At 43.6% G+C, this 72,089-nt stretch overlaps 1 protein-coding gene and 1 long non-coding RNA gene across 6 annotated transcripts; one reads left to right on the top strand and one right to left on the bottom strand.

The window, feature by feature from the left end:
• Nucleotides 1–16,905: 16,905 nt before the first annotated feature.
• Nucleotides 16,906–37,984, bottom strand: SLITRK4 (SLIT and NTRK like family member 4). 4 transcript variants are annotated; one of them, XR_014003987.1, is made up of 2 exons: nucleotides 37,501–37,583; nucleotides 16,906–20,382 (listed from the first exon to the last, which is right to left on the bottom strand). XR_014003987.1 is itself a non-coding variant. In XM_081178995.1 (2 exons), the coding sequence occupies exon 2, from the start codon at nucleotides 33,751–33,753 to the stop codon at nucleotides 31,246–31,248; it is 2,508 nt and encodes an 835-aa protein (XP_081035121.1). In that variant the 5' UTR covers nucleotides 33,754–33,815; nucleotides 36,246–37,263; the 3' UTR covers nucleotides 25,516–31,245. The 4 variants fall into 4 exon arrangements, 3 of the variants coding, with proteins under 3 accessions (XP_081035121.1, XP_081035122.1, XP_081035123.1); XM_081178995.1 differs by lacking the exons at nucleotides 16,906–20,382; nucleotides 37,501–37,583 and adding exons at nucleotides 25,516–33,815; nucleotides 36,246–37,263; XM_081178996.1 differs by lacking the exon at nucleotides 16,906–20,382 and adding an exon at nucleotides 26,678–33,815 and having other exon boundaries at nucleotides 37,501–37,984.
• LOC308578599 lies at nucleotides 37,726–54,042 on the top strand. 2 transcript variants are annotated; one of them, XR_014004014.1, is made up of 3 exons: nucleotides 37,726–37,828; nucleotides 52,196–52,370; nucleotides 53,809–54,042. It is a non-coding gene; the product is annotated as an uncharacterized lncRNA (long non-coding RNA). The 2 variants fall into 2 exon arrangements; XR_014004015.1 differs by lacking the exon at nucleotides 53,809–54,042 and adding an exon at nucleotides 53,087–53,109 and having other exon boundaries at nucleotides 52,196–52,831.
• The last annotated feature ends 18,047 nt before the right edge of the window (nucleotides 54,043–72,089 follow it).

The following is a 72,089-nucleotide window of genomic DNA, read 5'->3' as shown; positions in this document are numbered from 1 at the left end:
TATGTGAGCCAAAATTGTTGGAAACAAAGTAATAATAATTTGTTAAAGGACTGTTGGAGAAAAGACTAATAAGTAACCAGATTCCCTCTAGGGGGAATTCTGTGTAACTACAATGGATACAATGGCTGTGGAAGGAAAGTTACTAGTGGAAATCGAAAGGATGTTTCAACTGGTGGGAACCTTACAAGAGCAGAGCTTGGCCATGAATAAACAACTTGTGACTATGACCTTGGGAACAGGCAACTCTGCTCTCTGTATTGAGGACCTGAATGAGAAAGAATTCACAGCTGAATGGGAAACAATATCTACAGAGGTGGAAGAGACTAAACAACAAGAAAAAGAAGAAGTAACCTTGGGAAGTAACAACCAAAAGTTGACATCTGTGGAACACAAGCAAGGAGATGCTGGGAACTTATCTACCACAAGTCTGCGAAAGTCACAGAAGAAGAAGGAGGAGGTCCCGGGACAATATGGAATACAGGAACTTAAAATAAAGAAATATGACTGGGGCCTCAGTTTGGACTTTGATTCTGAAGATACAGGCTTTGTGGAAACTTTTCAGCAGTTACTTTCAAATCTCCTTGTGGGAAGAGAATACACTTTGATGGTGAAAGAACTCTTTCCAGACTCGACGACTGACATAAAGGACTACCAACGAGACAGGCGGAGAGGGACTGAAATGGACTTGAAAGCCTCGGACGTGAGGAACCCAGGCTGAGAATCTCGAATTTGGATTTCTATTGGGAAGGGACAAAAACCGGGGATGGGAGGGAGGGAAGAGGAGATTCTTAAAAACTCTTAAGACTTTTAGGTTTGGTTAATATGACTCTTAATTAAGACAAAATGAAAATCGATGGAAGAGAACTTAAGTCCAACTTAGGAAAATCAATTTTTATTATAAAAGAGGTAATAAGATGAATAAGATGGTTAAGAGGAGAAACACCAACTTGCTGATATAATCTTGGGAACTGGGATGCACGAGGGGGGGTGGGGGGAAGTCAGGGAACAAGGTTATGAAATGGGGATTTGCTGATTTTATACATGTTTTTGTTGTGTGTTTGTGTGTTTTGTTTTTATAAAAGCAGAAAACCAAATAAAATTTTTTTTTTTAAAAAAATAGATGGGCCTTTGAGCCAGATAGCCTCTTCCTATATTCTTATAATTCGGAAAAGAGAGAAGCACATTTTGGGTTGTATCTAAGAAAACACCAAGTCACATTCCCATGAGCACAATGATTCCACTACCCCCCCTACCCCAAACCCGGTGACTCTATTCAAGGGTTTCCCCCAATCCTCTGCATTTGGGGAGGTTTCAGGGTGCTCATATGGTGGAGGAGAGGGAGGAGAAGCAGAAATACTTGCACTAATGGGCTACATTAGTTGGATACCACCCCCTGTCCCAGGATCAGGAACCATGTGCAGTGATTCCCCCCCCCAAAAAAAGAGACTAAATAGAGGATATTTGAGAGCTAGGAAAAGGAGTCAAAAAAGAGCAACCGTGGCAATTTGGAGATTGAAGTCCCTTCCCTTCAAAGAAAGGCAACAATATTATATATTATTATTATTTTAATCTTTTGGGGAAGGAGGAGACTTGAAAGAGGTAGAAGCTCATAAATTCTGAATGCTGTAGAATACACACACACACACACACACACACACACACACACACACACACACTTCTTCTGTAATAAAAACAGCCCCGCTGGATTATGCCAAAAGTCAATCTAGTGCATTACTTTGTTCATAAAGGCCAGTCAGATGCTTCTGGGAAGCCCATAAGCATGAGCAAAGGACACGCCCCCTACTTGTGATTTACTTCGTCTGACAGAGGTAGAAGTAAGACAGCTTCATGCCCTACAGAGTAAATATTATATACAATTCAATAGGATATGTGATGACCAGATTCTTACTTTTTGTGTATTTGGGGATTTTATCCATCAACCTAAAAAAAAGAAAAAGAAGACGGAGATGGAGACAGTGGTGGACCTACATTTGGGGGGCCCTGAATCTTGAACCGTCATGGGGACTGCTTTGTAACTAGCAGTGAGGTTTGGGTAACTGCTGTTATCTTTTTTCAAATCGGTTGTTCCACAACAAATCACCACACTTTTACAACATTTGTGCTGCTAACTGTCAAACTTTGAGATTGTTGAAATATATATATATATATAAAATATCAATTTGATTAACAAAAAATTAATCAAATTGGGTCTACTAGACCCCCCAAAATTAAGCAATGTGGACTACAGTTACTTCTAGGGTCCCTCTGGGAGTAAGCACCATCAAGTGTAAGCTTCATTAGTTTCATAGTAGATCTGCCCCTGGCCATAGAGAGAAGAAGAGGAGGAGTTTGGATTTGATATCCCGCCTTTCACTCCCCTTAAGGAGTCTCAAAGCAGCTAACATTCTCCTTTCCCTTCCTTCCCCCACAACAAACACTCTGTGAGGTGAGTGAGGCTGAGAGACTTCAAAGAAGTGTGACTAGCCCAAGGTCACCCAGCAGCTGCATGTGGAGGAGCGGGGACGCGAACCCAGTTCCCCAGATTACGAGTCTAACCACTACACCACACTGTGTAGAAAGAGAGAGAGAGAGAGATTGTTGGCATATTAGTGAGGTAAGAAACTCTCCTTTCAAAATATGATTCCTTCCTACATACTTATTGCTGCAGGTAGGAGCAAGACAAGCATCTCATCCAAGGAGTCAATGTTTAGTTCAGGTTGAACTGTGGCTGAATTGGTTAGGAACATAGGAAGCTATACAGTGGTACCTCTAGTTATGAACTTAATTCATTCCAAAGGTCCATTCTTAACCTGAAACTCTTCTTAACTAGAGGTGTGCTTTCGCTAATGGAGCCTCTTGCTGCACTGCCAGCACATGATTTCTGTTCTCATCCTGGGGCAAAGTTCTCAACTCGAGGTAACTCTTCCAGGTTAGCAGAGTTTGTAATCTGAAGCATTTGTAATCTGAGGCTTTTGTAACTCCAGGTACCACTATATTGCACAATATTTTCCACACGGACTGGCAGAAGTTCTCCATGGGTCTCTCCCAGACTGGGGCCTCTCCCAGTACTTTCTGGACATGCCAAGGATTGAATTTGGGACTTTCTGCATGCAAGGCAGATGTTCTACCACTGAATTACAGTAACCCCCCCCCCCACTTTCCACTTTGGTTCTGTTTCAGACAATTTTCTCCAGGTTCAACATCCACTGGGCCCTTCCCCTCACAGAACTGATTCCAACTGAAGTTGTTGATGTTCTGATGAAGATGGTCATGGTCTGGATAAAAGCCAATGCAATTAAGTATACAGTGGTACCTCGGGTTACATATGCTTCAGGTTACATGCACTTCAGGTTACAGACTCTGCTAACCCAGAAATAGTGCTTCAGGTTAAGAACCTTGCTTCAGGATAAGAACAGAAATCGTGCTCCAGCGGCGCGGCAGCAGCAGGAGGCCCCATTAGCTAAAGTGGTGCTTCAGGTTAAGAACAGTTTCAGGTTAAGAACAGACCTCTGGAGGTACCACTGTAACCCGAGGTACCACTGTAATCCAAGCAAGTGTTATCTGAGGGACCAATCTTGGGGAATATTCAGCCTATTTTGGATGGGATGGTGCTCCCCTTGGAAAGCAAGGTTTGGAGTATGGGAATGCCTCGTTTTACTACTGGTTGTCAAGACAGCCAGAGGTGCTTGATTTTTTTCCTTATTATGTTGATATCCCCCCTTTCTTCCAACACAAGAACACAGGAAGCTGCCTTATACTGAGTCAGACCAATGGTCCACATAGTTCAGCTGGCCTCTCTTCAAGAGCAGCTGGAAGCCCTTATGGAAAAGCGAGTCCAGGCAGTCTGACAAACCAGGCAGTGCAGCTGTGATGCCAACTGAAAAGCTCCAGAGCCTGTCTTTTGTTTTGGGATCCTTTTAAATTCACCATTGTTTGACAGATTGGGTTCCATGACTGAGAAGCAGATCCCTGTGATTTTTAGATGCTTTACTTGCTCAAAGGACTGGTGTTTTGCAGATATTAGACCAGTCTTGTGGATAGAAAAAACAATCATTTGAGGGAAGACATGGGTTCCTTGAGCACTCACAGATGGTCTGTCTCCTGATGAAGACAGACAAGTCTTCATTTCAGTCTTGGTCCTTAAATTTTGTGTTAATTTGTTGGAAGCCACCCAGAGTAGCTGGGGCAACCAAGTTAGATGAGCAGCATATAAGCAGCAACAACAATTATTATTATTATTTACACTGATTGGCAGCAGCGGTCCATGGTTTCAGACAGGGAATCCTTAACCATTCTCCCCCTCTCTGTTTTATTCTCACAACAACTCTGCAAGGTAGGTTAGGCTGTGAGTCAGTGATTGGTCACCCATGGAACTTCACAGCTAAATGGGGTTTGAGCCCTGGTCTCCCTAGCCAATGTCTAAAACTCTAATTATTACACACCCTGGCTCCCAGTTTAGGTTGATGCATCAGATGCAGCCACTCCTGAGAAGATCATATCTGGCCATAGTGGTGCATACCTTGGTTACATCCACTTTTAGATGGGCACAATTTCAACTGATTGCAATTATATTTAAAGTTCTATCTGGCTTCAGCTCAGGCCAACTAAAACAAACTAACCTTCTTCTCTTCCAGCTTGTTTGCTCTTCTCTCTGCCTCTCTGCCAACCTAGACATAACTGTTTGGGATGCTGGAAAAGACCATGGGCTGTATTCAAATAAGGGTTACAAAGTCTCGAAATCAATATGTCATGCGCATCAATTTGAATGGGTAAGCTCTGCATAGAACATTGGCTGCAACCCATAATCAGTAGCCATGCCTAGATTATGGAACTCCTTGCTTTGGTAGATTCATTTCCTCCTTCTCTCCATGCCTTCTAGCTATTACATTTTCATTCTAGATTTTGAATTTAGAACTGAGTGCTTCTGAAATAAAAACAAGAAGCATAGAAGCTGTTTCAACCTTCTGTACCTATTTCTGTTTTGCCGCTTTTTAATTATTTCCTTCCTGTTTCAAAAATAATGCACCACACATATTTATTGTGGTTGCTGTTATTAATTATTTTGTAACTACTGCATATGGTGGTATAAGCTGCCCTGAGCACTGTGAGTACTTAAGGCATTTCCTTAAATAAACACAAAAGGAACTGTCGTCATTGGCAACTATTCCTGCGGGCTGTGCACACACCATAATTTAAAGTACATTTAAAGCACATTACTTCCCCCACATGCTACGGGTGCTGGGAATTGTAGCTCTGTTAGGTGTAAACTCTGTGTTAAATTCATGGTGTGCACACAGCCTTGTTTTCTTTATAATGAAACAGGTGCCCAGCTGCAAGTGTTGGTTGGTAGGTAAAAAAAAGGTAGAGGACCCCTGGACAGTTAAGTCCAATAAAAGCAATCTATCAGTCTCCTTTATTGGCACTGAAAAAGTGCATCATATACATGGATCAGACCACTACACAGTTAACAAAACATAGTAGGAGATACTTTAGGATAAAACTGTCCAAACATTATGAGGTACGAAAATGGCTTTTAGGACCTATGGTGACATAATTTCATAGGGTCAGTCAAAAATCTTGCCACATTCCCCACAATGTCATTCCTACAATTGTTCAGCAAATAAGACACCCTGAAAGAGTCAGTGTGATAAATCCTCTCCTTCAATAAGGGGGCCAAATATTTGCGTGTTCAGACCCAGAGACCTCCCCCCTAAATAAACGCACATTTGACTCAAATTTTAGTTTTGGTTTTTGGCAGAATTTACGCCACAACTTTATTGATTACAGAAAGTGAGTGGTTGCATAGGCTCTGGTTCGACTAGCTCCCTGCACCCTTGCAGGTAGTGCTGACCCAGAGCTCTATCATAGGTCAGCCAAGGGTGAACACCTGAGGTAGGTGGAAAGCCCAGGAACGGACTATGCCCACACCCCAGATGCTCCCCTGGACTCAGGCACGGGCACAACCCCCTCTCGGGGGTTGACCAAACCAAGTCGAGTCCCTGTATTCCTTTAACAGAATACCCTTCACATAGGGATGGCGAGACCGCTCTCCCATCCCTATCACCTGAACAAGTGCCTATCCGCAACCTTACAAGTTGTGACAATTTGCTACGCGGCACACAAAACCCAAACGGCAGCAGCCAATCAGCCAAGTGGGGGAAATTCCTGCCGTGCCCCTGTCCCAATGACAGACGACACATGATGGCATAGCAAGGTCAGTCACAAAATGCCCTAAATATAGGGAGAGGTGGGTGGGTGTTCTGATGCACAAGCCAAAAGAGGAAGCTCTGGGTCACATGCATATAAAGGTCCCTTGGCCCATCTAGACAGCTCCCCATTAGCCAGATTAAACCCAGCAATGAGGAACCTACCAATTGGGTGTTGTGGCTGCCCAATATACCCACCCACAACCAGGAGGTCTCGATGCAACATGTGCACTCTTCTAGGGAGGGCACATTGTATCATAAATTTTTTTCATAAAATGGGCAATAAAATAAAATGTGTGTTATGGATTCGACCTGATTTGTGCCACAAGGGCAGTGTCTTTCAGAGTATGGTGTTTTTTTATTATCTTACTTGCAAAACTGCAGATGGTAAGATGTTAAATCTTGCTTGAGAAAGAGCTCTGCGTAGATGGGGATCATAAAGCTGTTGCAAATATGGAGTGTCCTGGCCTAAGGAGGGTAAGTCCAGTCAAATTCGACTATGGGGTGTGGTCCTCATCTTGCTTTTCGGGCTAAGGTAAAGCAAGAGGAGGAGGTTTACCCTTATGCTATTCATATAATCAGTTATCAGTTATCAATATATTCACATATGCTCACATATAACCAGAGTTTTACAGTGATTTTTATAATCCATTTGAATCATAAAGAGCTTTTGCCTAGTCTAACAGAAAAACTGCTTGAAACCGCAAGTTCAGAGATGGACCTTTCCCCCAGTGCTTTCTTGCACCCTAGAGAAAGGGGAAGCTATAAATCAGAAGACGCTGGTACATCTCTCCCCCTCTAGTCCAGACTAATTCTGGACACGAAACAGGAAGGGCTGACCACAATACCCCTACATGAACAGATGCACGGGGGAGTTATCGGCGGGAGATCCCCTCCTAGCTGAAGTTTCTATCCCCTGTTCCATCAACTAGGGAAAAGGTCAGACTGTACTTTGACAGTACAGACAAAGAAAGCAGAAGTTGGGAGTTATACTCTGCGCACGGTCAGGAGCATGGCAGAATGCGCGCTTATTGGTTATTTTTCGCTGGCGTTCATGATTGTCTCCGATCTTATTTTAATGGAATTTAGAAACTTACGGACTGAGATGTACTTGATTTAACCGTAATTTAATTTATTAATTTTATCTTGTTATACCTGTGTTGTTGTATGATGTACTGAATATGGGCCTGTGGCCGTAATAAACTATCTATCTGTCTATGATTGTCTCATGATTGTCTCATGATCTGTGATGCTGCACTCAGGTATATAACTCCAGAACTTGAATTCTTTGGGGTCCCAGTCTTTTGGAAAGGATTCCAACTGGGTCCATTATTGCTCAGCAATAAACTTCACCTTCTTTTTCTCCAAATTGCTGTGTCTGTCAATCCTTTGTCTCCACATAAGAGGGTAAAGGTAAAGGTAAAGGTACCCCTGCCCGTACGGGCCAGTCGTGTCCGACTCTGCGGTTGCGTGCTCATCTCGCTTAAGAGGCCGTGAGCCGGCGCCGACCGAAGACACTTCCGGGTCACGTGGCCAGCGTGATAAAGCTGCAGCTGGCGAGCCGGCACCAGCGCAGCACACGGAAACGCCGTTTACCTTCCCGCTATAAAGCGGTACCTATTTATCTACTTGCACTTAAGAGTGCTTTTGAACTGCTAGGTGGGCAGGAGCTAGGACCGAATGACAGGAGCTCACCCCGCTGCAGGGATTTGAACCGCCAACCATACGATCGGCAAGTCCTAGGTGCTGAGGTTTTACCCACAGCACCACCCACATCCCTCATAAGAGGGTACCACTGCATAAAATTCACATTTGTCCACAGACAGCTTTCAAGGTCATGTGGCCAGCAGGACTAAGCCGCTTCTGGTGCAACAAGACACCGTGATGGAAATCAGAGAGCATGGAAAGGCGTTTACCTTCCCTCCACAGCAGTACCTTTTTATCTCCTTGCACTGGCGTGCTTTCTAACTGCTAGCTTGGCAGGAGCTGGGACAAAGTGACAGGAGCTCACTCCATCAGGCAGGTTCCAACTGTTGACCTTACCAGCTTAATGGGCTTTGTGGTTTAGACCACAGTGCCACCCATGTCCCATGGTTGGTTGGTACCTTATAGTGGCATGAGGTCTGAAGTGTACACTTATCCTCAGTGCTCTGTTCTATAATTAGTATCATTGCAGATATAATATTGTTGGCTGGAGGTACACTGGAGAGAGCAGAGTAGTAAGTACAGTGGTACCTCAGGTTAAGAACTTAATTCGTTCTGGAGGTCTATTCTTTACCTGAAGCTGTTCTTAACCTGAAGCACCACTTTAGCTAATGGGGCCTCCTCCTGCTGCTGCGCCACCGCTGCACAATTTCTGTTCTCATCCTGAAGCAAAGTTCTTAACTCGAGGTAATATTTCTGAGTTAGCAGAGTGTGTAACCTGAAGCATATGTAACCTGAAGTGTATGTAACCTGAGGTACCACTGTATTTTGCATTTTTGTTTCATGAATCCTGGGCTTCCAGCAGAGAAGTGACTGGGGTAGAAGTGAAGGGAGTCATGGGGAGGTATGAGTCTTTCATGAATGTAAAGCAAAGCAAAAACCCACATGACTCAGTTGGTAGAACATGAGACTCTTAATCTTTGCCCCAAGTCCAGGGGGTTTGACTTGATGATCCGTGTGGTCCCTTCCAACTCAACAGCTCTAAGATTCTATGATAATGACCAGTCACATGTGAGAGTCAGTAAGAAAGGCCTTGAAGAAACATCATGCATTTTCCCAAAGGAAAATAAAACAGGGTTAGGCCTTGCGTAATCTTATTGTGTTAATTAGAATAAATTTGCACTAAAATGCTAATGAATTTTCATGAGCATTTTTTAAATGCAAATTCCTGCAGATATCTGGTGAAATGTATTTTAGGTTGTGGGGGAATGAAACAGAGAGGACTGAAATTGATTGATACTTTCACCCTTAGATTCTGGATCATACCACTTCAAACAGCAGGTGAAGAGGTTTAAAAATCTGGATGCTCCTCTATACAAAATAAAAATAAAATACATGGAATTCTAGTGTATTGGGAATGCTGGCACATTCTCCTTGACATGCTAGCTGCCTGTGCACCTGACCTGAAATTACTATTGCTATTATTATTATTATTATTATTATTATTATTATTATTATTATTATTAATTTTGCTTTAATAGAGGAACATTCAGTGGCAGGAGCCCCTACATAGAGTTGGAAGTGGAATAGACCAGGCAGAACTTCACCATTGCATTTCCTGTTTCAAGCAGTTAGGCCATAGACTCCACCAGGAGAACAGAATTTTCTTTGTGTTTTAAATACATAATAATCTGGGTACTAAATTAAATCAATCCGATCAGCTAAACTGTATAGAAATACAGGATGGGGCTGCATCAGCCTTGTGCACTGAATTAAATAAAACCCACATCAATGCATCCTTAATTATACTACCAACATTGGTTGATGCTACACTAAAAACTGACCTTCAGTATCACATTTTGCTGAAGAAAATAAATGCATTTTAAAACTCCAGGTCCTAGAAACAAACGTTGGCATCTTGTAGCCATTTTAAGGGAGAAGTTGTTACTGCAGTGCCATCTTCAGAGCATTATACAAAGTAGATTTTGATTCTCCCTCCCGCCCATAACATTGGAGGTTTATTGTTGTTGGTAGTAGTGGAGTATTTAAGATTCTGAGCTGTAACCCCAGGAAGAAATGAAAATCCAGAATCTGTCTCATTTGATTGTAAATGGAATACCAAACTGTTCCAGTGGTGGTGGGGAGGGGATAACTGGATGTATCACAGACATCTGCAGAAATATAGTCTATAAAAAGTGGTGGTAGCCATTCTAGAAGAGAGGATGGAATCAATTTTCAATGACAACTTTTCTTGCATTTGATGAAAAGGAAGGATGATGTGGTCTGCATTTAATTGCATTCCCCATTTAGCTGAACAGTTAAGGGCAGAGGAATTCTGTTTCTATTCTTTGCACCAGTCTTTATCAATACATCAGAGTGCTTTAAGAAAAGAACAACAGGACCAAGTGTGCTTACCAAAGTATTGTACAGTGAGAACTGGGTTAAGAAAACCATTAGCTTATGGAAACCATTATGGAAGTTTATGCTTCCCATAGGAAAACTATTTTGAGGGGGTGAATTGTACAGTATAACCGCTCACCTTCCCAGGGGGGCGGAGTTGCAGGCTGGCCACGAGCACTCCCCATGTACAGTGGGGGGTGGGGGTGGGGGTGGCAATGCCGCCTGCGTCATTGAGAGTCCCGGCTGCATCATGCCCCATGGTTGACCAATCTGGTCGACTAGAGGGCAAGGCTTACCTGATTTAAACATCTGCGTGGCCGGGGGCTCAGTCTGTACTAATAGCAAACTTGTTCTTAGAATGTGGATTCTTACTTAGCCAAACCCAAACAACACTATCTACATGCATTAGAAGTGGGTTTAAGCAGACCATGGGGGATCCCAAGGGTGGCAGTAGGAAAATAGAACTTGTTAAAAGGTAAAGGTAAAGGGACCGCTGACCATTAGGTCCAGTCGTGGCTGACTCTGGGGTTGCGGTGCTCATCTCGCTTTATTGGCTGAGGGAGGCGGCGTACAGCTTCCAAGTCATGTGGCCAGCATGACTAAGCCGCTTCTGGCGAACCAGAGCAGCGCACGGAAACGCCGTTTACCTTCCCGCCAGAACGGTACCTATTTATCTACTTGCACTTTGATGTGCTTTCGAACTGCTAGGTTGGCAGGAGCAGGGACCGAGCAATGGGAGCTCACCCCGTCGTGGGGATTCGAACCGCTGACCTTCTGATCGGCAAGTCCTAGGCTCTGTGGTTTAACCCACAGCACCACCCACTTGTTAGGGAGTCTGAAAAATCCCCATTGCAGATGCTCAACAGGCACAGAACACTGACTTTTTGGGTGGTCATGGAAATATATAGGGAGCGGAATGGAATGGCGAATTCTGAAAAAGAGCATGAATGGGTTGCATTCTGAGCAGGACCACTCCATATTGAAATGTGTTGTCACAGGTACCAAGGCTTTTGCAAAAAACAAACTTGGGGAAGGGCTGGAGCTCTGTTAGCAGAACATCTGGCTTGCACACAGAAGGTCAAGTTTCAGTCCCTGGCAGCATATCCAGGTAGGGCTGGGCAACACTCCTTGCTTGAAACCCTGGAGAGCTGCTGCCAGTCAGTGTAAATGTTACTGAGCTGGGTGTATCAACGACCCAAGTCGGTATAAGACAGCTTCCTCTGTTCCTATGTAAACTAGATGAGCATGTTCACAGCTGCAATGCAGAAAGCAGGTCACATATACACATATTCTGATAGGGATACTTGTGAATTTGTAAACTCTTGTAACTCACACCAATAATTTCTACCCATTCCATTTTAGAGTGCATTGAAAGTTCTTCTCTATTTATTCAGTTAATCTACACTGTACAAGTTTGTCCTGCACTGGCTTCTGAAGCAAGATATGTTAGTAAACTCACTGATGGCTGTTGCCTAATGATTTTTTCATTACAAAATAATAACCACCTCACAAGTGATCTGCACAGAGTAATATTCTTACTATTTGGGTCTGCAAGTCAGATCTGCAAGATGATGTCAGTCACACTCTGGAGACTTCCATGTGGCTCCATCCCATTCCCCTTCCACCCAGTTTTCATTCTCACCCACCATTCCATGTTCACAGACCATGCTCATTTCTCACTGGGCTGTTTTCCCCCTATAGACTTTTTTTTTTTTTGCATCTCCCCAATTTTTGCTAATTATTTCAAAACTTATTATTGTGGCAGTCTTTTATTTCATTCATTTTTAACTGCTGAGCCTGCCTCTTCTATCAATTGTTCTATCATATTGCAAAGCTATTTTGTACTGATTGAGAGAATGGATGGATGGATTAATTTTGACTTTCTCTGAGTCTGCTGGTGCCTCCCTCCACTGTCTGAACAGCACCATTTCAACTATATAAGTAACTGCAGTCAGACTTGCATGTTGGAAAGAGAAGGGAACTCATGAGGCAAGAGAGGGAGGATGTTAATGTATGTGCATGCAATAGATGATGCATTCGGAACCTATTCAGAAAAATAAAAACATAATGTGAATCCTCCTATATCAGACCAAGTATCCATCTCCAGTATTCCCATATTGACCAAGAAGATGTTTTAAAGAAGCTCAAGAGCACACAATGAATGCAGTAGCACCCTCCTGTCTCTCTCCCACCTGCAAATAAAATAATCTTTAATGGATTTTGAATCTTAAAGTTCCATTAACTTACCATGGCAATAGCTGGAAATTAGACATCTTCTTCCCCTATGAATTTGTGTTATCCACTTTAAAGCCCTCCAAACCATAGCCACCAGTACATCTTGTGAATAAGTCATTTATTTAGTCAGACCTAAATCTGCAGGTGATCAGTGTAGATCTTGGAGAAATCTGATTCAAAACAGATTTGGTTGAGATGCATTTGGAACTGCCCAAAGTTTGTTGGATAGAGTTACCAACTTTTACAACAGCTTGCTAGTTGCTTGGAATTAGAAGTACAGAAGTTGCTATTACACTCAGGACTTGTTTGCAGGCCTCATGCAGGCTCACCACTGTCAGAACAGGATGTTGAACTAGAGTGAGCCTATGACTTGATCCAGCAAGTCTCTTCTTATGTTCTTGGCTCCTGGAGATGTATCTTTACCATCATTAGTTGGTGGGAATATTTACCCTCTTGTGGAAAAAAGTAACCTGTTGATTTCTCTGTACATCATATTGCTGCTAAAGGAAATGAAATTCCTTTTGTATCCCACTGACAATGCTGTCCAGTTGGCAGTATCAGTGCCTGTGGTCTGTTGGACCTCCTATGGGAAACTAGCTTATACAGAGTCATTGGACCCTTTGGCTCAGTATTGTCTATACTGATTGGCAGCAGCTTTCGGAGGTTTCAGACTGGAGTCTCTCCCAGACCTACCTGGATGGGTTGAACATGTGGGATAACCAGCTTCAGATAACCAACATGCTTAAGTCTAATTAATGCATGAAGTGGTTAAAACCATAGAGTAAGCTGACCTGCCAAGCTTAGTAATGTCCATTGCCCTTACCTTGGGAAGAAATAGGTAATCAGGCCTTTTGTTATCCTTCAGTTTACCTGAGAAGCTCAGTGTGTGAAAAGGTTTGAGCTGATTGGTGCAGCTCAGACCTTATTGCTCCCACAAGCCACTCGAGCTCCAATACCAATAATATAGTAACTTTTGCCACTTTGGAATAAAGTTTTACTGCCTGTGCAGTTTTTCTGAATGCTGTATGGAAAAGCACATGAATCTGACCTTTGTAGAGTTTGTAAGCAAACCATTTCTAACTTACCAAATGTATGGTCTTTTTCTATGGTAGGGGGAAATGGAAACATTTGAAAGAACTTGAAAGGGCATATTATTCCCATGCTTTACTTTGCTGCATATTTTGTGATTTTAAATCTCTGCTGGGGTTCTCTCAGCAGAGTACTTGCCCCAACACTTGAATCTCAACATGCAGGAATTCTCCTTTTATACCTATATTCTCCTCACCATGAACAGAACCTGGGACCTTCTGCATGCAGGTGCTCTAACACTGAGTTACAGTCCTTCTGAATCTGGCTCAACTGGATTCTCCTTCACTTGATGATTATGGAAAAGTAAATGTTCATGGGAGAGTCTGTCCTTCCTTCCTTCCTTCCTTCCTTCCTTCCTTCCTTCCTTCCTTCCTTCCTTCCTTCCTTCCTGTGATAGCTGATTATCCAAAACCACCTTCACCCATAAACCTTCAGCAGCATGGCTGGAAGCCCCTGTCATCTAATCTGATGGAAGAGAAACTGATGTGATGTTGATATGCTGCCAGTGGGATAGTAGTGCCAATCAAATAGAACAGACTTCCAAATACATCAAATTCCATGCAAAGTGAAGACAATTATGTTCAAAGTGCCCTAATTGTTAAGGACAGATGCTCTGCCACCCAACAAAATATTGTTGTTGTGTGTTCTCCCTGGGGTGGTGGGGAAAAGTTACAGGATCAGAACAACCCAGTTTTGTTTTTTCATTGGTAAGCAAAGCACTGGAAACACAACATTTGTTTGCTTTATTTACAGCTACTGGCCAATCATGCATTGATTGATTGATTGATTGATTGATTGATTGATTGATAGCTCCTGGCTGCCGTTCAGCCACTGAAGTGACATCAACTGGCCATTGTTGTCTATTGGCATACAGTCCCCCTTTTAAAGGAATAGTTGCCCAGCAACTCTAAGGCTACAATCCTAACCTGACTTACCTGGGAGTACGCTCCATTCAGTTCAGTTGGACTTATTTCTGAGTAGACATGGTTTGGCTTGCATTATTGCATGCTCTTCTTTACTCAATTCAGGCTAGTTCAAGCATATACATTTCCCTCTTCCTGACAGGGAACATTGTCAGTTTTTGTGGCTAAACCCCGAGAAGAAAAGAAAATGTGTATAGCAAGAATGGGCCGAGGACATCCATTCATCTCCTGTGCCTATTCTGTTTATGAACAAGCAAATGCTCTCACACAAGCCAGTGGTATCCCTATTGTGAAACTGACTGGGTGCCAATAATATTTATGATTTGCATAGAGCTTTCATCTCAAAAAGCATATTACAAATATAAATGAGGCCTCACAACACCCTCTTTCAAGCATTTGAGCATTATTATCCTTGTTTTTCAGATAGGAAAATCGATGTCGGATGTTTCTGCCGGCTTCCTCAAAGCTACAGAGAGAAAGAATATGTGTCAGAGACAGGATTAGAAGAGAGCTGAGATGGATATTCACAACAAAGTTTGCAGCTATTAAATTTAATGGATTTTGAAGGCAAAAAGAAAAAATCCATGCACAAAGTCCTGTTTGATTTTCTGAGTCTTGAAGGTGAAGGTTGAATGAGGATTTCCCATACACAAGGGCAGAAGAAGCTGCAAATTCTACAGGAATAGCCTTGAATGGTTGGAATGAAATCACCCACCATATGCTGAGTAATTAACACTGTACATGTCAATCAACTCTCCATGTAAGTGACTTTCTTACAAAACCACCATTATTGGAAATACATCTATTTGTTTATTTTGCTTCCAACAAAGATATTTCAAAGTTTGGAGAATACAAGGAACATAGGACGGTGCCTTATACTGAGTCGGACTATTGGACCTTCAATCGCAGGAGTGGCTACATTTACTGGCAGCAGCTCTCCAGGGTTTCAGATTGGGGTCTCTTGCAGCTCTACTAGGAGGTGGCAAGGATTGTACGTGGGACATTCTGGCTGCAAATCAAATGTTCCACCACTGAACTACAGCCCTTCCCTGAAGCTGAAAGAGAAAGGTTTGCTTGAAGGCTCAAAAAATATACACAGTTCTGACTACCATTCAATGGGCAACCTGGGTCTGATTCAGGACTTGATTATGCTTGGCAGGAGTTTTTAATCTAAGGAAAAGAAAAGCAGACCCAACCTAATATCCATGCCATCTCCTTTTAGTGCCTTTCTGTTGGGTGGGTGTGGGGGTACTGAGAATGTTTTTCACCCAAATATCTTCCTTGATAGAGGTCACATGTATGATTCCTTGTGACAGAGCTTTCCCAGTGGTGATGGGACATGGAATTTCATTTCATTTCATTTAGCAAAGAAGTGCATGGAGAAAGGAAAAATCTGAAGGGTAATTATGTTCCTAACCACACATTAATCTAGGGAGTACAGATCAGGTGAGTTCATATCAGAATTCATGAAGATCTAATTCCTCAAGTATTCCTAGGGATACTTCTTAAATTTCTTATCTGAAATGCTCCCTGGATTTTGGAGCTCTGAAGTATCCATTCTTGCTTCCAAAGCAGAGGACTCCAAATTCCTCTGTTGCATGATGATGATGATGATGATGATGATGATGATGATGATGATATAAAAACACAAGAAAAGCTTGCTTGGTCAGGACAGTGACTCATCTAATCCATCATCCTTTTCTCACCATGGCCAACCAGCTTTCTGTGAGAAACTTACAAGTAGTATTTAAAACCTCTCCCCTCCTGTTGAGCACCCTTGCAATTTCTAGCAACTGGCAGTTTCTGCAACCACACTACTGCAATTTCTAGCATTACTGCCTCCAGCCATCGAGGCAGAGCATAGTTACCATGTATTTGTCTATAATTTTAAAGCTATACAAGGTACTGGCCATTACTATAGAATATGTGTCGTACGAAGAAGAGTTTAATGATGATTTCCCAGCGTTGTCCAGAGTGCCCTATGCACAATTCAGCTCAGGCTTCTGTTCCTTCCGTTCATTTCTGTCTTCATTTCCCCTCTACTTCAATGTACAGTGGTGCCCCGCAAGACGAATGCCTCGCAAGACGAAAAACTCGCTAGACGAAAGGGTTTTGCGTTTTTTGAGCTGCTTCGTAAGACGAATTTCCCTATGGGCTTGCTTCGCAAGACGGAAACATCTTACAAGTTTGTTTCCTTTTTTCTTAACACCGTTAATACAGTTGCGACTTGACTTCAAGGAGCAACTCATAGAACGCGGTGTGGTAGCCTTTTTTGAGGTTTTTGAAGACTTTGGTGATTTTTGAAGCTTTTCCAAAACTTTCCTGACACCGTGCTTCGCAAGACGAAAAATTCGCTAGACGAAAAAACTTGCGGAACGAATTAATTTCGTCTTGCGAGGCACCACTGTACCCATTGGTATAAAGCACTGCAGAAAAGCAGTCTGGGGGCAGGGGGTACATAAAATTGCCACAATGTTATTTTGTTCTGGTGCTTTAGTAACAAACATCTGCAAACATAAGCTGTTGCCGAAGGATCCTTCATTCTGCTGCTGCTGGTCCTATTTGGTTTGTCATTTGGCTGGAGCAGGGAGGGCTGCTGCTTGCGGGAAGAAGGTCCCCTGTTAAAACTGGAGAATTAGTCGTGCAATAATAGCAAACATTTATTCAAGCGTCTGGGGGACTAATGTCATTTTGTTTTATTGCTTACTTCAATTTATGGGCCACTTTTTAATTTTATTCTTCCTCAAATGGCTTATAATCAGTGTTAAAACATACTGTATTATGTTTTATGGCATCCTGATATCAGGCTGTAGGAAGGGAGATTTCTGTACGAACAGTGGGGTTCTATAGATATTATTTGGTCTTTGCTTGTGACCTAGCAAATTTCTAAAAGCATTTTCCTTCCACCTAAAAATGTGCAATAGCCTAGTGTATGTTTTAGGTTTAAATATGAGGAAATACATTTGAACTCTGAGTTGTCTAAACATGTAAGCATATTCCCCTCCTTCCCTCTTTTTCGCCCAATTATTATTGGGTAGAATCGACTTCAAAAAAACTAATCCCTTGAAACCTTGTGTTTGCTGTTCAATAACAAAGGGTATCATGCTATGATGGGCTTGCAGAATTCTTGCCGTTCTGCCAAGGAGCAGGGAGATAGGCTTCATGCAGGTTTTTTCCATTGAGTTATCTGCAAAATCTGTCAGGGAGCCCTGTGTTTTGCTTATCTACCCAGTAAGAAGTGTTTATACACCTGTGGTGCCTGCTCATACAGGTCTGAATGCGAAAGAGACTAGATAAGCAATGCCAAGTCAAGGGACATTAAAGACCTTTGCTGAGCCGGATGCTGGTTCCCTCGTCTTGAATTCACAAGGCATAAAACCATTGCATCAAACAGTAAGTGAGAACACTTGGAATTCAGGCTGTCAAGTACTGAGAATTGCCTGGACTCAGCAGTGCAACTATGTTTTATCTTCAACATAAGATTCTTAAATAAGCAAGAAATTTGAGATACTAAAATTTGTGAAGAAATTTGAATCAGAATTTAAGCATAACAAAGAGGACCTGGGACCCCGCTTCCCCAAGTCACTACTTCCGCTGCTAGCACCATCAGTAGAAAGATTAGAGCAGGCATAGGCAAACTCAGCCCTCCAGATGTTTTTGGACTACAACTCCCGTCATCCCTAGCTAATAGGACCAGTGGTCAGGGATGATGGGAATTGTCTCAAAACATCTAGAGGGCTGAGTTTGCCTGTGCCTGGACTAGGGTAACCAATTTGAGCTCCTGATAAAGCTGGGAGAGATATTTGTTTGCTTTGTAAGCCTGCCTAATTTGCTCTGAAACAGCTGTTCTTTGAAATCAACATTTTTTCCAACCATAAATTTGTGCAGAAAGGCATGTGTTAGGAGAAAGTGTGCCTGGAAATGCAAGTACCAGGAAGAATAAGCATACAAAATGCATTCCATTAGGGGAAACTGATCACAAAAAAATGGGGGGGGGGGAGGTTGCATTAAAAAAACAACCATACAGCTTTGCATGCAGATTTTGCAAGCTGATGTGGAGATTGGGTGAATTTAAGACTGGGAGAAAAAAGACACCAAGAGACACCAGCACAAAGAGATTATTCCATCCCTTCTCCAGGAGCTGAACAGTAAGTACAGTAGAACAGCATATTGAATGCTCTACCTCAAATTATTTGGTCATTCATATTTATTGCTCTCTGCATGTAGGGCAATAAATATTAGAATATCTGCATTACATTCTTTTCTGGAATGATTTTGTTGTTGCTGCACAGATCAATATTTAACTGCTCAGCTTTGTAAAAAAAGAAAAGCAGCAGCAGCAGCTTGGCATTCAGACTATGTTCAATACATATCTCATTAAAACAAAAAGATAAAAACACTTTCCCCAGCTTTGGCAGAGCTGCAGTGGTATTTCCAGCTCATGATTTTTTTTGCTACAGACAGTGATGCTAGTGTTAGATGTTCACTTAGGACTGCTAATGTTCCAGCTTAGGGTTGGGGAAATTTAAGGCCTGAAGCCAAATCTAGCCCTACAAGCCTCTCTTGCTAGGACTTTCCTCATGCCAAACCTCTCATAGTACCTTGCTTTGAACTCCCCTTGAGTGTTTTTTGCCTTTCTGGAATGTGTCCTCAAACTCTGATAACACCTTTTGCTTGCCTGGTGGATTTGTGAAATATTTGAGTGTGACAGGTTCCAGTGGATTGAGTGGATGAGACCAATAGTGGGTCTAATGGTCAAGAAGGCAGATTTTGCATGTGCTGTAGAGGGAAGTCAGGAGCAGGTGGACCTTGTCAACCTGGGAAGATAGACCATTTGGGAGAAGGAAAACTCTGATCCTAAACCTCTGCTGCCTTGTGGGATATCTTCAGGAGAAGAAAATGCTAAGGAGTAAACCCTACACAAATCCAGTGTGGAGTCCCTAAGACAGTTGGATGGCACATTGTATGCTTCCTTCTGGCAATTCCTGCCATCAAGCCAAGCTGGTGCCAGATGTGTTGCTCTGCTTTCCTTTGGACCACATCAGCGAGGCGGAGACAAGGGTCATGTCCATCTGGGCAGCTTTCAGTCTGATGAGGTCAATTTAGTGTTGGTAACACTGTAGTTTGACTTCACCCCTGGAGATGCACTCCATTTTCTTTTGTGACCAACAGATGCCAACAAGAAGAGATGGGTGTTTGGGTAGGCGTAGAAAACTAGTCTATTGTACACAGGTAAAATATACATTTGTTGCTCCATCCACTCCTGCCTCTGGACCTACCCAGAACTGGAATGTACCCCCAAGAAGGTATATCAGAAAGGGTTGTGGCCCTTGGATTGAAAAAACATTCCCCAACCCTGTTCTCACTAGTGAATGTCAACAGTTAAAAAAGAAACCCAAGACTTCTTGGATTTTGAGAAAAATCCCATCACAGAAGATGTCCTAGCTGATCAGATTTATGTTTCTTTCCTATGTACACTCACCTGTCAGTATGCTGCCTTGAGCTCAATGGAGTTTATTTCTCAGTAGACATCTAGGATTGCCCTGTTGATGAAACTGAGGGCAAATGAAGGCACAGTGAAGGCTAATGAGGCCAACGGCAGTAAAGGCAAAGAAGAAAAATGATGTCAGGAAGTAGCAGCAGCAGCCAGGGAAACAGAAGGGTATCAAAACAACACAGAAACAACCAGAATGTTCAGAAATTTGTTTTGTCAGCAATTAATGCAGATGAATCAGATAACCTAATTGCAAAGATGTTGAAATTAGCAATTATCCAGTGCCTGCAATACAATGTTGAGCTCGTTTTGATTGTCATAGTCTCTCCAAAGGAATACTTTAGTGATGGGATCCTCAATGCTTTGGGGGTCCAGGGGCTCAACTGGATATCTGAAAAAATATGTGGTTGGCACCAGCAAATACTCATTTCACAGAAGAAAAACAGTAAATGCTCAAATCTCCCCCCGCCCCCGCCAAGAAGCACCCAGGTAGAACACCTATACACACCCCGACACAAATAGAACATACACAAAATAAAAGCAGGCAACATCACTGAACCAAAAAAGAAAGAAAGAAAGAAAAAAGCCACAACCCACTAAGGGGCAGGGGGGGGGGCCTTCAGGAGAGGTCTACAACATCCAATGTATGCTGAGATGCCCTCTCAGGGACCCAGAGAGTTGCACCCTAAACCTGCCATTTTCTCCCACACTCCACCTTGAGACATTGACTCAATTCAGACTTTTTGGTTTGGGTTTCAAACCAGCATTCTTCCCCCATATTATCCTTAACATTTGCTTAGCAGGAACATAGGTATCTCGGTGACTCAGATCACTGGTCCATCTAGCTCAGTATTGTCTACTCTGATGGGCAGTGACTCACTGAGGTTTCAGATGGGACATTCCCTGCCCTACCTGGAGGTGCCATCAGGGCTTGAATTGGGGACTCTCTGCATGCAAAGCAGGCCCTTTGCCACAGAGCTATGGTCCTTCAACATATTCTCACTATTTTGCAATGTTTTGCTTGCTATTTTGCAACATTTTGATTAGTCCTAATAAAGGCATTGCCTGACCATGGATTTTAAATGGAAGTATTTAACACAACACAACACTTATGGAATTCACTGCCCCATGATATAGTGGTTGCTACTAGGCTTTAACACTTGGTGCATGCTAAATACCATGTTCCCTTTGCCCAATCTTTCCTAGAGCAGCTGTTGGTCATGCATTTTACTGTATCTGATCACAGCAAAGTTTGAACTGTATTCTAAGCTGATTTAATTTGCTGGCAGCCATTGCGTGCCTTATATCCATTTGTACACCACTTAAAGATTTTTAGATGTCCAACGGCCTATGAATATAGTTAATAAAATAAACAGATGCTATCAACAGCAAAAGAAGGATGGGGAACTTGTGGCCCACCAGATGTGGAGGAGGAGAAGGAGGAAGAGGAGGAAGAAAAAAAAGAGGATTGTATTTCTATTCTGCAAGCTCATATAAAATATATATTTATGCAACGTGCAAGATCTCAGCGAAAATGAAAAAGAACACAGCAAGCAACATCACAGCAAAAATACACCAAAGAAACAGAAGTACTGAATGGTCATCTGCCAAGCAGATTATAAAAACAGTAAATCTGTTTTCATAAAAAGCCTTGCCAAAATAACCCAATCTCAACTTCATGTGTAAAACTCATTACCGACAGCCCCAGCTTGATTCCATCAGGTAAAGAGTTCCATAACACCAGTGTCACTGCACTAAGCAGACCATTTCTTGTTCAGGACAGCCGGAGGCTGCCGGGCATGATCAGACATGCCTCAGTGGCACTATGCAAAAGCTGTTCAGAATAAGGTGGTCTTTAAAAAATATACTGATCCCAGGTTGTTTAGAGCTTGGTAGTGTGCTGGCAGCCAGAGCAGTCCCTCAACACAGGTGTTATATGTTGATGGCAGCCAGCACTTAAGAGGTTTTTCTGCATTACAGCACTCTGTCTTGAGATTGCCTGTGCATGAACCACCGGCAACAGTCACAGCTGGCTCACCAGCTGAAGGCAGTCCAAGCCACAAGGAGCAAAGTCAGATGCAGGAGTAGACACAGATTGCATACTTGCTCTTTCAATCAGAGTGCAACCCTGTCCAGAAAAGGCAACTAACCTATCCCCCAACATGAGAACCACTCATTCACAGTGTTTCCCTCTAGACAAGCTATATAGTTTTATTTGCTGGCCATCATCAAGCAATACTCTGCATCTAGGCACCAGCCCAGATGTTGCATGGGCTAATCTCACTCTGATGTAATGGGGAAATAACAGCTCTGTGTAATCAGCATACTTGTTATACCTTGTCCCCAAGCTCCTAATGACCACTCCCAGTGGCTTCATATAAATGTTACATCTCATCCTGTTATACCCCATGACACAAATGCCATTGGGCCAAGAGGCACACACTCAATAATGCTGCTCTCTGGACACAACCCCATAGGCAGGAATGGAGCCACTGCAAAAGAGTGCCTCCAAAATCCACCCCAGAGAGGCTGTCCGGGGGTATACCATGACTGAGGGTATCAAAAGCCATTGTGAGGTTCAGAAAAAGTAACAGGGTCACACACCCCTGGTCTCTTCCCATACAAAGTTCATCCTTCAGGACGGCCAAAGCTGATCTGCTTCTGAAACCTGAACCTAAACCATAATGGTACTAAATCATGGTAGACTCCCATTATCTCTAACCATTGGTCATGCTGTCTGCTTGGATTACTGGGAGTTTGAACCCAGAAACATCTGAAGGAGCACAGCAGGTTTCCCTTCTCTGTTTCAGAAGGACTGGATGGATTCACAAGATAACAAGCCTATCAAAGGCTATTAGACATGACAGCTGAATTAAACCTCCCTCTTCAGACACAGCATATATCTTAAGTATCAAAAATTGGAGGCAGATAGCAAAAGGAGATCTTCTGCCTTCAAGCCCACCTAGGATTTTCTAACTTGGATACTTTGAGAAGCAGCATGCTGGACTAGCACGGACTTGCTGCTCTTCTGCAGCAAGACTCTTCTAAATGCTGGCTTTCTGCCCAGGACCATCCCAGAAACATATATTTCCAGCAATATCTGAAAACTCGGAAATTAGCAGTTGATCATGGAGAAAAAGCTGACATAGCCACAACAAATTTCAGCCTTCACTGGCATATTTTCTGTCTGAAATTCATGAATTGGATTAAAGGTTTATTTTCTATTGCAATTCGATCTATCTAGCTATCTAACTATCACTGTAATAAGGTCACCTAGGTCTCTAGGTGATTAACCACCACATAATAAAAACTAAAAGTAACATTAAAACAATACAAATAAACTCTCAAGGCAGAGATCTTCATCCCCCTCACTTCCTCCTCCAGGTGGAGAAATGTTGAAACAAAAATGTCTTCAATTGTTTCCAGAAACTTCAAATAGTCAAAGCCTGTCATATCTCAACAGGGATGCTGTTCCACAAAACAGAGGCAGCCACACTGAAAGTCTTTGCATGAGTTGCTGTGGAGACAGCTTCTGATATTTTAGTGCCTTCAAGGAGAGTCTCCCTGGAAGAACACAGAGACCTTCTGAGCATATAAGGAGCAAGGTGGCCTCTCAGGTTACCTGGTCCCAAACTATATGGGGTGTTGTATGTTAGTATACTGACCCCATAGAAATGTCTACAAGACTCCCATGAAATATAAATACATTACACTAGAATACAAATTCCAGCCATTTCAGGTCCTGTACATTATATTTATTGTCCAAAGAACAATGAGAGGTCAGGAAAATATATTCAAAGTCTAAGCCTAAAAGTAGCAAGAGACCCTCAGCAGTTGCCTCAGTTTAAAATCCCCACAAAGAAATATAAATGCTGTGTTGGGAATTTATGAGTGATCTGCTGCAGTGGGGATGTTAAATCTGACCAAATCTTGGTGGCAGACTATTAGTAAAGGGAAGGTAGTTGTTTTTGGTCTCTTTTACATTTCTTAACAGCTAGCTAGCAAAAAGAGTTATAACCCTGTATGGGGCTGGAGGGTTAAGTTCATGAGACCAATACAAACATATTATATCAAATGCCATATCTCTGAATGCTGGGTATACAGTCGTACCTCAGGTTAAGAACTTAATTCATTCTGGAGGTCCGTTTTTAACCTGAAACTGTTCTTAACCTGAGGTACCACTTTAGCTAATGGGGCCTCCCGCCGCCGCACCACCACCATGCGATTTCTGTTCTCATCCTGAAGCAAAGTTCTTAACCTGAGGTACTATTTCCTTGTTAGTGGAGTCTGTAACCTGAAGCATCTGTAACCCGAGGTACCACTGTATTTAGTTTTCCCTTCCAAAAGTGCTGAGAGTGGACACCTGTTTCACTTCTGTTTCAGTGTATCTGAAGACGTGTGCATGAACATGAAAGCTCATACCAATAACAAACTTAGTTGGTCTCTAAGGTGCTACAGATTTTTTTTAAATTTTGTTTTGACTGTTGTATCTTGACAGCAGTGTTGTTCCGCAGAAGAGGAGCAGCTATACTGAAAGCCTTGCTCCAAGTTATTGTGGAAAGGGCTTCTTTGGAACTTGCAGAGATTCTTCTGCAGGCTGCAGTGACCCTACTAGGTATCTAAGGAATAAGGTGGTCTCTCACATAACATGGTCTTGAGCTGTACATGTTAGTACCAACATCTTGAACTAGGCCTGGGAGCAAACTGGCAGCAAATGCAAATCCCGTAAGTAAGGTATATGCTGGCTGTAGATTGACACCACAAGCAGCCTAGCCACTGCATTCTGCACTACCTGAATATTCCATGAGGAATGATTCCACGAGCAACAGATACAACAAGACACTATGCTGGATGAACATCTACAAAGCCTGAGCCGAAATCCATTGAAATTCATTTAAACTGTTGGTGGCTATAGGTTTTTCTTCAACCTACAATGGATTTTCTGTTGGGATTGATTTACCTGTTTAGATCAATTCATTAGAAATATAATCTCTTTCATGCACATCAAAGGGGAACTATTCTTTTTCCCTTTCTTATACAACATATATTTTTTCTAATATTTATATTTTGCTATGTACATGGTTGTGGTACATTTCAACATTAGACTTTAGAGCATATGACATGATTCAAAGTGTTGGTGCTGACTTTTAAAGCCCTAAACGGCCTCAGTCCAGTAGATCTGAAGAAACGTCTCCACCCCCATCGTTCTGCCCAGACACTGAGGTCCAGCGCTGAGGGCCTTCTGGTGGTTCCCTCACTGCGAGAAGCCAAGTTACAGGGAACCAGGCAGAGGGACTTCTCAGTAGTGGCACCTGCCCTGTGGGACACCCTCCCACCAGATGTCAAAGAGAACAACAACTACCAGACTTTTAGAAGACATCTGAAGGCAGCCCTGTTTAGGGAAGCTTTTAATGTTTGATGGATTACTGTATTTTAATATTCTGTGAGTGACTGGGGAAGCCCAGCCAGATGGGCGGGGTATGAATAATAAATCATCATCATCATCTCCCCTACTCATATGGATAAATCAAAATGAAGACAAAATATAAATTCTGTCTCAGAAACTAATCTGAAAAACTTTCGTTTGTACCATCTATTGTTCAAAAAGTGTACAGTGAAACTCATGCATTTATCAAGTGGGATTTAGTCCTGCTTTATATACACATGCCAATTCCTTGATGTCTGCAACATCAAGTGATGATTTTCATGTGTGAATGGGCCATCAGATCAGTCAACCTGAAAAGCTGCCTTATTCCAAATCAAACTAATTAGTCCACCTAGCTCAGTATTCTCAACATTGACTTGCAATGGTTATCCAGGGTTTCATTCAGAAACCCTACCTGGAGAAGTTGGGGAACTGAGCCTAAGATCCTTTGCATGCAAAGCATGTGTCAGATCAGCTTGCACAAAATGTCCATACCCCAACAGTTGGAAAAACCACCAAGTAGCAAACAATAAAGTAACAGATAATGTACATGCATAAAGCAGTCCATTGATAGGGGTTAGGATTATATACTCTAAAATTCTCCATGAAGAGAGGAACATTGCTTGCTCCAGGATTTGGAAACCTGTGACAATTGCACTAATCTCCACTGCCCCAATGCCTTCACTCTTCATTTGCTTGCCCTCTCCCTCTAGGCCTCACCTGGGGGGTGAGGGCAAGGTGTTCCTGCTCCATCTCTTCCTCGTTCTCACTGTTTGCATGCTCAGAGATGCAAACAGAAACCAAGGAGCAGAAACAGCATGAAAAAGAGGATTGTTTTGGTGGGGCGGCGGCGTCAGCAGAGGGCATCCTATAAGGCTGTGGGCCTTGTCAAGTGCCTAGTGATGCCCAACCACTGGAGCCAACCCCTGATGCAAAGCAGCCTGGTGGACTTTAGTCATATGGAAAAGCAATCTAGGAGCTCAGAGAAATGTGGACTGACCCCTGACATTTCTTTAGAGAAATGTATGCAAGTGAGGAGGATGGAAAATGCCTTTCAATGTGGGTGCACCAGCTCATCTGTTGCTTCCTCCATGGACCCCTCTGTGTGAAGGATCACAGAGAATATGAAGCAGTAGTATCTATGTACTGTTTCATGTTCACCTTTAATCGTTTGATTCCTCTGGATCACTCAACTGTTGATGACTTTCCCATCTTTCTGCAACCTGGTGCCCTGTGGACATTTTGCAATTGCAACACTCACCAGTTCCATCCATCATGGCTAATGCTCAGGGGTGAAACAGTCTTAAAACATCTGGAGGGATTCAGGCTGTGGAGAGCTCTGCTAAAGCAAAAATCAAGGCCAGTTTCATTAAGATGTGGTGGCAGGGAGGTCCAGGAAACCCACAAAGACATATTCAAGATACAGATCATCTACTTTGTCTTCTCCTTTTCACCTAATCACCAGAAAATAGCTCTGTGTAGACCTAATCCCCACAAACAGCTGATGGAGTTTTAATGCTGTGTCTGGAGGGTACCACTTGTTTGATGGGATGCTCCTTCACATACACTTTTAAAATCAAAATTGCTGCATATAGTTGATGAGATGCCAGGAGAAAAGGATCTAGCAAAGCCTTCATCCTGGAATTCTAAGGTTCTGTCTTTGTGGGCTGCCACCTGCATTTTGAAGACATATAGGCCAGTCACAGGTTTATTGTCATTCCATCTACTGTTTGTGACAACCCGGTCATCAACGAGCCATCTGCTCAAACCTTTTCTCCAAAGATAGGACCTTCCTTGCATCAACATGCATCCTTCTAACCTGCACTCTCCTCACCACAATGTGACACCAGAAGAAATTCAAGAGATGCGTTAAAAAGATGGTATGTGCTACAATGCAAGACAGTCGCTCGTATGTAGACACACCAATACCTGTTTACTGGCTATCAAAAACATCTTTTAACATTTATACAGCTCTTTGCTCAGTCTGTTATGCTAATACAAATTAAGCACAGAGGAAAAATCAACACACAATTAAGCATAGAGGAAAATTTGCATTATCTCTTCTGCCCCATCCATCCAAAATATGATTCAAATTTGACTACCTCAACTAGGCCTGAGACGTCACAGGGACTGAAAGCAGGTTCAGGAATAGATTGAGCTGAAACATATCTGACCAAAAGTGTGACACCACTTTAAACTTGTAGACTGTGGACTTCAACTATACGCTGGTTGCACATTTCATGCCTGCTATGTGGCTTTAGGCATAGAATTAAAGTGTCACTCATTCTTAAGGAACACAGCTGATGGGATGGAGCCCACGCCATGAGAAGCCTACTAAGGAACCTGAGTGAAGCTGACCAACTACATTTGGTTGCTCAATGCAAAGGCCCAGATAGCAACCCATTCCACATACAGAAGCTGAGCAGATGAGCAGTTAAATCAGGCTTTCTCAACCTCAGCCCTCCAGATGTTTTGAGACAGCAGTTCCCAGCATCCCTGACCACCAGTCCTGCTAGCTAGGGATCATGGGAGTTGTGGGCCAAAAACATCTGGAGGGCTGAGGTTGAGGAAGCCTGAGTTAAATGTTGACCGAAACAACACGAAAGCTGAAAGCTAGCTTAACACTGTAGTCCAAACTGCCTGAAACATACACAGCTCTTTCCTCCAATACTTCACTGTCAGTCATTCACTGCTCCACCTGGCACCTGCATGCTACACTATCAAACTAATTCTGCAAGCTGGTGGCAATAGCAGCATACATTGCATGAGCATGTACATGTACAATGTGTAATAGACTACATGGCCTGGGCTGTCTGTCTTTCCTCTTGCTTGCTCCATTCAAGGGCCTTTGCCCATGACAGGTTGGGAGAAAGCAAACAGGTGAGACAGTCAGGACAATTGAGGACAGCAATAAGCAAGAATCAAAAACAGGACAGTGTTTTAGAAGGATGCCCATGGCTCAGATGTATTAGCAAGAACGGGCTCTGCAGCCACTGATCCCCAGTATCTGCTGCTGGATGTGTCTGTCTCTCTGCTTAATGGTGGAGAAGGCCCTGTGTGTTACAAAATTATCATTAAAACCCACTGCATATCACCAATTCTGCTAAGTTAGTGATATCTTAAAACTCAGCCTGCACAAATGGTGGCCTACCAAGTGGAATGTGACCCACATGGGATGTACAGAAAACTGCATATCCTTCAACAATTCCAAGGAGAAAAGATTAGTACCTAAGAACTGCCCCAACACAAACACAAAAACTGCACATTGGTCTTCACCAATTGCTTGACTTCGGGGTTGAGCAAATTGTGTCTCAAAGGATGATGTTGGACTTCATCTCCCATCAACTCCAGTCCAGGCAGCATGATCAGTTCTCAAGGGTGATAGGATTGGTAGTCCAGCAACACCTGGAGGGTAACAAGTTCCCAGTCCCTCATCTAACCCGACTTTCTTTTTCATTTTGCAAACAGTGGCTAGCTAAATAATGGGCTCAGTGTGTTTCAGCAATCCTCCTAGATCATAGGTAGCCAGCATAGTGGTGCCTTTGGGATATTATTGTACAACAGCATGGCCAATGGCCAGAGATGATGGGAGCTAGAGACCAACAACACTGCATGGCCACAATTGCTCCATCCCATCTCTGTCTGCTTATGCCCCACTGATTTGAAAGCCAATTGTCCTTTGCATTAAGTGCATGCTAAAAGGCTGTCCTAAACTGGGTTATCAACAGTTCAAAAGATACCTTGGTAGCTGCATTGTGCAGTGTTTGATGATGCACACACTCACATACATGAATGTGCACTAGAGGCAAAAAGTATCCCCCTTCCGCTTACAGAGCTTTACTTGTTAGAGACCAGGATAGGTTGCAGAACCCTGAACATATCTAGCAACTGACACTAACTAAAGGTTTAAGAAAGCACCACCAAACAACATAAAAATAGGAACACAGACATGCCAAGTGATTCTCGGGAACTGGAAAACAGAGTAGCACTGTCCCTGGGAAATTGCTGCGCATACCCACTGTACATTTAAAGCACCCCCACCCAGGAATCTTGGGGACTGTAGTTTACCCCTCACAGAGCCCACCATGAACAACTACAGTTCATAGGATTATTTGACCAATGTGCACATGATTTACATGTATGGTTGTGTGCAACCCTCTGAGTAGAGTCTTGGAAAACCTCCTGTTGTTGGTTCCAGCCTGAAGCTGGAAAAAAACAACCAGTGATGGTTTACAAACACCTGACAAACTACAATCAACATTACACACTTTACAATAGGGATGGGGAAGTCATGGCCCTCCTTTGTTTGATTCCAGATGTTTTCATCATCCCTGTCGGTTTGGTAAATGGTTAGGGATGATGAGAATAAGTCCAACAACATCTGGAGGGCCACAACTTCCCCATCTGCCTGCAAATCTTCATATTGTATACATGGCCAATGGCCAGGGATGATGGGAGTCATGGTTCAGCAACATCTGCAGGGCTAAAGTTCCCCAACACCCAATCTGAGTAGACTTAAGAACAAAATGAAAACCTAATGGAGTCCGGGTGTTTCAAAACCACTAGCGGCAACCAGAAGCATATGATATATCAAAAGGTTTAGAGCAAATCTACCTAACTGTACAATTCTCTTGGAACAAATCTTAAGTAAGATCACCTGCTAATTTCACAAGCGTAGTACAGAACATAATTTTATTATCATTATTATTATTATTCGTCTTAGACCTGATCACATTGACTTTCAAATAAATCTATACATTTCATCAACAGTTTCTGTTTGGTATAATGTTCTTTTTTAAATTATACTGAATGATTAATGCACCTTTGTGACCAGGAAAACAAATCAGGCATATTTAAATACATATTGAGGAGTACATAATTTTTTTTTCCTATTTAGTATACAAAGTATTTCATAAATATGAATTATATTACAAAAATAATTTCTGAAACGCTCACACAGCAAGCAATCTTTTTGAAAATTTTGGATAACCTCTAGGGGTTTGAAAGGAGTTTCACATCACTGAGAATGGGTTAACAGGGGTTGAGAAGCCACAGAGTAGTCCCACATCAAGTATTTTCTTCCAATTGTGTACACCACCATTTTTGTTTTGTTCATCAGCTTGGGTTGAGTTGGTTCCATCTTATGCCAATTTGTGGTATGCGTCAGATGGTCAAATTGATTTGTAGGGATGCAATGCATGGTATATTTTAAACAAAGATCTCTGCACAATTTAACATTATAAATCCAGCGGTTTCAAGATGCAGGCCATAAAGGTAACCAATTTTACACATACTATCAACTGTTCTTTCTTTTGCATGCTTTTTAAAAGTTTTTTGTTTTGTAAAAACTTTTTTTCAGGTATTCTCTAAAACAGTGCTGCTTACAACATCACACACCATAGGGAATGGTTATTTCCAGTTCCTCCACCAACTTTTTAATCCATGTGCAGATGGATGACTCAGCTGAGTACACTAACAGCGGTACCAGTTTCGTTCCTGTTCACTTTTGCATTTGCTTTAACAAATCACAAAGTGATGAAGAGTTTTGCAACTAGGGTACAAAACATATATGCCTCTTGAGGTTAAATTCAGTGTAATACGTGTATAAAGCAACACTTTGGCAATAGAGTTTTGCAGTAAACCCCTACAGGATTCCACAGCGCAAGAGTTTCATGAAATAATATCTGTTTGGAGCAAGTTTTATCACACACCCATAAGATCACCTGCCTCTATGCCTACTGGTTGAATATCTATATGGAAATTAAAAGTCAACAAAAGGCACTTGCATCATTAAATACAGGTCCTCTGCAGGATATAAGATTGCATGACCTACATTTTATTCAGTGCTGTTTGTTCTTCAAGGACTTGCAAGTAGTCTGGTGAGCTCTGCAGTTTCGCTTTCAGCTCAAAATATTCGCTCTTTCTTTGCTCAACGACTATTTTGCTGTGATTACCCCCTATTAAAGATTTCTTGTTTTTTCTGTCTTGCTGTTTCTCTGGATACCGTATTTCAAAGCCACTGACCCCTATACTGTTGTATTCTTTTTTACTTTCAAGAAAATTTTGAATAAAGACATTGGAATCCCGTCCTGGGAATAACTCATCGAGTTCGTCAATTGTGCTAAGTCTTTTCCTGCTATCCATGTGCAATAAATCTTTATCCTTCTCGCTGTTGTTTCGCAGGATGACCTTCTGCCCCGATGGCTCAGCAAACATGAAGCCTGTTTCTGTTTCCGTTAAGCCACAGGCATGGCTTTTGCTCATCTGCTCAATGGTTTGGGGGATGAAGGCCTCTGCCCCCAGAGTGTCCTTCTTGTTTGACATGTGATCATGCTTCCGAAGCTGAAGTTGCATGGAGCTGCATTCTGGATTCCCCAGACCTTCGTGCTTCACTGACGGTTTCTTGTTGCGACGGAGGACAAAGACAAGAAGACAGAAAGCTACAAAGACAGTCAAAATGAGCACTACCAATATGCTTAAGATGAGGATAGACAATGGAACAGGACCACCTGGAGGACTACGAATGGGGCCCAATGGTGTTGTAAATGTGACAGAGGGTGCAGGACTAGTGAAAACAGCAGACTTCAGAAGTTTGGGGCATAGGATCTCATTTTTTAGTGTCTTCAGCTCCATGTTAGCAAACTGCACGGGCGTCTCACATCTCAGTTCCTTCACCACGATGCCGTCATTGAGCTTCTCCAGCCACAGCTTCAAAGCAACCAAATCACAAGTGCAGTCCCACGGATTCCCTTCCAGATCAATCTGTGTCAGGGATTTCAGATGATCGAGCACACCACTTACAGGCAGGTACATGAAATGGTTGTTTCTCAAGTTCAACCGAGCAAGGGGAGCCCCAGAAAAAATGTAGGCTGGCAGACTCCGTAGCAGGTTGTTGTTCAGGTAGAGAAGCTGCAAGTTTGGCATGAGGTCAAAAGTGCCTGCTAAAATTTCCTTGATGACATTGTATTCCAAATACAGGTACTGGAGATTGTGGAGGCCAGCAAACATTTCGGGACTCAGCCTCTCAATCTGATTGCCATTTAGATACAATCTCCGCAAGTTTGTAAGGTTGCGGAAAACCTCCCCTTTAATGGTCATGATCCTATTGCTGCCCAGGTGGAGTAAATCCAGCCCTTCAAACTCTGCAAAATCAGAAGTATCCACATCCTTAATATAATTGCCATTGACATGGAGTTTCTTAGCATTCAGCGGCTTGGGAGTAAGCTCAGCCAGTGACTGAATATTTCTTTCTTGACAGTTGACACTTAATCCCAAATCTGAAGGATGTGTTTTGCAAGTGCAGGGGTGTGGGCAAGGTGTCAGAGGTGGCACTCTGGTCTGGAAATTTATTATTTGACTGAGATTACGGTTGGAGAGTGATTTCCCAGCGACTATCCCTGAGATCTTGGAAGGGTTTGTCGTCTTGGGAGGCTTGGTTACCAATCTGTGCATGGATGTTTGTGTTGCATGGCCATTAGGTGTGCTGTAACCAGGTTCAAGCTGTGATGGAGGCAGGATGCGCACATCAAAATCACTCCCTGTTCCCATGGAGCACAGCTCTTGCTTGTTGGTTTCTTTCAAAAGCCTCCCATACAAATCGCTGGGAGTCTCGCAGATGGCTTCCCCGATGTAGATGTTATAGGGCATGTTCTCCAGCCATGCCTTCAAAGGCAACAGATCACAAGTACAATTCCATGGGTTGTCCTCCAGCTGCAGCTCGACGATGCGGCCAATGTGCTCCAGAACTCCAATGTACGGCAGCTTCTGTATTCTATTCCCACGTATATCCAGGTGGGTTAGAGAAGCAAAACGGAAAATATTATCAGGAAGGAAGGCAATCAGATTGTCATTAAGGATGAGGACTTTCAGCTTGTGAAGCTTATTGAAGGCTCCTCTTTCAATATATTTGATTAAATTGTAGTCAGCTTGGAGATACTCCAAGTTCTCGATGCCAAGGAAGGTGTCAGCTCGGAGGATCTTTAATTCGTTGTTGTTCAAGTGCAACTGCTTTAATGCACTGAGACCTAAGAAAGCTCCTCCCTCAATGTTCTGTAATTTATTGTTACCCAGCTGCAGGGACACAGCATGAGTAAAGTTAAGAAATGTATTTGGATACAGGAGGAGGAGGAGGTTGTTCTGAAAATTGAGGTGATAGAAATTAGACCAAGGTGGTTTCAGCTGGTTTGGTCTGTAGACTGCAACCTTTTCGCAGTTGACATAAAGTACATTCTCCACCGACACACAGGAGCAAACATTGCAAATTTCCACAGATGAGTCAGTCTCTGGATCCGTAGAAGAAGCTGGGCTGGACAACACCAGAAAGAACCACAGAAGCATCTTTTTTGTTTTGTTTTAGGATCAGCAATCAAGCCTACTGCTCCTGAACAAAGACAGATAATCTACAAAAGAAGGAGGACAAAGATAGAATATGTTTCAGTAGTAATAATTCCAGGAATAAAAAATAAAAATAGTACTAATAGTAAATAGGTGAACAGCACACATTGAGCTACTGTTGCTGAACAAGAATAGGTACAGTACAAGGACAACATAAAATGTATTGCGGCAATTCAAAAAAGGGCACAGATGTACCTTGCATTTGAAATTATAACTCTGATCAGTGTCTATCCATCCATAGCTTCAGCCTCTCTTTTTCAAATACACACAATACATGGATACAGTGCATTACTCTGTCTTGTATACGGCGTGAATACCAAAACAGAATGAGCCCCTGCTAAACTGCATTTCCATTGTAATGTATGCTTAGCATTCCAATGCCGGTCATTTTGCACATAGTCAGAAGGATTTGGATCACGTATTTGGAAGCAATGCATAATCCATTTGAAAGGCAGGAGAAAGAGAGGCAGTGTGTGGGGTGCGGGAGAGACAATCTAGCACAGAAAGGCAAAGATGCAAGCGGGAGTGAGCAAGGAATGAATCTAGGGAAGAGAAGATGGTCATCTGCTCTTACACAATGCTCATTGCAAATGCATGCTGTCCCCCTATTGATTCTGAGTTCTGTGCCAGCCATTGATATGTGCCCCCTGTTCTTTTTTTAGATTTATGCTAACCCCCCCCCCAAAAAAAAAAATGCAACCCAGGAACATTAACTACTCCCCCTCATAACCCAGAGGCTACAGCTCTCTACATTTACAAATTAACAGTGCTTATTATCGGTGTGTGTATGTGTGTGCGTGCGAGCATCCAGCATCCCAAAAGGGCACCTTAATCGGCAGTGGAAACCAAAGTCATAATTCACTAGGCTGAAATCCATCCAAACTGTCCAGCAACTTTTATCATGCAGAACCTTATATAATTTGCCCCAAACCTCTGCATTCTCACAGGAGGTGGATTCCATGAATCTTACACATACACAAACACACACACACACACACACATCTATGGCCTAATCTGGCAGCAGCTGTGCATTCAAGTTTTATTTCAACACAGGACCCTGCCTGACCTCCTGGGGGAAGAAGTTGCTGAACCGCATTTGTGACATTTAAACATTTGGGTTGCCTTCTTTATGAAGGAGAGATAGAGAGAGAGGGAGAGAAGAGAAGAGAAGAAAAATGAGTTGCAATAAAATAAAATAAAATAAAATGGGTTGCTAAGGAAGTCCAGGAGTTGTCTTGGAGAACAATGAAGATCACAGAATGGAACTTGGGGTGGGCGGTGTTAGAAAAAGAAGAAAGGAGAAGAAATGGGGGATGAAGGGAAGGCCAAGGAGAATTTGAAGGATGAAAAGGATGCAGAAATCTGTGTCCGGTGGGGAAGAAAGGAAAGTATATGTGTGATTAGACCAGGACAGGAGTGTGTAAGGAAAATGAGTAAGGAAAAACTGAGCCTGGAGAGAAGGTGGAGGTCATGGGAGACCAGAAGGGAAGAAAAATGGAGAGGAGGGTGGGAATCAGGGATGAATAGGGGTAGAGTGTGGCAGACGGAAGCGGGGGTAAGAGAATCAGAAAGAAGAGTAGAAAAGGCAGGATGGAAGAGGGAGGAACATGCAGGCTCGGATCTTTTGGGGGAGACGGATACAGCGAGGACTGGGCAGCGTGGGAGAGGCTGAGGGAGCGTTGGGATTCTTTGGAAGAGAAAGTGGTGGCGTGGGGGAGATGGATGATGGACGTAGGTCTGAACAATTTGTAGAAGGACCCTTCCCATGGCACTGAATGAGGCCTCTAGGGCAGGATCGTGGAACGGAGAAGCTGACTGCTATGAGATGGAAGAGGGAGGCTATGACTTGAGGAGGAAGAACCCACAGCTGGGCTGCCTTCCGCCTCCCCCCCCCCCAATCCGAAGCTGGCGGGCTCCCTGCCCGGTTTCTCCCTAGGGACGGCGGCAGCGGTGCGGTGCGGGGGGTGCTCCACCGCAATGCTTTGCCGCAGCCTTGCCGCTCCCGGATCGCCTGCCTCCGGCGTGCGGGCAGCTCCCTCGGGGAACTCGGAAGAGGGTCTCTTTTTCCACCTCCTCCTCTCTTTCATACCCTCGCGGCCCGCTCGGGAGATAGATAGATAGATATATCGGAGCGGAGGGCCGGCGGGGAAACGGGTGGGTGGAAGACAGTGTCAAGCGCCCCCACCCCGTCGCTCCCAAAATCAGTTCTCTCTTTCTCACCAAACAAACCCCTTTCACGTGGATCTCCAGAGGAAAGAGGGAGGGGGTGAGACAGAGAACTGCAAGCGAAAGATCCATTTGCAAAGGAGAAACCGTCCCTCTGCACACAACTCCCCCCATTGCTGAAATGCATGCAATCTCCATCCCCCGCGCGCTTTTCTTATCTTGGGCAAAAGCCTACCCCTTTTTTCTCACCCCCCCCCCCCCATCCTTACCTTGCTTAGCCGGCTCAAGCTACCTAAACGCGGCTTCTGGTTCCTCTGTCTTTCCCCTTCTCTGCTATGCAGTTTCTGGGGTTGTCTCTCTACGTGATGGGGACTTGTGTGTGTGTGTGTGTGTGCTTGCTTTCTCTTCTCTTCTCTCCCCACCCCAAAACACACACACACACACACACACACACAAAGGAGACCCAAGGAGGCTCCGGAGCCCCGTACTCAGCGCCAGCTCTCCATGCGACACAACGCAGGGCACACAGAGAAAGAATCGCACGAGCGCGCACACGCACACGCGCACACACACACACACAAACACACGGATCAGGAAAGGAACCAGCTAAACACACACACACACACACCAGCAGGCAGGGAGAGCAGAAGGTGCGCAAAGGCGTGCGCGCGCGCACACACACACAAGCGCCCGGCGTCCAAAACGCACTTGAGAGACGCAGCCCAGAGATGCGCTTAAGATGCGCGCGAGCCACAGGATACAGCCCCAGTGCAAGAGAAGATACGCGTACGCACAGAAACAGGACCGACAGTCCTCCATGCAAAACTCTCACATATACGCCGAGCTAATGCAGGGACACGAACCGTGGAGGGGTGGCGAGGAGACATTGGCGCACGCGCGCGCACACATACCCCCCCCCCAAGGTTACACCGGCAAAAATATATATTCACACGTTGCACGGGAGGATCGCGCGTTCTCACGACCGCACGGCCTGGAGAAAAGGGCGCACGGCGAGCCACACGCCGCTGGAGGTCGTGCACACACACTGCCACCTCCTGCACACTCTCTCTCTCACACACAAAAGCCGCTTATCAGCAGGTCCACCTAGACGGCAGCCCGCGGCTCTAGGTCCCTCAGTCCAACCGCAGGAGAGTTTCACGCACTCTCCCTCTGCGCTTTGAGTAATCCTCTTTTGCATAAAGTCCAGAGAAACCTCAAGACCCAGAGACCTCGTCCACGCAACCGAATATACTTCTCATACTCCTAATAATAATAATAATAATAATAATAATAATAACTCCACTCCCCCACACCAGACACCTCTCTCTATCCCTTAATACACGAAAAAAGACGAATACCTAGTTTGGCGGGGAGGGAGAAGCAAAAGAATCACAGGCACAGATCCACCCCCGTCCTCCATACCAGTAAGAAATACGCGCCGCTAAACCACCCCACCAACCGCGCCGTTCCTAGCTTGGGTGCTTTTTTGGCGGGGGAGGGAGGGAGGGAGAAGTGCCACCGTACCTTCGTCCAGTTTCCTACTCAGCCAGCTGGAGATAGTGGAAATAAAAATAAATAGGAAGAAGATGTGGGTGCGGGAAAGCCCTTCCGGAGCCCACCGCTTGCCTCCTAAACGAAGCTGCCTTTAAGCGAGGAGTTGGGATCCCTGTCGCGTCATCCCGAGATGGATCACTCGAGGTTCTGATGGAGCTGCACCCCCCCCCCCCACGCACAGAGAGCAAGCGATGCTCAGCGTCCAGGTAATGCAGAGAAGAGTGGAAGGCAGGCGAGGCGGGGGGCGAACGAGGAGGAGGAGAAGGAGAAAACGTTTCTAGCAGTCCTTCTGACCTAGGTGACTAGTCCGTCTTGTTCTCGGGGGGCACGTTCCTGAGCTTTAAGGCTTAGTGTCTGCACCGCATCTCACTAGAAAACGAGGCGGGGTCCGTAGTGATACTGGGGGAGAGAGGAGGAAAGGAGAGCGCGAAGCCTCTGCTCCCATTCCCAATGCTCAAGAATTTAACACCCCTTCCAACAAGCTGAGAAGGGCGGAGCAATTCTGCAGACTTCGGTTCGCTGAGAATACCAGCCGCTTTGCTATTTCCCAATAATAACTTTTTGAAAAATCTCTCTCTCTCCCTTTAAGAGAGAGGTTATCTGTGCAAGGAGGAATATATATATATACACACACACATATACATATTCATATATATATCCCACCTCTCGCTCTGCTCTTTATGCCTAGGCAACAGCTGCAATATGATGGGAGGGGGGGCGGGAAACCAATTATATATTATTTTTAACACACATAAATATACAGCTTCTCACTCTTCCCCCTCCTTAGTATTATTCTTCCCCTTGATGCAAAGTACAGTCAGCTCATTAAGAGACCACTGGTTTATTTTTATTTATTCTTCCCCTCAACGCCACATATTTTTGCTTTGCACGCTGTTATATGATTTAAAGTGGCAATGAATATCTCCCGGAGCACCGGGACAGATTTTTCCCAAGGCAGGCGAAGAGGCAACTAGTCCAAGCAGAGAGTTTTTATTTAGAGATGTCAGATTGGAGAAGGGAGGGGGGTTCTGAAGATGCAAATGTGCACTTAAGCCAGGCAAGGGGAAAATTGAGGGTTTTAAAGGAGCAGAGCAACCTTCCTTAACTATTTAGCCTTGCAATCAGCTCCACACTGACAAATGGGTTCATGTAACTGATATAATTTTGGGATGCTGGTTTGCATTAGGCAGGGTGGCCTGAGAAAACTACCACTGTTTGGCATAAATAATCTGCATAGTATTGTAAATCCACCAGTGTTTCCTTAGCACGTAAAAGCATAAGAATGCCATACGAGGCCAAACCAAAGGCCTATCCTTTTCTACGTGCTTCCAGAGTCTCTTACACGGCAAGCTGTTTATTGGGCATTCACCCTGATTTCCTTGCCCAAAAGCTCAAATGGGGTTAGGCTATGCCCATGCTTTACTGAGCATTTGTAGGAAGGTTATACAAATTGCTGGAAACCAGGAAGAGGGGAGTGCTCTTCTACTCAGGTTTCCCACGGGCGTCTGGTTGGGATCTGTAAAGAAAGGAGGGTGGGCTAGAAGTGCCATTAGGCTGATCCAGCCTGATCTTCTTATGTTCGCTATGACACTGAGCATGCATACTGATTTGCCTGTGTTGTGTCTATATATCTTCTAGTTCATCATACTTCCATTCCACATTTGCTCACTGCATTTCCCTGTTGCGTTCCTAGCTACAAAAGGTGCATTGCTGTGGATTTGTTCTGAATGTGCAACAGATCCCTTCAATCCACTTCAATTGTGCAAACCTAAATTTTCAGTATGTGCTCACATCACTTCCACAATATACTGACTTCAGGGAAGCCTACAAGCCTCACAGTATGAAACTAACCCACCTAGGCTAGTTGTCAGTTTCCAGCATCCAATACTGATAGATATACTGCTACTGATCATGTATCACTTTTGACAGCTGTTAATAAACTCTTCTTTTGAATTTCCAGGGGAGGAGCTGCATTAGTCCATTGTAGCAAAACAGCAACAACAAAGCATCTCGGGGCACCCTAAAGGTTAGGAAACTTATGGTGGGTTATGGTTTTGTGGATTAGGGCTATGTATACTCATAGGGTTTGAAATACACAGGGTTGAGGTTTTTGACAGAACAGTTTTGTGCAGAGCCTTTGAAATTGAGCATACCTTCATGTAAGGAAGTTGCCTACTGTGCATTGTTCCTATACATATACATGGGCATGTTTATGAAGTAGTGCATCAGTGTCACCTCCACACCCCGTAAACATTGGTAGAAATGACATAACACCTCACTGCACATGGACATATGTAGTTCCTTTCTTCCTTTCTTTTAAATGTGCGTCTTTGGATATTCTAAGTATTAGGGGTAGCATCAAGGCAGACTTGAGGGGAAGGGAGGCAGAGTTTGTGTGTTCTCTCTGTGTGTGTCCAGTTTGGGATGGGATTTAGAGTGTGTGTTCTTGGTACTAGGCAATCGGGGCAGATTAGGGATTCTGCTGGTTCACCACCAGTGGCGTAGCGTGGGGGGTGCAGGGGGGCCGGCCGCACCGGGCGCAACATCTGGGGGTTAGGGTTAGGGGGCGCAAATCCACGGGTTAGGGGGCGCAAATTACTTGCCTTGCCCCGGGTGCTGACAACCCACGCTACGCCACTCTTCACCACCCACCCCACTGCCCAGCAGTCTCCCTGACAGAGCTGTCAGAGCTGATCTTGGAGGCAGTGTTGAGGACTCCCAGACTGCTGGTGTTGGGGGACTTGGCATCCATGCTGAAGGCCCAAAGTGGTTAGCTCTGGGGTGGTTCAGGACTTTATGGCTGCCGTGATAACCATGGGGCTGTCCCAACATCATCAGCCTAACGCATGTGACAGGTTACACTCTGGATGTGTTTTCTCAGCTGGGCAGGAAGAAGGTGGGGGATACTGACACCAGTCCCTTGTCATGGTCAGATCACTTCCTGCTGAGATACAGTGGTGCCCCGCAAGACGAATGCCTCGCAAGACGGAAAACCCGCTAGACGAAAGGGTTTTCCATTTTTGAGCTGCTTCGCAAGATGAATTTCCCTATGGGCTTGCTTCGCAAGATGAAAACATCTTGCGAGTGTTCCGATTTTTCCCCGCTCCCCCCCTTTTGCTAAGCTGCTAAGCCGCTAATAGCCTTTTAGCCACTAAGCCGCTAAGCCTTTAATAGCCGCTAATCCTCTAAACCGCTAATAGCGCTAATCCGCTAAGACGCTAATAGGGTTGCTTCGCAAGACAAAAAAACCGCTAGACGAAGAGACTCGTGGAACGGATTATTTTCGTCTTGCAAGGCACCACTGTATAGCCTTTCAGCAACTTCCCCCCTATGTAGAGGCAGGAGACCTAGTAGGATGATGCACCCTCAAAGGCTGCCTCTACAGCAGCCTCTTGGCAAATTGGGGGTGCTGCTCTTCTCTTCCCACTCCATGGGAGGAAACAGTGGGCACTGCCCTCTGGGGTCTCCTGGAGTCTACACCTGCCTGGCATGATTCAGAGTAGCTACCCTGCCCTGCTGACATGGCCTTTGATTTCCAGTTCAACCATTGAACATTGTTGATTTGATTTCCCTCCCCCACTTCTTCCTGATGAAGTGGTGGGCCTACATTTTGGGGGGCCTGAAACTTGAACGGTTATGAGGGCTCCTTCACAACCAGCAACAAGATCTGGGCAGCCACTTTTCTCTTCTTTAGTGGGTTTTTTATAACAAGCTTTACAGCATCTGTGCTATTGATGCTCAGACTTTGGCACTGTTGAAATATATACAAAAAAATAAAAATAAAAGTGAGTTGTACAACTCAAATGGGGCCTCCTAGATGGCAAAATGTTAAGCAGTGTGGGCATGACTAAAATTGCTTCTGGAGCCCCTGAAGCAGGGATTAGGAGCCCTGAAGCTCACGTTTTATTATTTCATAGTAGATCTGCCCTGTCCTGATGTAGAGCTTCACTCACCTCTTATTCCCTGGCAGGGAGGTGCCACTTTGTGGTTTGCCTTAGGTGCTGAAATGTCTTCTGCCAGCCCTACACCAGGCTCATGACCCTTACTTGCAGGCCACAAACAGGGCTTCTTAAGGATCAGACAGGCTTGTGTATGTTTGCCCCATATCTATGGTCAACCAATGGGTGAATTCAGACATATTGCATTAATTTTCCTGATTATAATGCTAGCGCTTTTGTCCCATTTTCCAATGTTCCTTTCACAATGCGGTACCTGTTGTGTTACAGAACTGCAGCTTTTAAAGCCAATATACTGGCATGTTGTGCTAAATTTCATTCACATCAGTGGGTGTTGTGCAACACAACAAAGTCCTTTGGGCAATGTCACTATTCCCCCACCCATTCCATACATGTCTGCTTCTGTTCTCCCATGATTAAAACAAGAGGGAAGAACCATATGCTAATATACTGCCCCACATTTCATCACTTTACTCCTGTTATTTTCTGAGTAAAGAAGGCTGAAAATGATTTTTTTCTAGCATCAACAGTGAAATGAGCACTAAACGTGCATGATATTCCATTAGTTGTTTCAGAAGTGGCTTTTATGGAAACTCAAATAAAATGCAGGAAAAAAGAAGGAAATGGAATGTGAATGCAGCCAATGATTCATGGTAACCAATTTTTTGTATTATGGGACAGAGAGGATGCTACAGAATCATAGAGTTTGAAGGGATCCTGAGGGCCATCTAGTCCAACCCTCTGGGATTCAGGAATCTCAACCCTCTGGGATTCAGGAATCTCAACCCTCTGGGATTCAGGAATCTCAACCCTCTGGGATTCAGGAATCTCAACCCTCTGGGATTCAGGAATCTCAACTAAAGCATCCACAACAACTGGCTGTCCAACCTCTGCTTCTAAACCTCCATTGAAAGAGAGTCTGCCACCTTCCAAGGGAGATGGTTCCATGGTCAAACAGCTCTTACTGTCAGAAAGTTTTTCCTGATGTTTTGGCAGAATCTTCTTGTAACTTGAAACCATTAATTTGAGACCTACCCTCCAAAGCAGGAGTAAACAAACTTGTTCTGTCTTCCATGTGACAGCCCTTCATATATTTGAAGATGGCTCTCATATCTCCTCTCAGTCTCCTATTTTCCAGGCTAAAAATAACCAGTTCCATCAGCCACTCCTCATCAGGCTTAGTTTCCAGATCTTTGATTATCTTGGTTGCCCTCCTCTGCCCACATTCTAGCTTGTCAATGTCCTTCTTAAATTCTGGTGACCAGAACTGAAGACAGTGTTCCAGGTGTCGTCCGACCAAGGCAAAAAAGAGTGGTGCTAGTACCACTGTAGCCCTCCTGTTGCTGGTGTGTGTGTGCGTATCCTCAACCATCAGGTGGAGATGATGGGCTGTGAAAGATTATACTACAGGAACATCTCCAACTTCCTGAACTCTGGGCATAGTTGTTGAATCAAAATAGCTATGGAACTTGCAGTGATAGCCACCAACTTGAATGACTTTAAAAGAGGGTTGGGCAAATTCATGCAGGACAAAGTGGTCAACAGCTACTAGTTATGCTAACTATGCTCCAACTCCACAGTCAGAGGCATAAATGCTTCTGAATACCAGTTACTGGAAAGCACAGGAGGTGAGTGCTCTCAGGTTTGGCTCTGCTTGAGGGTTTCCTACAAGAATCAAGGTGGCCACTGTGAGAACATAGGGCCATTGGCCTGATCCAGCAGGCTCTTCTTATGTTCTTACAGTCGGATTGGTCAATACATGAATTTAGGAAGAGTTCTGCATCTTATTCAGACTCCTGTTCTTACAGTGGCCAACCATATGCCTATGGGAAGCCCATAAGTAGAACCTGAGTGCAACAGCACTCTCCTCACTTGTGATAACCGGGAATTGTTATGCTGGGGCATCGTGCTTCTTTCAGTGGAGGCACGACATAGCTATCATGGCTGTTATCCCTTAACAATCTTTAACCTCCATGCATTTCTGCAATGCTCTTTTAAAGCTGTCCATGTTGGTAGCTGTCACTACATCTGGTTTGTTGTGAAGCAAAGCATATATGCTGCCCTGAGCCTAGCTGAATCCTGGAACATCCATGACAAAATAATTTATAGTTAACAAGTCTGTAACATCTTCTTCCTGCCAGACGGAGCAGTAACAACTGCTCTCCTCCACAAGCAGCATCTGATATTACAAAACTCAAAATGCCTGTACAGAAAAGTCTTGTCATGATTCTTCAGATGACTGGGCATGTCCTTTCTTAAGGCAGCAAGGGAATGGTCGCCCCGCCTCCCAGCCCTTCGCTGGATATGTCAAGTCAACTGCCTGTCGGAGTTGTAGAATGAAGGAGGGAGGGAGAGAGAGAAAGCCAGCATAGAATCTGTCTTTGCACAGGCAACCGTTTTGAAGAACCGATGTGAGGGGAAGCAGCATGAAGCTGTAAATACACGGAAGGCAGAGCCGCTGCAACCGAGTACTGTGCCAAATAAAGCAGAAGAAATGCCGTCAAATCTGCGTCTCCGCATGGTTCCAGATTACTTCCAGCTAGCTTCCTCCAGTTTATCCAGGAGACCTCTCCAAGCTACTGCGAGTAACCTACCGCCTGCATCAGGGAGGCACGCATCAGCCAAGAGCACATTTCTCACTGCAGTCTCCGAAGGCTGAGGCTGGTTCCTTGTATAGCATCCATTATGCACAACAAGTTGTTTCCTTTGAAGTCGGATACAATTTGACAAACAGAAACTGCCATTTATGGGCATTTCCCTCTTCCTGTAAACATAACCTCAGGATTTCTTAGGCCTAGAAGGACTCAATCTACCCTACCTGGGTTGCACCAGTATTGCATCAATTTCATTTTTCTTTTTAAAAAAGCTACACAAAATGTGCACAAGAGCCAATCTGGCTGCTTGAAACCACACACTGCAAAACCAGCATTAGGTGTTGGCACCATCTGGCAAGTAGGGCCCTTGCTGTCAAAGCCCCTTAATCCTGCTACTTCTCCTCCTCTCAGTTGCCTCCTCTTTGCATTCCTTCTTCATGCAATTAAGGAAGGAGTGAGGACCAAACTCCTGAACCTGACAAGCTGCATTCCCTTCTCTCCTCGTTTGGCTATGTAAGCTTCTTAACCCCAAACCTATGGGGCTTCCTGATTATTAACATCTACCCTGCTACCTCCACCTTCTTTCCTACCACCCCTTGTCCCCTGGGCTGATTGGAATGCTTATTTTTCTACATCTGTAGTATCATTTCAAGAGATGATTAGCAAGTGTTAGTCATCACACCCTCTCCTGTGATTGGGCAGTGTTGCAAATAAGATTGGTTGGGCCTCAGATATCTGGCTGTAGCTCAGTGGAAAAGCTCAGGTTTGTTGGTTTTTTGCATGCTGAAAGTCTCTGATTCAGGGTCCAGGATCTCCAGGCGGAGGTGGACAAAAAGCCTGACATCTGGAATCTGAAGGTCAGGTGCCAGTAGGGATGGGTGAATTAATAGAGGCTAGGTCTATCAATAGTTATTAGTTAAGTGGAGCTTCCCTATTCAGACCATATACCTCTGAGTCATGGGTTAGTCATTCTTGTCAAAGTTGTCTAAACTAGCCACTAGCGATGAGTGAAGCTGAAAATTTAAGTTTCTCTCAGTTTCTTATTTTTTCTAGTCATAGGTTTAGCTCAACACATTTCAACATCAGCTTGTGAATTAATTTTCTTATGAAAATTCACCACATTCTTTCATAATGTACACAAATGAGTACATTATTTTCCCTAATATAATGCATTTTTGTATGTTACCTTCACCATTGATTGCATTCGTATGCACGCTTTACCCTAGCTTATGCATTTTTGTAATGCATTGCTTGACTGGAAAACTGCATTGCAGAATTTGGAGAAATGTGAATTTCAAGTGAGAATTTTGGTTCTCATATTATGTTGGATGATGTGAGATAGGTTCACTTTTAAATGTTAAATAATTTTAAGATGTATTTTAATTAATTGATGTCTGTTTTTATGTATATTGTGTTGTTTTTATGATGTTAGCCACTCTGAGCCAGGCCTTGGCTGGGGAGGGCGGGATACAAATAAAAAATAATTATTATATATTATTATTAAATGGATTGAATTTCTCCCCCATCTCAAGGCCAGTGGAAGGAGACACAACCTAGCAAGATAGACTGATTGTTGCAGAGTACCCTAATTCAGCCAGAACTCTGTACATGCCCCAGAACTGTGTGTGGTTTAGCTTTGCTTCGAGCAGCAAGAGTGTCATGGAGGTGGAAGAGAAAAAACCTCTGTGGTGGAATCCAGTGGTGATTTCAGCATGTGCTAACAACCACAATCAGAAAGGTGGAATCCATACACCTGGGTAGAGAAATTTTGTTTTGTCCTCAGGGCCTAATTCCTTTCTGGTGTGGTGTGGTGTGTCACATGCTAGTGGTGGGTGGGGCCATAGGCAAAGTGAATAATAGAACTGTAGAGTTGGAAGTGACCCCAGGGGTCATTTAATCCAACCCCCTGCAATGCAGGAATCTCAACTAAATCATTCATGACACCTAAGATATGTAATGAAGGTGCCAGGTGAGCCTGCTAGGGGAGAGCATTCCACAAAAAGGGAGCCACTGCAGAAAAGTCCTGTTCTCCTGTTGCTGCTGCCCTTGGGACCTCTTGTGGAGGAGGCAGATGAAGAAGGGCCTCAGATGCCGATCACAGGGTCTGGGTATATATGAATGAAATAAATAGAAATGAGATCATTTAACAGACCTTATTTGACAGCTTAAAACTGAACAAGATAGAGAACAATGCTTGTAACAGCGGAAAAAATAGTATACAAAACATCCATACACTCCAAATCCATCTATTCTCAATAGTTTGGACCCCAAGATCATTTTTCAGACATTCAGGGGTCCCATTCCACCTCTGCAGACACTCCTACTCTGGCTCTCACCCAGACAGCAGCATACATTCATTCCGGCACAGGGCTGCAAATAAACCTTCAGAGAGCAAGGGAGATGGCACCCTTGCCCCTGGGGCGACTTCTGAATTGGGGACCTTTATAGCCTTTTCTGCAAGCTAAAGATAAGGGGTATAGGGGAGAAACTTGCATTTCAAAGGGCATGTTTTAGAAAGAAAGAAACAGTTTTAGCATAGAACTGATGCTGTGTTCTCAAAAAAATAAAAAATAAAAAAAATTATCTATAACAACCAGAGTGTAAGAACATATTCCAGGCAGGCAGAAGCACGCAAAGGGAGTGCAAAGCAAGAATAGTGAGGTGTGGGAGGGGGGAAAAGAGAGTGCTGAGGAGAGGGTGCAAATTGGAGGGTGGGACAGAGAGGCATTCAGGGCCACATTTGCCCATTGCACCTGAGGTTTCCGACCTCTGCACTAACAGATCTGGTAGCAGAAAAAAAGGCAAAGACTGTTGCTCAGTGCCAGACCATTTGCCTTGCATGCAGAAGGTTCCAGGTTCAATTTCCAACATCTCCACGTAGAGCTGGGAGACCTTCCTGAAACCCTGAAGAACCATCAGCAGCAGAGGCATTTTAGGAGCAGCAAAAATGATGTAGAATGGAGCACTAGAGGTGTCCCCTTCCCCAAATATTAGCATCGCACTGCTGAAATTTGAGAGCCCAAAGTCTGCCACTGCTGCCGGCCTGTGTAGGCAATGGTGCGCTAGACAAACCAACAGGTTTGTCTCAGTATAAGGCCTCTTCCTATGTTGCTAGTATGAGACACCCTCCAATGTGGTGTTCTAAAGCACTCTTAGTAACGTAAGCCAGACTCATGTGCTTCATTAAACCTGCTGTTTTCAACCAGACTTGTCAACTGACATGTTTGCTATGATAATCTGCTTGGAAAATATACTGTGAGCCTGAGACTTGTGGCTTCCTTTAAGGGGAATTAATGTTGCAGGGATAATATTCACAGAAAAAAGTAAGATTACTGCCAGGGCTGTTTGTACATTGCTCTGCTTTAATCTTTTCCTCTCTTGCTTCTGGGTTTGGGAGGTGGGTTGTTGTTTTTTTTGGTGTTTTTTTCCAAGTTGCCCTAATTTTGCCAATTTTACATTCTCTATCAGTTTCAGTTAGGCCCTCTAAAATCTCTTATATTTGGCAAAATATTTTATATTCCTTTCTTTTTAAGTGCAGTTTTGCTCTCCGAGTGAATTTTGCTAATGCATCCTTAGGGGCGATATTTTTAAAATCTGTTTCCAGCAGACTGGAGAAACTCCTCTACCCCACCAATGACCTTTCCAAGAAGGGTCAAAAGAATCTCCCTAGTCAGGGATAATTGACTTAGCTTTGAATTTGCTTTGAATGCCCTTGGCAATATTCTCATGTTCTTAAATCTGACTGGCTGCATACTGTGGTGGCATCATCCAGTCTGATTGTCTAGCCTATTAATCATGCCATTCTTGATTGGCTAGGTTTACCCATGCCTAGAAGTTTGTTTTATTTATTAAATGTCTGCATCACCTTTCTTCAAATGACCACAGGGCAGTTTACAACATAGAACACAAATGTCCACTGCATATCATAATAACTATACAACATAAAGATCAAAACAATCATAATAAGGAGAAGTACATAATAATATGCAGATTCTCTAACAAGAGAAGACAAAATAAAGGGAGGGGGAAATCAGTTTCAGGGTGTCTTAGAATACAGAAAAACAGTGCACAAATATAGAACCTTCTTTCTGTCCAAAGCCAGCTCTCAATACCAGCCAATGACAGGCCCATCCAGATCTCACCTGAGAGCTTTCTTCTCCCCACCTGGATCTTCACTTCTCTGCCTCTCACTTGGGTCCTTTCTCCATCTATCAGCCCCATGCACAAGAGTGCAGTCCCTGGCCCCCGATGGCTAGAAGGAACAAAGGACAGTGTCCTTTGATGTCTCCCCCAAGAAGTGACTCCCATCACTGGGCCAAATAGCTTAGTCAGTGGTAAAGCATGAGACTTAACCTCAGGGTTGTGAGTTTGAGCCTCATGTTAGGCAAAAGATTCCTGAGTTGCAGGGGGATTGGACTAGAGGATCTTCGTGGTCCCTTCCAACTCTACTATTCTGTGATTCTGTGATCCCGCTGCCTGCAGCAATGCCCAGCTTTTCTCTCCCCACTCTTCAATGCATCCTCAGTGTGAATCAAATCCAGTTTGCCTGTTTCTATGCAGCACCAGCCAATTAACACTGTTCTAAAATGAGGGTAATGATGGCAACTGAAAGAAGTGAAGAAACGGGGTTATTCACCCCCAGTGCTGAGAGACTGCTGCTAACTCTCCCGTTCCATTAAAGCTGGGGAGCAGAGGGAGAGAAGTGAGGCAGGGCTGTTTCACCAGCTCTGCTGGGAGACCAGCTGTCTCTGGCCTTCCCTCAACTGTCACATAGTGGCAACCATTCCAGCAGGCTACTAGAAGCACAGCTCAGTTGGTAGTATAGCTCAGTTGGTAGAGCATGCATAGCTCAGTCGGTAGAGCATGAGACACTTAATCTCAGGGTTGTGGGTTTGAGCCCCATGTTGGGCAAAAGATTCCTGCACTGCAGAGGGTTGGACTAGATGACCCTCGTGGTCCCTTACAACTCTATGATTCTATAATTCTAAATTTCATCCTAAGTGTCATCCTAAGTGTCATCCTAAGTGACTAGCTCCCCTAAATCTAAAAGATGGATATAACTGCGCGCGCCGCACACACACACACAAGAAAACCCTTTTTGCTCCTTCTTCAACTGCTGCCCTACAAACTCTTGACAGATTAGAGAACTGGGCAAAAACAAACAAAATGAATTTTAACAGGGAGAAATGTAAAGTATTGCACTTGGGCAAAAAAAATGAGAGGCACAAATACAAGATGGGTGACACCTGGCTTGAGAGCAGTACATGTGAAAAGGATCTAGGAGTCTTGGTTGACCACAAACTTGACATGAGCCAACAGTGTGACGCGGCAGCTAAAAAAGCCAATGCAATTCTGGGCTGCATCAATAGGAGTATAGCATCTAGATCAAGGGAAGTAATAGTGCCACTGTATTCTGCTCTGGTCAGACCACACCTGGAGTACTGTGTCCAGTTCTGGGCACCACAATTCAAGAAGGACACTGACAAACTGGAACGTGTCCAGAGGAGGGCAACCAAAATGGTCAAAGGCCTGGAAACGATGCCTTATGAGGAACGGCTAAGGGAGCTGGGCATGTTTAGCCTGGAGAAGAGGAGGTTAAGGGGTGATATGATAGCCATGTTCAAATATATAAAAGGATGTCACATGGAGGAGGGAGAAAGGTTGTTTTCTGCTGCTCCAGAGAAGCGGACACGGAGCAATGGATCCAAACTACAAGAAAGAAGATTCCACCTAAACATTAGGAAGAACTTCCTGACAGTAAGAGCTGTTCGACAGTGGAATTTGCTGCCAAGGAGTGTGGTGGAGTCTCCTACTTTGGAGGTCTTTAAGCAGAGGCTTGACAACCATATGTCAGGAGTGCTCTGATGGTGTTTCCTGCTTGGCAGGGGGTTGGACTCGATGGCCCTTGTGGTCTCTTCCAACTCTATGATTCTATGATTCTATGATTCTATGATTCTATGAGAGTGGTGACTTTAAGAAGTGGTGCCAAAGCTTCCTCTTTTTACCTTTCTACCAAATTTTGGTCCTTGTGTGTTATGCCTGAGTGCAGGGACTGTCTTATTACTAATTTTATTGATTTATAATGATGATGATGATGACACATTTATAAGGGGCAGATGGGGCTTGTCCACCTGGGAAGTTAGCCCATCTAGTTGAAGAAAAACTCTGATCCTGAATCTCCACTGCCATGTGGGATATCTTCTGGAGAATAAAAGCCTTAGAAGTAAACCTTACAGAAATCCAGGGTGCCTACCTAATGGCGCCTTGTTATGCCTCCTTCTGGCAACTCCTGCAGCCAGTCTGGTGCCGGACCTCCTGCTCTGCTTTCCTTTGGACCCCGTCAGCAAGGCCAAGAGAGCTGTCTTGTCATCCGAACAGCCCAGGACCTCCATACAGCCTGCCCAGGCTTGTGCCCCAAGCCTGCTTACATCAGTCTGGCTTCACCCTCAAAGGCATACATACTCCATTGTCCAGTGTGGTGTAGTGGTTAAGAGTGGTAGACTCGTAATCTGGTGAACTGGGTTCGCTTCCCCACTCCTCCACATGCAGCTGCTGGGTGACCTTGGGCCAGTCACACTTCTTTGAAGTCTCTCAGCCCCACTCACCTCACAGAGTGTTTGTTGTGGGGGAGGAAGGGAAAGGAGAATGTTAGCTGCTTTGAGACTCCTTAGGGTAGTGATAAAGCGGGATATCAAATCCAAACTCTTCTTCTTCTTCTCTCAAGGCAGATGGATGCCAACATTTCTAGCCCGTCGTTTGGCCAACCTGGTCTTACGATGTTTGAAAACATGATTATAAAATATATAGTAATAAAAACAAACATGTTAAAAGCAATTGTCAAAACACAGTACAACACATTTAAACCAGTGTTAAAGAATAACAGCCTAGTGGTCAGCTTTGCAGCTTAGTTTTCAAAGCTCAATAAAGTTCATAGTAGAACCAATGGTATTAATGGACCTGGCTATCAGGTCCTTTCATTTCAGTGGGTCTATTCAGTGTAAAACTCTTTTGGTTACAGCCATCTGTATTCAGAGACTGTATACTTCTGAACACTGACCGCTTGGCGAGAATGACAGACAAGAGCTATTGTCTTCATACATTTTCATTGGGCTTGCTAGAAACATTTGGATGGTTTGAAGTAGAAATATGGGAGAAATCTGATAAAATTTCACATTTAAAGCTAAAATTGCCACATCTGCAGCATTGTCTCTACTGACTGGCAGCAGAGGAGGAAAGCAGCAGAAAGGCAGGGAAAGTAACTGGTTACCTGTTTTCCTGCTCCCCATTTGTGGAATGCTCTCCCCAGGGAGGCTAGCCTGGCACCTTCACTACATATCGATCAAACAGCCACAGTTCCATCAACACAACAGGGGTTAGAATTCAAGACAGATGCACTATTGCTGCATTCAGGAAAGCTAAGGTGATAATCCTCATATCTGAATACACCTTTAGTGAGTTTCATGTATGCAAACTGAGTGGGAATTTGAACCCTGAGCTCCCACGTACTCCAAGCCCAACACTTTAAACACCACAGTAAGCTGGCTGCTGTGGCAGTGAACTTTGTGAATCAATTCTACTTTTTTGTATGTGTTGGGGAAATGCCTTTTTCATCTCCACATCACCTTCATTGGCATCTGAAAAGGTTTGTGCGCAGTGGTCCTGCAGTGACAGCATTTACTCCCAGTGTTCATATCAGAAAGGAGTTTTTCTTCATAAGAAAATGTAGAGGAGGAGGCCTCATATTTTTCAGAGAGAGATGGGGAAATAGAGGATCTCTTCCTATCATTTCTGTTCTTCTTTAGTAGGTCAAAGCAGGCAGCCGATTACCTTCCAGTGCTGCCTTTGCCTTGGGAGTCTACTGAGGTCTGACAGTGATGTCTTCTAATTGTTGTTTATAGATGACACAAGACATCACACTCCTTTCCCCCTCCTCATCCTAGTTTTGTTCTGAAAACCTGCTCATTGTGCTTACTCCTCTCTTTCCTTATTTTATTCCCTGTAAAATGTCTTCCCATCAAAAGGAGGAAGGACAGAAAATCCTTTCATGTGGGTTTGAGGAAATGTCACTGTATTGACAATGCTCTATGATGCTTGTTTTTGTTTTTGCTTTAATAGGGCAGAACCCAACAACAGTTTCTTACACAAGACTGGCTGGCTCATGCAGTGGACACTCAGGAGAATGGAAGGTACCTGAAGCAAAGAAAGAAAGAAAGAAAGAAAGAAAGAAAGAAAGAAAGGGAATTTCCCACTACTTTCTGGTCTCAGTCTGGGAAGCTAGGCTTGTGTACATGTAAGACCAGTTCTGTATTCCCCCGCCACTTTAAATAAAGAACTAGGTGTAAGAGGCCACATCTGCACCATGGATTTAAAACACTGTGACACCACTTTGATTGCCCTGGCTTCCCCTAAAGAACTGTGGGAACTGTAGTTTGTAAGGGGTGCTGAGAGTTATTAGGAGACCAACATTCCCCTCGCAGATCTTCATATCTCAGAGTTTCCTGGGAAGAGGAACTGATTGTTAGTGCTTTGAAGGGAATAAGTGTACCCTAGCAACTCCCAGCAATCTTAACAAACTACAGTTCCCACAATTCTTTAGGAAAAGCCATGATTGTTAAAGTGGTATCATGGTGGTTTAAATGCATAGCGTGGATATGGCCAGTTTAAACCTCAGTCTGCTTGCTGCTGTAAAGGGAAGGAATTTTGATGTACTTATTCATACAGTATAAGCACACTTAAATATTTGATACAGTGGTGCCTCGCAAGACGAAAAGAATTCGTTCCGCGAGTCTTTTCGTCTTGCGATGTTTTTCGTCTTGCGAAGCATGGTCCGTCGCAACTGTGCCTCTTCAAGCGGCTTTTTTAAAAAAGTGCAAGACGTTTTCGTCTTGCGAAGCAAGCCCATAGGGAAATTCATCTACCGAAGCAACGCAAAACCGAAAAACCCTTTCGTCTAGCGAGTTTTTCGTCTTGCAAGGCATTCGTCTTGCGGGGCACCACTGTATTTAGATTTTAGAGATGATATGTATATACAGTGGTGCCCCACAAGACGAATGCCTCGCAAGACGGAAAACTCGAGAGACGAAAGAGTTTTCCGTTTTGGAGGTGCTTCGCAAAATGAATTTCCTATGGGCTTGCTTCGCAAGATGACAATGTCTTGCAAGTTCCTGCTGGTTTTTTTCCCCTCCCCCCCTTTTCTAAGCCGCTAAGCCGCTTATCAGCTGATACGATTAGCAGATAAGCCACTAAAAGCAACTAAAAGCCGCTAATAGCGCTAATCCACTAATCCGTCAATGGGCTTGCTTTGCAAGACGAAAAAACCCACTAGACGAAGAGAATCACAGAATGGATTCTTTTCGTCTTGCGAGGCACCACTGTATTTTTAAAAGAAAAACAGGCTGATATTTAGCATGTTTTTTTCCAAAAAAAGATATGATGGAACAGAACGTTAAAGTTTCATTTTAGAAACATTGAAAGGTTTATATGAAGTGATATGGTGCAATATATGATAGTCTTTCTAGTACTTAGATTTTCTGTGGCACATGTATGTGTACTGGCCCCAAATTTTGAAATTTGAACGCTTTCAGAATTCTGCAATGCAAACTGTTTTTGGTATTTTAAAAAGGACTAAATGTTGCTCTTGAACAGGGGTGGGGGACTTCTAAGAGCAGCGCTTAAGACCTGGTGAATTTTAAGCCAGTAATATCAAGCATCATTTTGCTAAATTACAGAGCAATCCAAAAAGCGACGGGAAAGGGTGGATGGAAGCTACAGGAACTGCCAAAAATCCTAAGATCTACTGGGCTCATGCTGGCACAGAAGAAGGGAAAGAAGGATGCAATTTCTTTATTCTCCCCTTCCCTGCTTTACTCCCCCCATTCTTCTTTAAGTTTTCCTTTCCATAGGTCTGTTTGCCAGCCCCGGGCCTGGCATATACCCTCCTTTTGCCTATTATGGGAGCTAGTTGAGGGAATGGTTGTTGGCAGTTACTAACAAGGATGACTAGATTCTTGATTCACTGGTAGTTTGCCTCTGAGTACTAACTGTTGGGAATCACTAGCGTGAACCATGCTGTGGACGCAGGTTCTTAACTTCCTGTTAATAACATAAGAACATCCTGCTAGATCAAGCCAATGGCCCATCTGTGCCAGCATCTTGTTTTCACAGAGGCTGACCAGATGAAGCATGATCCAAGCAGCTAGACATCTGGTTGATCACTGTGAGAAAAGGAAATGGGACAGATAGCTCATTAGCCTGATCCAGTCAGGTTCATTGATGTTCTTATAAACAGGAGGACTCAAAACTTCTTCCAGTATTCCCATGGAACCTCTCCTTTCTGTGTTCTCAGTTGACAACAAGGACGTCTCTGTTGGCAAACCTCCTTCACCTTCTGTGGAGATGAAGATGCATAGAGTCCACAGGAGCCAACTCCTAGCGGCAGAGGGGTCTTTGGGGGCCCCAATAAAATATTTGAGCCCCCCTCCGGTTGATTGGCATTGCCATTAAAATGGTGTATGTGCAGCTCGTCATGTGATCAATTATATGGAGTGGAACTTACCACCCCTCCGCCCCCCCATATTTTATTCAAGTTGGCACCCCTGTCAGAATCCTATGATCCTATGAAGTCAGGGAGAAGCAAAATATTAAACAGCTCATATGCCCATGTGTACAGACAAAAGGGGGGTGGAACACCCCAATGGGTTTTAAGATTCGTTCTTCCTGTGCATGTAGCTGTGTCTGTGTGGGGTAGATCACCCCATTATGGTTTTCTAAGGCATTGTTTAAAATTTAATGATTCCAGCTCTTGAATTCAGACAACGCAGTAATAGTTTATTAATGCTTGGGCCATGGGCCATTCACATGTCAGATAAATAGGTGCAACACAGTGTAAAATACTGCATAAGATCACATTGCTACCTAGAATCATATATAAAACCTACATCTTAAAAATACTACATAAATCACATGTAACTTGTATTATTAAAAGGGTGAAATTGAATACAGATAAGAAACATTAGTTATTAAAAGATATAATGGTTAAATAAGAGCATCTCCAAAGCAGTTGACGGCAATCTCATTAATAACTCTTGCCTGGATTTTCCTTGCTGCTAGGGCAAAGAGAGAGACCTTGTGGGTTGTCCTACAATTGGTGTTCGACAGAAGGTAGAAAGCCGTTTCTGGAATGGTATTGGAATATAGATGAGGCAGAATAGATCCCAGAAATTTAGTTCTTGGTTCAGAGTAAAGTGAACAAAGGAACAAATAGTGAGGCAGAGCCTCAGTTTCTGGGCTCCTGGAAATACAGAAGTGGAACACCAAGGAAGTATGAGAGTATCTGCTGTCAATCATAGTTGCAGGCATCATTTGGAAGCGAAGAGCTGTAAATACTGAATTCTAACAATAAGGAGGTTTTTGCCAAAATTTAGCTCTAAGGGATGTGTATTATGGCTTAATATATAGGTTTATCATTGCCCCTACTAAATCACCCGCACCAAAGCTACCTAGCAAATCACGTTCTCCCATCCAGTGGGAAATAGATATAATTCTGAACTTAGCTAAACATTCGGACCAGTGGCGCTGTTGGAAACACATTTGTTCTTTCTCTCACAGGGTATACTTAATTGAAAAAAACATTATTTTTAAGAAAGAATTTCTCGTCTCTTGCTTAATTTGCAAGCATGGCTGATTCGGAAGTGTTCGTGGGTATTCCTGAGGCAGGAGCCAAGAGAAGCAAATGAACCAAAAAATAAATTACACTTTGAGAAATCTCTGTGCATAGAACATCAACCTTAGGGATAGGGGTTTTTGGAGGCATGGAAATGATAGTTCTGCATAAACATATGCACAGCACAGAATACCTGGTAGATTATTTTAAAGTAGCTACCTGACTGATGGTGGTTCAGAACTCTTATATCTGCAGGTTGGGAAAAACCCTCCCCCCCCCCCGCTTATTTCTTTTATGCATCTCTCTCATGCATATTCAGTTTAAATTAGAGTTAAGGTTGAGCTGAATTTTCCTTCTAAACTTTTTAAAAAGTTTTTTAAACTCTTAAGAAACATTGTTCCCCACATAAAATAAAGCCTGAATCTCAACATAAACATCACTTCTCTGGGCATGATATCTCTCTCTCTCTCTCTCTCTCTCTCTCTCTCTCTCTCTCTCTCTCTCAAAAAAAAAAGTCCAGTTTTCAGCTAAGGTTGCCTAATTTCCCCATCAGCTTGCTAGTTTTTTTTTGTTTTAAAGAAAACAAGTCCTCACAGAAAATTGTCAGTGTCTTAATGTACATTTCTCCTAATGGACAATTTACCAGTATTGTATGCAATTCTTTCTAACACTCTCTTTGCAAGCAATTTGCCCTAACATTATAAACTTTTGTATGTTATGTTCACTAACATATATATTTTAAAGCACATACTCCCCTACTGTATGCTTTGTAAAACAATTTATAATGATTTTAAGAATGAGATCATATTTTTTTTTGTAGAACAACAACTGCAATCAGATTTTTATCAAACTTTTATTTAAAAGAACAACAACAACAAAAATCCCACACCCCAATCCCTATATAATTCCAAATCTGTAAATCCTGGTACAATATAAGATCATTATGTACAATGGAAAATGCATTTTTGGAGTTTATTGTATTGGATTGTACTACAATCAGCAGATACTATTGTGAGAAAAATATCAAAAGTATTAAAATCATTGAAAGATTATTTAAAATACCAAATTGTGTACTTCTAGAAAGGCAACTAAAGTATAATGCAATACAAACCATCATTTAATTGTAAAAACAATTTAAGCATTCAAAATTGCTGTATATTGGGGTGGGAACCTATATCATTATTCTTGTCCTATAGATATGCTATGAAATTTAACCAAACCCCTATGAATTTATCAGGTTTTTTTTTTGTATAATTCTAGGTTTGTGCAATATCCCCCCCCCCCAATAACAGCTATATACCAAGATTTTTGATGCCAATGTTTTAAGGTTGCTCCTTGTAAGTTATTCCAAGTGATATGTAAAACCATTAAGAGATGTCCTGTTAAGTTCATTTCATTGAGTAGGATATCTGCATTTTGATTAAGGTTTAACAGAAGGAAGTGTGGGGAGCTGTCCACTGGTGGTTTTACAGTTTTCTGTATTTCATTTTTTAAAAAATCAAGGTTCCAAAATTTACACACATGTGCACAAGTCCACCACCTATGATAGGATGTGTCAGGTAGGGCCAGCCCACCGATGAGACAAGGCAAGGTGAGCTCAGGTGGTAGGATCCACAGGGGCAGCAGATCCAGCCTCCAATGAATGTGTCACCCAGTGCTGCTGCCCCAGTAGGAGCAACAGCTGCAACACATTCCTTGGGGGCTGTATATGCCACCTCCTTGGCAGCTCCCTCCCCCAATACCCTCTAAAGTGGCCTATTGACAAATAGGAAGCACAGGGGGTCTCCTCCCACCCCAGGGAGGAAATGGGCAGGAGCTGCCCTCTGGGGTCTCCTGGGGTCTGCACTTGGCCAGTGTGATTCAGAACAGGTCTTGATTTCCCTTCCACTGTTGGGTAAGGTTGATTTGATTCTCTCCCTTGTTTCCAAAGTAGATCTTTATTCCTCCATGGGAGGAGGTGGGGAGACATCATTCTGTGGTTCGCCTCAGGTGACAAAATGTTTTGGGACAGCCCTGGTGGCAGGATCTGTACAGCCACTTGAGCACCTCGGATATAATTCACCATTCATTCCAGACAATTGATCTGGAATTATGTAACACCGATGGGCAAGTTTTAACTTAGACTCTTTAATCTGCTTAGAATCCCTACTAATTATCAGTCTATTCCAATATATTTTCCCTTCTGTTGCCTCTTCCAGATCTCCCTCCTACATTGTTTTCAATCCCATCAGATTCCCCCTATTTACTGCAATTAAAGCAGGATATGCCTTTGATGCGACCCCACCCCAGTCCATCCTAGAAAAAAAAATGATTCAGAGGGGGAAGGAACTTTTAACACCTATTCTTTAATATTGAATCTTGAAGGGAAAGCACACTATTGTCTCAGAGGAAGAGCGGGTGGTGTCTAGAATGCATTTTTGCGCATATATTTTAATTGGAGATCTGTGTAATGAATTTTTGAGTGCAAATTTCCAGGAATTGCCATGCACTGTTGAGGAAGGGTAAATCAGGTAGCTTTGCAACAAGATGTGAACCAAACCAGTTTCTGCCCCTTCCCTGCTTAGGTTGCTTAGGGATGGAGGTGATAGGGGACCACATGACCCGTCATTAACCATACTAGCTAAAGGGCCTGGCTTGTTTCCCAACAATGGGGGTCTTCCAGGGGCAGAACTAAGTTTTTAAAATAATAATAATAATAATAATAATAATAATAATAATAATAATAATAATAATTTATTCTTAATAAATGATAAAAAATGGAAATAAAATAAACTAACATATTCTGATACAAAAAGAAAAAATACACATATCTCCTATACTGCAAACACAAACCCTACATTACCCCCGTGACTTCATTCCACCAAGTGGCTTCCCTCCACCGCTACTCAACTTCCTTTGGTTCAAATTTGAATATTGTCATTGCATTATTTGGATAATGCATCTCTTATAACCCTTTTTAATTATTGTTCTCATCTATACTTTACATATCAACATATTCTTTATAGAGCGTGTTTTTCCATATATTCCTCGAAACATTGCCATTCTAATCTTAATTTTTTATTTGTCTGAAGTCTTATGGCTGCTGTTAACCTTCCTAATCCTATAAATTTGCTTAATTTACATATCCAATCATCTTTTGTGAGAATCATCTCCCCTTTCCATTTACTAGCAAGGGCTATTCTGGCAGCTGCTGTGGCGTATAGAAAAATTGTTTTCTTTTCCTGTGGGAAACCTAATTAATACACCTCTGCTTTCTTTTCTATGGGGATTTTAAGCATCTTTTTCAACTCTTCATGTATGATACCTCCCAATTTTTAAAATCTTTTTGCAGCTCCACCAAACATCAATCATTGTCCCGTCTGCTTTATCGCATTTCTAACACAGATTGGACTTTAATTTATAGATCTTTGCAAGTTTTGATGGTGTCGGATACCACCTGAAGAACATTTTCATAAAATTCTCTTTAATGGTATAAAGGTAAAGGGACCCCTGACCATTAGGTCCAGTCGTGGCCGACTCTGGGGTTGCGGCGCTCATCCCGCTTTATTGGCCGAGGGAGCAGGCATACAGCTTCCGGGTCATGTGGCCAGCATGACTAAGCCGCTTCTGGCGAACCAGAGCAGCGCACGGAAACGCCGTTTATCTTCCCGCCAGAGTGGTACCTATTTATCTACTTGCACTTTGATGTGCTTTTGAACTGCTAGGTTGGCAGGAGCAGGGACCGAGCAACGGGAGCTCACCCCGTTGCGGGAATTCGAACCGCCGACCTTCTGATCGGCAAGTCCTAGGCTCTGTGGTTTAACCCACAGTGCCACCCACATCCCTCTTTAATGGTATAGCAGGCGGTAAATCTGATATCCACTCGCCAGAGCCTCTCCCACTGTTCTACGTAAATCGTATGGCCAATGTCCTGTGCCTATTTGACCATTACCTCCTTTACTACTTCATCTTTCAAGTCCCACTCTAGAAGTAAGTCATAAATTTTAGATAACTATTTCTTATAATTTTTTAGCAATACAGTATGTATTTGTTAAGCTGATGATATTGAAGCCAATCAGATACATATTGTCTTATTTCCTCAAACGGTTTCAACTTTAATTGGCCTTGATCGTCCCACAATATCTGTCTGTAAGTTGCCCAATTACTTTCCATATTTAATTTTTTAACAGCATGGGCTTCTAATGGGGACAATCACCATGGGGTCTGTGGTTCTAGTAGTGGTTGATATTTAATCCAGACTTTACATAGAGCTTTTCTAAGGATATGGTTAGAGAATCCTCTATGGACTTTTGCCTTGTTGTATCCGAGATAGGCATGCTACCCATACCTATTACTATAGCTCTCAAGGTCCAAAATGTCTGTTCTTTCTAATGTAATCCAATCTTTAAACCAAATTAAACACTCCGCCTCAAAATATAATTTTAAATTTTGATTCTCTTATTATTTTTTGTATTATGTTTTGTTGGATATAGAAGCCTTGAATAAATGCCTTGCTGGCATCCCAAATTGTTCTAATATCCTTATCATGAGACATACTGATTTCAAAAAACTCTTTTAGTAATAATAATAATAATAATAATAATAATAATAATAATAATAATAATTTATTATTTATACCCCGCCCATCTGGCTGGGCCTCCCCAGCCACTCTGAGCGGCTTCCATAAAAACCAAAAATACAGTAAATATCACATGTTAAAAACTTCCCTGAACAGGGCTGCCTTAAGATGTCTTCTGAATGTCAGGTAGTTGTTTATCGCTTTGACATCTGCTGGAAGGGCGTTCCACAGGGCGGGCGCCACTACCGAGAAGGCCCTCTGCCTGGTTCCCTGTAGCTTTGCTTCTCGCAATGAGGGAACCGCCAGAAGGCCCTCGGCGCTGGACCTCAGCGTCCGGGCAGAATGATGGGGGTGGAGACACTCCTTCAGGTATACTGGACCGAGGCTGTTTAGGGCTTTAAAGGTCAGCACCAACACTTTGAATTGTGCTCGGAAACGTACTGGGAGCCAATGTAGGTCTTTCAAGACCGGTGTTATATGGTCCCGGCGGCCGCCCCCAGTCACCAGTCTAGCTGCCGCATTCTGGATTAGTTGTAGTTTCCGAGTCACCTTCAAAGGTAGCCCCACGTAGAGCACATTGCAGTAGTCCAAGCGGGAGATAACCAGAGCATGCACCACTCTGGCGAGACAGTCCACAGGCAGATAGGGTCTCAGCCTACGTACCAGATGGAGCTGGTAAACAGCTGCCCTGGACACAGATTTGACCTGTGCCTCCATGGACAGCTGTGAGTCCAAAATGACTCCCAGGCTGCGCACCTGGTCCTTCAGGGGCACAGTTACCCCATTCAGGACCAGGGAATCCTCCACACCTGCCCGCCTCCTGTCCCCCAAAAACAGTACTTCTGTCTTGTCAGGATTCAACCTCAATCTGTTAGCCGCCATCCATCTTCCAACCGCCTCCAGACACTCACGCAGGACCTTCACCGCCTTCACTGGTTCTGATTTAAAAGAGAGGTAGAGCTGGGTATCATCCGCATACTGATGAACACCCAGCCCAAACCTCCTGATGATCTCTCCCAGCGGCTGCATGTAAATGTTGAAAAGCATGGGGGAGAGGACAGAACCCTGAGGCACCCCACAAGTGAGAGCCCAGGGGTCTGAACACTCATCCCCCACCACCACTTTCTGGACACGGCCCAGGAGGAAGGAGCGGAACCACTGTATGACAGTGCCCCCAGCTCCCAGCCCCTCTAGACGGTCCAGAAGGATGTTATGGTCGATGGTGTCAAAGGCTGCTGAGAGATCCAGCAGAACTAGGAAACAGCTCTCACCTTTGTCCCTAGCCCGCCGGAGATCATCAACCAGTGCGACCAAGGCAGTTTCAGTCCCATGATGAGGCCTGAATCCCGACTGGAAGGGATCCAAATGGTCCGCTTCTTCCAGGCATGCCTGGAGTTCTTCGGCAACCGCTCGCTCAATCACCTTGCCCAAGAATGGAAGATTTGAGACTGGGCGATAATTGGCCATCGTGGCCGCATCTAAAGATGGTTTTTTAAGAAGCGGTTTAATAACCGCCTCTTTCAGCGGGTCTGGGAAGGCTCCCTCACGGAGGGAAGCATTCACCACCCCACGAAGCCCATCGCCCAGCCCTTCCCGGCTAGCTTTTATAAGCCAGGATGGGCAAGGATCCAGGAGACAGGTGGTTGGTTTCACTCGTCCAAGCAGCCTGTCCACATCCTCGGAGGTAACAGATTGGAATTGATCCCACTCAACTTGACTAGACAGAACTCTAGCACTCTCCCGCCCCGGTCCTGCTCCCACGGTGGAGTCTACTTCTTCCCGAATCTGAGCGATTTTATCTGCAAAAAACTTTGCAAAATCATTGCAGGAGAACATGTGGCCCGTACTGGGCCCCGATGTTGCAGGTGGTTCCGCTAAATTGTGAACCACCTGAAAAAGTCTCCTGCTGCTGTTTTCTGCAGATGCAATAGAGGCGGTGAAGAAATTCTTCTTCGCTGTCGCTATCGCCACTTGGTAGGCTCGACATTGAGCTCTAACCTGTGTCCAGTCAGATTCTGAATGAGTTATCCGCCACCGGCGCTCTAGCCGTCTCAACGATTGTTTCATTGCCCTCAGATCCGTGGAAAACCACGGGGCTGTCCGGGCTCCATGCAATCGGAGAGGGCGCTTCGGAGCCAAACAGTCAATAGCCCTGGTTAACTCCACATTCCAGCGGGCCACCAGGGAATCAGCTGAAAGGTGATTCTTGGGCTTTAAAAAATATTTTTTTCATCATTCAATATTCTTTCACTCATTCTCCAGCTTTTATTTTTCTTCTTGTTGTAGGGGCAGAACTAAGTTTAATTTCCACTCTAATGGTGAGTTGGGGTGGTGGCACTGGTGTTACAATATGCACTCCCTCCTGAATCTACAACTGCCCTTGAGAGCTCCACCTGAGTTTCCTGTTGCTCGTGTTGTTTTAATGGAATTATTTAATTGCATATTTTAATTATGGATATTCTCTTATATTGATGGTTTCATGTGATTGTTCTATTGCATATTTTAATTATAGCTGGTTATATTTTAATGCTTGTGCCATTGGTTTTTATACCTGCAAAAAAGCCTAATTTGGCATTAAATGATAAATAATAATGATGCCTGGGCCCCTTCTCTCTTGCAGCAGACACCACCCTCTTCTCGGTGACATCTCTTTCCTACCTCCACTTTTTCAGTCACCTGTGGCTCAGTGTTCATGAACGTGAAGCAGGTGCCAGCAGCCAAGTGTTGTGGCAAAGTGTTGAGAGATACACAGAAGAAAAGGGACTGTCATATGCATGTCTCAGAAATATGTGCCTTTCCATGCCTGATCCTCACAATTCAGAAGCAGCCACTGTAAGAATAAGCTTGCATATGAATAGCAAACAGTGTAGAACTCTCAAAATACATTATCCCCCAGTCCCGCACAGTGTTCACAGATGGTGCTTGCAACAGACAGTGCACTTGTGATGTTCAAAGGAGCTTTGACTATTTCTCCCATGGAAATGTAAAAGGACAGCTACACATTCAAACAGCCAACGGCACTTAAGTTAGTTTGAAGAATAGGATCCAGCCCTTGCTAATTTGTTTGTTTGTTTAGTACATCTGTTAGCCACTAGGTGGCAGTATCTTTGCCATTTATGGACAAAACAGACATGGTATTGTGTAGCATAATGCATTTTATTTTATTTTTAAAATGGCAAGGAAGCTATGCCAATGCTACTGAGTGGGGAAGAAAAGCAACAGCACTCAAGATGGGAAGAAATGCTTTAGATGTGTGTACCTAAGTGTTTCAAAAGTAGGGCTTCCATAGTACTCCTGGTTGTTTCTGCTGCATATTTTTTTTAAAAAAAGAATATTTGCATTTATTCGCTGCTGGTGAAATTCAGGAATGGCTTGGAGTTACCAAGGATGGGAGGAATCTAACATGGGAAACAAGAAAAGAGATCCACGTTAGATTCTCCCCTCCCCTGGTAACCCCAAGCCATGTCTCCCCTCCAGATGTTGTTAGATGACAATTTCCATCCTTCCTGGCCACTGGCCATGCCAGCTGGGGCTAATGGGAAGTGATTATTTTACTGTCTGTCAGTATGCTTTTTACTATGTTTTTATTATTTTTATAACTGATGTCTTGTAATGCGTTTCTGATGTTGCACACTACCCTAAGATCTTTTGATGAATGGTGGTACAGTGGTACCTCGGGTTAAGAACTTAATTCATTCTGGAGGTCTGTTCTTAACCTGAAACTGTTCTTAAGCTGAAGTACCACTTTAGCTAATGGGGCCTCCTGCTGCCGCCGCACTGCCACGGCACGATTTCTGTTCGCATCCTGAAGCAAAGTTCTTAACCCGAGGTACTATTTCTGGGTTAGCGGAGTATGTAACCTGAAGCGTATGTAACCCAAGGTACCACTGTATAAAAATTGAATAAACAGGAACAGCTAGAAGTGTTAGCCATCTCTACTTTAAAGCATGGGAATCTGCCCATCTCCGTTTTGGGTGAGAAAGACCCCATCACCTGGAGAAGATTCAAATGAATGGAACTATAAATAATAGAATCACAGAACTGCAGAGTTGGAAGGAACCCCAAGGATCATCTAGTCCAACCCCCTGCAATGCAGGAATCTCAGCTAAAGCATCCATGACAGATAGCCATCCAACTTCTGCTTAAAAACTTCCAGTGAAGGGGAGTCCAAAACCTCCTGAGTGAGACCTGTTCCACTGTCGAACGGCTCTTACTGTGAGAAGGATTTCGTGATGTTTAGTCAGAATCTCCTTTATTGCAACTTAAAGCCACTTATTTGAGTTCTACCCTCCAGAGCAGGAGAAAACAAGCTCGTTCCCTCTTCCATGTGACAGCCCTTGAGATATTTGAAGATGGCTGTCGTATCTCCTCTCAGTCTTCTCTTTTCCAGGCTAAACATATCCAGCTCCTTCAAGCGCTTAGTTCAAAAGGCTTAGTTTCCAGACCCTTAATCATCTTGGTTGCTCTCCTCTGCACATGCTCCTGCTTGTCAACATCCTTCTTAAATGTCCATGTTTACCTTTGTATGGTAGGGTACTTTTTAGACACCACTCTGTATTGTTCATCTAGGCAAGCAAGAGGCATTATCAAGTGTTCAAGGACACATGCCAGCCAGACAAAAAAATGGCCAAGGAGAATGAAAAACTGTGTACGTATGTGTTTTGCGTATTGTGTGGCCTTCTAAGAGTTCCAAGGGACAGATAAAGAGGCCTGGAGGGCTATGTTTACCTCTGGGCTGGAGGCTTCTCACTGCACTATAGACACAGATCGATCCATATAACTTTTTCACATTTTCTTCCAAAAGTCTGTTTCCACGTCTCTCTCTCTCTCTCTCTCTCTCTCTCTCTCTCTCTCTCTCTCTCTCTGTGTGTGTGTGTGTAATTAAAGGTATATGCATGCACACACACAATACAACCTCACTGCACACATTCTGAATGCATTTTATTCCAAAAGGCACATTTCACAGTGCATTTAGATCCTGTTTTTGGTTCCTTTTTGTCTCTTTTTTGAGTCAAGAATGGTATTGCAAAATTTGGAGAAATTCTGAAAGCACCATGGATTCTGAGTAGGTGGGCCAAGCCAGGCTCAGGAACAATGACTAAGTCAACCCCCCACCCCCCACATGCCAAAGTGGTCCATGAGGATGAAAATGATCAGGATCGAGCACACCAGTCACATCCTGTTCCCCAACCCCTGGCTATAGGAAGCGCATCATTGTTGGTTGAGTTGGGTTAATTGCATCTCATATATTTTGCATGCATCTTTCCATTGGCCCACTGGTCTGTGATACATTGTGGCTCCATTTTATCATTTTTATGTAAGGCCATTTGCACTGACTTCATTTCATTTCCAAATTGGTCTTAGTTAATGTGCCCAGCTTTGAAACTTCTGAACTTTTCATTAAGGCAGCAAAGCACCATTATTCCAACTGCAGCCTGTGAAGCTCACTCACCTAATTTGTGGATTAGAGGATAAATGAAAAGGCTGCATTATTGCTAATCATGCCAAAATGAATCTGACATTTACCAAACTGCCGACAGATCAAAATTCAAAAAAGGCAGAAGTCAACTTTTTCCAGTCTAGATATTATTATTATTTTACAATTCGGATTAGACAAAGTAAAACAGCACTAACTAGTCTGTTTATGTTTGCTTGGTTTTTTGTTTTGTTTTTTATTTAAAGATAATTAAGAAGAAGAGTGGGAAGGCTTTTTCAGCCTGAAGGCCAAATCTTCACCACCATCACTGATTTATTAATTGCCTTCTGAATTATGCCGTATCGAGGTGATTTACACACAAGATAATTAAAAACAGTTAAAAACACAAAAACAGCCAATATATTTAAAACAAGACTAAAAGCCTTACAAGTGGCCACTTATGTTAACAACCCTTTATGCAGCTGGGGAAACCTGTCTGAACAAAAATGTCTTCATTTTTTCTCCTGGAAAAGGCAGATAGAGGACATTGTATCTTGACAGAAATGCTATTCCATAGAAAAGGAGCAGCCATGCTAACAGCCCTGCTCTAAGTTACTGCAGAGCAGGCTCCTGAGATCTTCGGAACTTGCAGGAGAACATCTCTTTCAGAACTCAGCAACCTTTAGGGTTTATAAGGGGTAAGGCAGTCTCTTGATCAATTTGGTTCTGAGCTGCTGCATAGGGACTTATGTTAGGGACTTACATGTTAGTACCAACACTTTGAGATTGGAAAACTAGCAGAGTGGCAGCCAATGCAAACAGGTAATCCAATTGCCTCTGGGGACCACATGCCAGTAGAGGGCATGACTAGAGGCAAAAATGGGTGGACACCTCCAGTTTCACATCCCTGGTGGCGGTGGCCCTGGCTCTCCTCATGGGCACCCTTTCTTCCACAAGGGGTATCTGAATGAGGGTAGCAGGCTTTGTCTAACCACTGATTGGTATTTTGACCACATTCATAACACACATTTAAAGCACAATGATACTACTTTAAACATCCTGGCTCCCAAAGAATCATGGGAGCTATAGTTTGTTAAGGGGCCTGAGCCTCTGCGTCCTTTCACAGAGTTACAGTTCCCAGGGTGGTTTAGCGATCCATCCCTTGTCACAGGGATTCTGGAGACTATAGCTCTGCGAGGGGAATAGAAGTCTCCCCAAAAACTCTCAGACAGTTTCTTGTGTAGGGTGACCAGCCTCATATAACCCGTATGCTTGAAGCTAATTAATGCATGTATGGGTTAATGCCATAGAATAGTCTGTCCTGCCAGGCTTAGCCTATGTCATTTCCCCTCATTTTAGGAGGAAATGCACAACCATGGAAAAGAACATAATCTTGGCCTTTGGAGTGTTTGTAAGCACACAGTTTTTATAGCTTACCAAACACATTGTCTAAATGCGTGCTAGGGGAAATGGAAACTTTGGAAGGGGATTTTAAAGTGGGAAACTTTGGAACTCACTAGAAATGGCACATTTCACAGGCTATATATCTAAACTTTTCTCTGCTGCATATTTTGTCATGTTAAATCTCTGCTGAGGTTGTCTCACCGAAGCGTACTGGCCCCAAACTTGGATCTTGGCTTCCAGCAATATTTCCAACATCCCGCTACTAATATATTTATAATATATCTAGTTGGTCTTAATGTTTAAAGCAAAGTGTTCCTCAATTTCTTTTTCTTTTAAGCATCTCTTACGGTGTGCATGCACTTCTGTTTTTGGCCAAACTTTGTGTTCATTTTCATTCCCCTTATCTAGAAAAGGCTTTAGTTTTTTTGAAGGAAGACTTTATGGCTCTAATACAGTGGTACCTCGGGTTAAGTACTTAATTCATTCCAGAGATCCGTACTTAACCTGAAACTGTTCTTAACCTGAAGCACCACTTTAGCTAATGGGGCTTTCCGCTGCTGCCACCACTGGGAGATTTCTGTTCTCATCCTGAACAAAAGTTTTTAACCCGAGGTACTATTTCTGGGTTAGTGGAGTCTGTAACCTGAAGCGTATGTAACCTGAAGCGTCTGTAACGCGACACACCACTGTACCTAGAATCATAGAATCATAGAGTTGGAAGAGACCACAAGGGCCATCGAGTCCAACCCCCTGCCAAGCAGGAAACACCATCAGAGCACTCCTGACATATGGATGTCAAGCCTCTGCTTAAAGACCTCCAAAGAAGGAGACTCCACCACACTCCTTGGCAGCAAATTCCACTGTCGAACAGCTCTTACTGTCAGGAAGTTCTTCCTAATGTTTAGGTGGAATCTTCTTTCTTGTAATTTGGATCCATTGCTCCGTGTCCGCTTCTCTGGAGCAGCAGAAAACAACCTTTCCCCCTCCTCTATGTGACATCCTTTGATATATTTGAACATGGCTATCATATCACCCCTTAACCTCCTCTTCTCCAGGCTAAACATGCCCAGCTCCCTTAGCCGTTCCTCATAAGGCATCGTTTCCAGGCCTTTGACCATTTTGGTTGCCCTCCTCTGGACACGTTCCAGTTTGTCAGTGTCCTTCTTGAACTGTGGTGCCCAGAACTGGACACAGTACTCCAGGTGAGGTCTGACCAGAATACAGTGGCACTATTACTTCCCTTGATCTAGATGCTATACTCCTATTGATGCAGCCCAGAATTGCATTGGCTTTTTTAGCTGCCGTGTCACACTGTTGGCTCATGTCAAGTTTGTGGTCAACCAAGACTCCTAGATCCTTTTCACATGTACTGCTCTCAAGCCAGGTGTCACCCATCTTGTATTTGTTGCCTTCTTTGACTCTGCTCATTAACCATTATCTCATGACCCTGAGATTAAGAGTCTCATGCTCTACCAACACATTTTGGAGTGATTTTTACTTGAACCTTCTGGATGCAAAGCAGGTGCTCTAGACACTGATGTGCAGCCTTCCCAACAGTATGTCAGCTTAGTGCTGAGAGAGAGATTTGTTTCTTTAAACCATTTGCAGGTGTGGGGGAGCCCCCTGAGTCCCCCCTCTGCTATGCAATAAAAGACCAAATTATTGCTCAGCTTCCTGCATTTGAAAGCAAGTGACTTCCTAATGCATAGGAAGTGAATGAAAAGAAAACAGGGGTGGTGAGGATAATAAACTGAAATTGAGCTGGGGAAAGTGGAGGCTAATGCAGCTATGGAAATCAATAACCCCATTGAGAGGTACTCAAGGAGAAGGATGAATCCAGAGTGGGGGGGGGGTGACAAATGAACAAGTGGCTGTACATGGGGTGGGGGTGAGAAAGGAATAACTCTATTTACCCTAAAACCCACAAGCAACAAAAGTAGGTTCTGGCCTGTTGTGTTCTGTGCTTTAAGGTTGCAAACCTATTCACCACACCAAGAGGCTGAATGCAGTTCTCCAGGCCTCAGTACCTGGCCATTGGTATTCTCCCTAAACCACACCCAATTCCAGGCCATCTCACTCTTTCTCTTCACCCTCCTTGAATTCCTTTGCCTGGCTGGAATGTATCAATGAAGTGTGATAATGCCTCTCTCTCTCTCTCTCTCTCTCTCTCTCTCACACACACACACACACACACACACAGCACATGCTTGTTTGTAGATGCCTCTGGCTTTTGTGTGACTGGAATGTAGCCTACTGTGTAGGGGTAATAGTCACTTGTATTGTTCCACTCCCTCTTGCATCCATCCCTTCACACACTCTGTCCCTAACAACACCTGCCACTGAAGGTTGTGGCATCATCAAGGTTTCCCATTAAGAAGGTTTCCTTGAGCTGAAAACCTTTCCATGCTATGCACTCTTTCCTTGGAGTAAATCCCTATCAGCACTATACATTTAATGCAGTCCCACAGCCCTTAAAACTGCCATGGCTTTCCACAATGAATCCTGGGAAGTGTAGTTTGTTGAGGGTGATGTAAGTTTTTAGGGGACCCCTATTCCCTTTGCAGAGCTACAGTTCCTAGTTCCCTGTGGAGATGGATAGTTTAACATCTCTGGGAATTGCTGCTCTGTGAAGGGAATAGGGGTGTCTGGACCAGGGCCAGCTCAATACATTCTGCTGCCTGAGGCAAAGGACAAGTTGGCACCCTCCCCCAAGGCACATAAAGAAGCTGATTGCACTGGTAGTTCAATCTTAATCCAACCCAGGTGAAAGAACATTTTCTTCCACTGCACTTGAGGGCAGAGGCAAGCATTGGGGGTACAAGGCAGGCAAGATGGCACTCACAGCTCTGGCTATTCTTTCCCCCTCAGCATCTGCCTCCTCAGGCAGCTGCCCCACTTTAGCCCTGGGACTCCAAACAACTCTCAGCACCTTTAACATACTACAATTCAATCTGCATTTAAAATGGAACCAAGCCAATTTGCACTTTCTGAAACAATGAAACACAACCTTTGAAATTTGAACTTCTCTGAATTTTGCACTGCAGTTCTATAGCCATGCTATGTGTACAAAAGTGGACAGGCTAAGGTAAAGTATGTATGAAAATGATTGAAATCACTGTACAAAAATGCATTATATAGTGCAAAAGTGCTTTGCAAAACTCTGTATATTAGGCCAAATTGTAAATGTATGTGTTAGGAGAAATTCACATTAAAATGCTGGCGGATTTTCACTTTCAAACCAATGTGGGAATGCAAAGAACTTAAGACTGGCAAAAACAGAAACTGCAAGAAGCTAAAGTGGGTTCTTTCCCCTGCCCCATAAATTGGATGCTTCCTATTCGCCTGTCTTGCCAAAATGGCACTGTCCACACAGGTAGTAGCCAACCCAAAATAAGTCTTATTGTACTAGTCAATGGCCATGATGAACATATCTATATAACTGTATATAAAAACAGAGCCACTGCCTGAACCATCAAGATCATAAAATCAATATGCTTGTGTAGACTGGGGACTCTACACAGCATACAATATTAGCAGTATTAGCAGAAAATTATAGCCAGCTTGGGAAACTGCAATCTCCAAATGGGTACATTTTTTAAAAGAAGTACGCACATGTGTGTGTGAGAGAGAGTGAGTGTGTGTGTGTTTTAAATTGTACATATTTATTAGCATTCTTCCGGAGACGTATGGACAGATTAAATTAGACATATCTGGTTTCTGAGCCACCCACTTCATATGGTTCCAAGCCAGTTGCTCTACAGTATTTGAGAATTTGTAGGCTCTCCCCCCCCTCTCTGTTATTAATGTCCTCCATCCCGAAACATAATACAACATTGCAAGTCGAGCATCTTCATTGTGAAGGCTCCTCTTACTCCTTTGAATGCACACCTTGAAATTTTGCCAGAAAGGGAAGAGCAGAAGTTCCAAGGTGATTGGTGATTACAGGGGCTCTTGAATCCAGGAAGAAAGTGTCCTTGAATCATGACACAGGCATGTCACTAGTAGGCACACAGAGCACAAGATGCAAACCTGTTTTCTAAAGTAAGACAAACGGTTGTTAGTGATGCAAAGAAAGGATGATAATTGTGTAGAATCCCAATTATACTCTTCTTTTGTATTAGGTATAGCATATATCATAATTTTGCAAGCAAATTAAAATGTGTATTGTTTACAAACTTCTGCACAAAATGGTTTTAGACTTAATTTAAAGCTCTCTGTTGCCTTTATGTCAGTGGGGAAATTCATTTTCTTGTAAAAGGGGGCAAGTGCCCAGACTTGGCTTACATTTTCCTCACACAGCAGCTGTACTGATTTTTAAGATTTTGGGGTTGACTCTTACATTAGCACTTAGAATGTTTGTGCACATTCTGTGACATTGCAACAGCTTAGCCAATGGCTAAACCCATGCAGGGATGATTTTTATAGAGAAAGTGCTATATATATATAGGTTGTCCTTTGCCTCAGTTAGCAGATTTCTTGCAGACTTTCCCTTTCCTACCACATTAAGGTGGAATGTTGTTGTTGTTTAGTCGTTTAGTCATGTCTGACTCTTCATGACTCCATGGACCAGAGCACACCAGCCACTCCTGTTTTCCACTGCCTCCTGCAGCTTGGTCAAACTCATATTGGTAGCTTCGAGGACACTGTCCAACCATCTTAAAGAAAACATCATTAGATCCCTCAGATCTATCCAATTACCACCCGGTCTCGAATCTTCCATTCCTGGGTAAGGTGATTGAGAGAGCGGTTGCTGAACAGCTTGGTAGGTTTCTGGATGAAACATCTGCTTTGGATCCATTCCAGTCCGGCTTCCGCGCTGGTCATGGGACCGAGACGGCTCTGGTCGCCCTAACAGATGATCTCCGTAGGCAGCAGGATCGAGGCGGGTCGGGGCTGCTGATTCTTCTAGATCTGTCAGCAGCCTTTGACACGGTCGATCACGAACTCCTGGACCACCGCCTTGCCGACG

This window comes from Podarcis bocagei (assembly GCF_964188305.1).
Source record: "Podarcis bocagei genome assembly, chromosome: Z".
Classification (NCBI taxonomy): domain Eukaryota; kingdom Metazoa; phylum Chordata; class Lepidosauria; order Squamata; family Lacertidae; genus Podarcis; species Podarcis bocagei.
This window is presented reverse-complemented; position numbering and strand designations above follow the sequence as displayed.

Excerpts from the sequence above, each read along its gene's own strand:
- SLITRK4 (XM_081178996.1), bottom strand. The coding sequence starts at position 33,753 with ATGCTTCTGTGGTTCTTTCTGGTGTTGTCCAGCCCAGCTTCTTCTACG.